The sequence below is a fragment of the Papaver somniferum genome, chromosome 9 (genome assembly GCF_003573695.1).
Source record: "Papaver somniferum cultivar HN1 chromosome 9, ASM357369v1, whole genome shotgun sequence".
Classification (NCBI taxonomy): Eukaryota; Viridiplantae; Streptophyta; class Magnoliopsida; order Ranunculales; family Papaveraceae; genus Papaver; species Papaver somniferum.
The window spans coordinates 64,756,016-64,828,104 of record NC_039366.1 but is presented as its reverse complement, the minus strand read 5'-3'; the positions used below and the strand labels follow the sequence as shown (position 1 = coordinate 64,828,104).

Here is a 72,089-nt window from a genome sequence, read left to right as displayed (position 1 = left end):
AATATCTTTCCTTAACTCTTTTTCTTCAAGTGGTAACAGTTTCTCCTTGTTCATGCTTTTAATTTTATCTTTAGAACATTGAGGACAATGTTAGATTTAAGTTTGGGGGTGGGGAAGAAACTTTTTGTTAGTTTTAAGTTGCAATAAATAAACTCCAGAGCCTAGAAATTTACGCCTATTAAGGATAGCACTAACCAATCTAAGTGGATGGAAACATTTTTGTTTTAGGAGTTGAGGAACCAATCTGACTAGATGGAAACATCTATAGAGTCTATTCATAAAAGCACAGAGCTCAGGTGTTAGAAATAACATGATAGTTTCGCCATATCTCGTCGAGTCCTTTTCACTTTCTATTTTTAGTTTTCTTTTATTTCAAGTGATTTGGTGGGGCACACGATTCAAGTTGTTACCTTTGCTAGGGTAAAATAGAGTGACTGAGTTATCAAAAAAAAAAAAAGAAGACCGGACCAGTTAGACCAATCGGAATAAGTATTAACACTTGGATAGAAATATGCGTGTGTTCTCCCTGTTTCCGTCGCCTAAGCAAGCGTGGAATGCAGGACCCGTGGGAACTATCGTGTAATCTGCTAACAAGAAGCATGCGCTTGGATCAAAAATATCTATTCATGCCGTTAAGTTATAAAAAAAATGGTTATGTGTAGTCAACTGCTGGTTCCCTTGTATTTTCCAGTTTATTGATCTAGATTTAAGTTATTGACCACTGGTTCCCTTGTATATGCCAGTGTGTTAATATTAGTCAGACCGATATCTCAGTCATTTAGGTTAGGTTCATCTTGGCAGAGGCCTTCAGACAGATATGGGAAACACCGTTCACTTTTCAACCATCTACATTTTTCTTTTTCCATCTTCTTAATCTTTTCATGTGATTAGTCTGACTCCGAGTATGATGTCCATTGTGAAACTATCTTAGTAGAGCTCTGTCACTTATATGAATTTTAGTATGCTTGAGTGCAAACTCGTGTACAGCAATTGGAATTTCGCACCAGGGTTCTTTCTCTTAGAGTCAATAATTGTATGCCAACCAAGGAGGTTCTTTAGTGCTTTCCAAGGTTCTGCGTAGATAGCTAGGGTCTGGAGTATTGGTTTTTGTGGGTACACCTCTGATAAACCCACCCGAGATTAACTCGGTCACTTTTCAAGAATAAATTTTGCTCGAGGACTAGCAAATAATAAGTTTGGGGGTATTTGATAGACACATTTTTGTGTCTAATTTGATATCAATACTATATATTGTTGGCACTCGATTTTGTACTAATTTTGTTATTTTATGTATTTGTAGGTATTTTTTTGGAAATAAATATTTTTGGAAAATTCGGCTCGAAAAGTTGATTTTGGCACCCGGAGGACAAGTGTTATTCGGACTCTCGCTTTTGGATAAGGGGTAACCTAATTACTAAGGGGCACCCCCAGGTCACCCCAGGCAGCTGCTATTCGCACCCCAGTTCAGGATAGGGGGACACCCTTTCTTCTTCGTTTGAAAACTGAAAATTGGCGGGAAACGAAGAACAGTTCTGCATGATGTTTGGTCGAGAAAATGAAGAAGTTGGAATGCGATTCAATCGCTGAAAATTGGCATAAAGATGTGATATGACATAGGGAAGACATTTTTGGCATCGAATTTGATCGACATTGGCTGGAAAGCTCGTTTTAATTCACGAGCTCAAAACAGAGCAACGTGAACTGAACACAAGCTCAATCGTGTTTCTGCTATGCATGGAGTGATGTGGAGGCGCGGGAAATCTTCCGAGGCGTGGAGAAGCTGATTAGGAGCGTACAGGGAGTGAGTTAACGTGTGGAGAATCTAAATTTGGTAATTATTCCTATTTCTGGGCAGCGAGCAATTAGAGGATTAATGGGAAATTATATGCATTGATGTTAGTATTTTTGGGCTCCAAAACACTATAAATACTAGCCTAATTCGTCGAAAAGAGGTTGGAAAGTCATTGGGAGAGAGTTAGAGCCGAGAGAATCAAAAGAAGAGGTCGACAGGCGAAGAAGTTTTGCTTCTGCTCAGCCAAGAACACGAAGAACATTGTACAGTCCAAGAGAGTCGTTGAAAAGTGTCGCTTAATTGCGAAAATTTCCAATTCCTTTCTCACGACTTAGGAATAGCGCCTACAACACTTCAGTTGTGCCGTTCTTACGTGACGCTTCCTGCGTGTCGCAACGGACGGTCTTAAATCGATTTTCCTATTATTTCATCATTTGTAATCAACTTTTGAGCATTAATAAAATCTTTTGAGATGTATTACACCATGATGAGCTAAACCCAATCCCAGGTGTGACGGAGGAAGCCATTCACACAATATTTATGTGGTAATTGTTATTTATTTAATTTTTGCAATATTTTTATATGATTAATTGCATTGAAAAAAAATGATTTAAATGGTTTTTATTAATCAATTGTATTTTCTCTTGATAATGCATGCTTAGTTTTATACTCTTGATGCATTATGCTTGCGACTAACATTTGATATTTTGGAAATCTGCTTTTGGCAATTATTAAGAATCAAATCAATTGTTTAATTTGCATAATTAAAAAATTAAATAACATTACATAAATATTGTTGAATGGTGGAATCTTCACCTCTATTTTTCTCCATAAAAATTCACATCACTTTGTTTAATTTTGTTACATTTCTAAGTTTAAAAAAAAAAATCTATCTTCACAAGTTCGAAAAGAACCCCCTTTTATCACTATCTACAACAACATTTGAGTTACACCATGACATTGAAGCCTTCATCAAGTCGTAGTTTTCTCATGCTCTCTAAAGCCGGTAATGTCTCAACTTACGACTAAGTTCAATTACTGGTATTATTATTTATGGCCGGAAAATCACCATTTAATGCTGACTGAGGAACACAACTTTCCTCAGTAAGCAGGGGACTTAATGTAGATGGTGGATTTTCGACAAAGGCTAAAATCATAAGCTCATAATTATACGAAGATCTGATTCAACAATCAGACGTGAGTATCGACACGGGTCTCTCATCGAATTCTCAATGCAGAGTACTTTCTCTCAGAGTACATTTAGATATGTAGTCTCACGACTGGACAATGGCATATCTCATGAATACTGAACACTTTCAGTGATTATTTCTATATAGTATCACGAGATGGACGGCTCCTATACAGCTTGCTCTGCTAGTATAGAGCGATAACGTCTTCAGGAACAAACAACGAGTTTACCCTGACTATATAAAGGATATGACTTACCGACAAGCTCATACCGAGATAATTAATTATCCTAGATAGCTTGCTTTGCTAGTATAGAGCCACAAAGTTAATTATTCCTAATTACAATTGCTCCTATTCCATGGTCGAATCCACGACTGGTCCCATGGAATGGCAATAAATAATTTTTTTGATTCTATGATCGAATACACAACTTGATCTCATAGAATAACAATAATTATATTATCTCATTACTCCGATTTCGTGATCGAATCCACAACTGGTCTCATAAATGGTAATAGATAAATCTTAATTAGTCTGATTCTATGGTCGAATCTACGATCCCGTGGAATGGTAATGCTCACTTTATTATTCTGAATTCGTAGTTGAATCCTCAGCTGATCCTATGAATTAATAATAAACATCTTATTGCTCAGTTTTGTGAATTATTCTCCACCGAATTCCACAATTAGTAATAAATAATCAACAACCGGGCGTCTGACCTACCTCTAAGTAAGCCCCGATTCAAATGGTGAAGGTGTATTCAACGACAATACACTAACAGTCACCACACGAACGAGTATTTCAAAAATACAACGAAACGATGAACCTATGCAAAATAGGGAAGAAAATAATAAATAATTAAAAATATTGACCAGGGTGCTGGGAGCTCGGACACACGACCGGCTGACCGTGTCCTGGTCAATCCCACACCAGTTTTATATTTTTAATGCATTTTATTATTTTCCATGATTTGATGAAAATTCTCTCATTTTATCAAATCTCCTTCGTCTCGAGGAAACTCCTCGGTTTCATGGTACTTCCATAAATCCATAAAAATAATATAAAATTAAGGAAAGGAGTGTGGGGCGTGACCATTGGCCAACCGTCCATGCCTTGGTCCCAACCGCCCCCACACCCCACGGTTCCTTATTATTTTATTATTTTTATTATTATTTCTCTAATTTCATGAAAAACTCCTTGATTTCATGGTATTTTGCACAAATCATCAAATAATAATAATAAAATAAAATAAATTATGAAAACTTGTGGGACCGGGCCTTGGCCGGCCGGCCATGCCCTAGCCGGTCCCGCATGCCCCTTTGTTTTATTATTTTATTATTAGTTTTCTTTGAATTCGTCAAATTCCTTGATTTCATGGTATTTCTCTCAAATTAGGAAAAATTCCCTCAAATCATCAAAAATACCTAAAAATATTAAAAAATTATGAAAACTCATGGGACCAGGTCCAAGCCGGCCGGCCATGCCTCTACGGTCCCACACGCCCTTGTTTTTATTATTTTAATATTTTTTGCTTCCCTGTACTCATGAAAACTCCTTCAATTCATGGAAACTCCCTAAATTTATCAAATTTCTCAAAATTCATGAATTTTTCATAAAATCATCAAAATATTATAAAATTAAGGAAAAAACACCACGGGACCGTGGTCACGACCGGCCGACCATGCCTTGACCACGGTGGTCCCAAACCTCCTCATTCCTTATTTTATAATTATTTTTCATCATCTCATGGTGTTTTCCTCAGTTACGTCGAAACCCTAATTTTGGCATGTTTTCTTGAATGGATGCTCAATTGCACGCCAGAAAATATCAAAATTCTCAGGACTGAGACGCGGACGCCTTGGGGACACGACCACGCTATCTTGACCGACCAATATTGGCTCTTTGGCTCACGGAAGCCGGTCCCATCAATTTTCACAGTTTTGACCTAATTTGCACAATTGCTCGTATTAGGTCCAAAACTCTTCCAAACACTTTGGATTTTGATGAAGTGATCGTCAGGTGGTCACGTGACAACCCAGGGCCGGTTTCATGACTCCATAGTCGGTCCCTCGCCTCGTCATAATTAATTAGGTTTTCTCACCTAAGGCTCAGACGAGCATTTTCGAATAAATGATCAAATCAGCATTTGATCATTCTTTCACCAAAAAATCGTCAACTCTTCATGAGTTCTTTGTATTTGCTCACATGAGCATATGGACACTACATGGTTGACCCACGGTCCATGTAGTCGCTCCTTCCTTCGTCCCATGGTTGAAATTCTGACGAACCATGAATTGATCATCAATTGATCAAATTAGGGTTTCTGAATCCAAGGATCATCATTTCAGATTCCAACCTTAATAATTTTACGACGGACTCATGGTCATTAATTCTATTAATTATGCTCGGTTCAACGACCAGTATTCGAATTAATATTTTGGGTACGCTGCCAATAATCCATCAGATGAGCAACACATACTCATACGATCAAATATTCAACAATTCATCACATGAGCAACACTTTCTCAGATGATAAATATTTGCTCAAACCAAGGAATATTGTTTCAACAGTCAATATTTAACGATCCATCGAATGAGCAATACTTGCTCACTTCATCGTAAGAACTATACCTCTGTCTCATGACATGTTCAATTCATGAGTTTCAGAACATCATGTTCAACTCAGCAACTACATGGACTCATCGTCCCATCAAACCACGAAGTCATCAATTGACTAACAAACCACGAGACGTCAATCGTGTCACTTGGGGGATATCACTTAGGGTTTTGGTCTGGCGGTCTACGACACGTGTGTTCAAACACACGATGGAATGTGAGCAAGTCGTGCAATCAGTTGAAGGAATTCACGAGGTAGTGGGTGGAAAATCGAAACGTTGAGCAACTGGTTTCAAACACGATCTCCACTTACCCACTCCTTGATTCCATCAACTGTCACACTTCATGGAATCATGGTGTCTAAAATTCCAACAATATAAATAAGTCTCCGAATCATGATTGAATCATCGGTATCTACAGTATCATCAATCTCACGTCAAACTGACAACACGAGATCATCAACTCATCAATTGAACAACTACTCTCAATTGAACAATTTCAATCATTCAGAGCTTATCGTATTCAAAATTTACACACCCACAATCTTTGATTACCATTGATTCCACACATTTCTCAGCTTTCCTCCTACAGATCAACCCATCCTCTCTTGTGACCGAATTTACTCTGGAACGGTCATTGTCTTGATTTAGGCCGGAGTACTACAGATTGATCTCTCGAATCTAAAGCACCCCTTTTGCAGTGGTGCATCTGTGTGAGGTTTAACATTTCGCTCGGTTCGAGGAGTCTCCTCCGTATGGTCGTCTCCTCAATTCCTTAAAAACCAGCAAATCGTTTTTCCCCATCTACACACCTATAAACACAAAAAACACCATAATAAGTACAAAATTTAAAATATAGAGAATTGAGACAAATCAGACACAAAAATTTGTCTATCAGTAGCGTATGAGTATCATAATGTTTCGTCCATTTTGATCCTCCTTTAAGTAAAGTTTTTTTTTTTATATCATGAGCTAGTTGGTGGATTTAGCATTCTTGTTTGGTACGTTGGATTGTATACTGATATATGGCATAAATATGATCACATTGCCACCACCAAGAAATCAGAGGAATCCTTCTTTCTGGAAAGACGTGTAAAAGCAGTGTTACGTGTTGTTGGAAAAATATGCACCGAGACTAGAGGCAACACTGAGTAATATTTCTTCCAAACAACACGTATCCATTTCATCTTCAGAGTGATGTGACCATAGGCATTTCCCGGTCTTCCTTTATGGTCTCTGACTAATACAAAGGTTTGAACAAGATCTTATCGAGTGATTCCCGTGGCTTCGAGTGTTTTGAAAGGGATGCTATTGATAGCAGTGCCAACATAAATTAATGTTATTCCAAATTCATTGCCTTTGAGACTAATTGTGGCGAGCATTCCACGGCCATACAACTCTTTATCTGTGATTGGTTTAGGAGGCACTTCTGGGAAATATATGCGTTTTCCTGACACCACGTGGTTGAGAGAAGTAAAGATATCTTTCCATTACGCCCTTGATAGGTAGAGCAGTTCACACAAATACTTCAATAGGGATTGAACTTCTTGGTTGACTGGTTCTTCAAAGACAGTGAATACCATGACTGAAAGAGGGTTTCCGTGCACTCCTTTAATTTCCAAGTGTAATTTTCCTGATTCGACTTTTTCATTTGAAAATACGCTTCATACTATTACACTCGCTTATGGGACAATCGATGAATCTGTGAAACAAACAATATTTTGGGTCTTCCATCTTATCTTAAGTTGGTGGTCGTCTGACATGAGGTAACTTGATGACACCATCTTATATCCATACTTCAAGCAGTTCAACCACTCTTTTCATGGGAAGAGGAAATCCTGGGATAGTTGGTGTCTCAGGTATTTGCTATCGTTGTTGGTGTTGAGATGGGTCTGGTGCCGCTTGGACTTGATTTTCTATTCCGGCATTCGTGCTTGTGGTGCAAGAGCTGGGATAGTTGGTGTCTTATGGTAGTTTTTTTGCTTTAGCTACATTCATAATTATTCTTGACGAACTTAGTCGGAAAAAATTTATTTGTTGGAAACTAAATAATAAGTCAAAAGATGATCATGTGGAAATTACCTTGAAACATCTTACATGATTTGTGTGAGACAGTCATTTGATGTCGACTTGGAAAGTTTCGTGTTGATCATTCAATCACTTGAAAATTGCTTATAAGCTTTGTGTGAGACAACCATTGTCGTCTTCTAAGAATGTTTCAATAATTGAAATGGGAGTTTACAACTAAAACCCATGTCTGAAAACCATCACAGTATGCGTACTTAGTGTAAAAACTATGTTGGTATGATTCAGGTCCGGAAAATAAGTTTGCATACAAGTATGCGAACGGTTTTAATTATTAAAGTCCGAGAACCAAGTTTGCATACCAGTATGCGAACGGTTCTACATGAGTTAGGTCCGGGACGACAGTTTGCGTACTCGTTAACGTTTGCGTACTCGTTAAAATCGGTTTAGTATGTTTACATACTCATGAACAAATACATTTATGAAATAAGGAATGCAATCTTTTCAAACTGTGGCTTAATGTTCATGAACTAATTCTTGCACTTTGTACATTATGAATCATTCCGATTTTGCTTCAATTGGATCATATGTACTTCTATGTGATTATCAATAATTGAACAACTTTATGAAACACAATTAGATTCATTTGATTGTCTTTCATGATTGATTTATCATCATAGTTAATCTAGATGTGTTAGATGAATGTGGTTAAGACAAAAGTGTTCATATGGCTAACTTTGGTTAGCTATTATTGAGCCAACTAAATATACACGTTTAGGCATGGTTACCCATATCTAAATGAAAGTATATTTCATTTGTGCGTGACAATCTAAGACCATCTAATATTGGAGAGATTCTGCTTTAGTTTCAAGCAAACTTAGCTTGTATCTTAAATCAGATTTTTATCTAACGGTGAATATGGAATGCTTTGTTTCTAAGCTAACTTAGCAGACCCTGATTTGAAAGGATATGTAAAGGAGAACTCTAGCAACTGGGGAATCTAATTACCACACCTCATGTATGATACTAGTTGCGACTAGAGTCGATTCTACTTTAACCTAGGTTTTTCCTAAAATCATTATAGGTTAACGACTTAAAGACTTCATTGGGATTCTGAAGCCAGATCTAACTATTTTCTCTGTAATTGCGTATTCTGATCTTAATTGTTTTATCGTGTTGAGTACTATCTTCTCTAAGACTTGCTCGATATTTATCTCCGATATGTATGATATAAAAAATAATCACAAATCTCTTCGTCTCATTCTTTGTGATTCCAAAATAACTTGTTCTACTACCATATAGTTAAGTTATTGTGAGGTGATTGATATTTCTAGGTTGTTCTTCGGGAATATAAAACCGGATTATCAATTATTTCCTGTGCACCTTGATTTATCATAAGACGGAACAAAACTTCATAGGTATTTGTGTGGGAGGAAGATTTATCTATCAGAATAGACATTTCTGTGGGAGACAAATTTGTTTATAAGTCTTCGACTTTGGGTCGTAGTAACTCTTAGTTGCGGGTGATATCATCTAAGGGAATCAAGTGCGTAGAGTCATGCTGGGACTCAGAGGCGTAAGGAACGCGACTATACCTTGATCAATGTGACATTGGTTAGGGATCAATTACATTCCAGTCCGAAGTTAATTTGTAGTAGGCTAGTTTCTGTAGCGGCTTAATACAGTATGGTGTTCAAAACTGGACTAGGTCCCAGGGTTTTCTGCATTTTGCGGTTTCCTCGTTAACAAAACTTCTGGTGTCTTTGTTATTTCTTTTCCACATTATATTTGTTTATATAATAGAAATATCTTAGGTTGTGCGTAGTTCAATCAATTGGTGAGTCCAACCTTTGGTTGTTGATAGAAATTGATTGACACTTGAACATTGTTTTTTGATACCATTTAAGTTATTTATCATATTAATCAGGCTCACAGATTTCTATCTGTTTGATTGAAGATTATATTTAGAAATAAAGATACAACTCTTGGATATATTTCCTTGATTGAGTCTGGCTGTCTAGTTGATTCTCACGGAATTATATTGGAGTTAGTCCATACATATTGCCGAACGAAATATTTGGTGTGATTGTTAGACCCCACTTTTTCAATTGGTATCAGAGCTGGAAAACACGCTAAGACCTCATAAATCTGTGTTTGTAGCAATCTGATTCTATGGAAAGTTCTATCTTTGTAAACGTACCGCCAATCTTCGATGACTCGAATTACTTATGGTGGAAAATTGCTATGCTTGCCTTTATCCAAGCACGTGATTTTCAATCATGAGTTCGTGTTGTAAATGAATATGATCCTCCGTCAGTTACTGTGGGCAACGTAATTCTACCAAATGATATTGGTGAGGATGATCCTTTCGAGATTCTCGCTGCAAAGCGAAATTCTGACGGACTGAATGCTATCATCCATGCCATTACCCCAGATATTCATCACCATGTGACTACGTGCACTAAGTCTAAGATGCGTGGGATATCTTAGAAACTGTATTTCAAGGGAATACCTCTGAAAAGGAAGCTAGGATTCAAAACCTAAATTCTGATTGGGAAAACCTTCGTATGGATGATAAAGAGTCATTTGATGAGTTGAATCAGAAAGTGTATGAAATTGTAAATGCATCTTTTGCAGGGTAAGACTATTTCTGAAATGAACATTGTGATGAAAATTCTCAGATCATTGCCATCCAAATACGATTCTAAGAAACATGCCATTGTTGGAGGAAATAACCTTGAAACACTTTCCAGGAATACTCTTGTTGGAAATTTAAAAATACTTGATCATGATCAGAACACATTCGGAACATCTGCGTTCAATGCTATGACCAACACAAGCGAATCTTCTAACTTGTATTAGGCTGTTGAGTGTTGTCCAAATCATGTGGATCTTGACAGGTCATTGATTACACAAAAGATCAAGGATATTGTGAAGAAAACCAAAAGACCTGAGAACATCTCTCTCTCTCTCTCTCTCTCTGATGCTTCTGATAATTCAATTCAAGAATTGAAATCAAATCAGGTTGTCAAGAATATGCATACTTATGAAGTCTGCACAGAAAATTCTGCTCCCTCAGCAGAAATCTCTATTAACTCAATTTCTAATTCAAAATACGAGTCTGACACTGAGATTTTGAAATTCTTGGATAAAAATAAAGAAATTCATCAGGAAAATCTTCAATTAAAAAGTTAATTAGAAAAACTTGAATCACCACTTCAGGTGAAAAATCTTGAGATTGATTGTCTTAAGATGGATTCACCAGAATCCTATCTCTAAAAGAGAAAGAGATTGATACTCTTAAGCGTGACCTACAAAGGTTGTCTGGAAGCTCTGGCAAGATCTCAACAATGTTATTTGGTCAGAAGTCTTTTGGTAACACAAATGGTTTAGGGTTCAAAACAAGACTGTGAGCACAAACAACTCCTTTATTCCGACCGGTTTTTCAATAATGGATGTTGAAAATTTTGATAGACATGAGCCAAATTTGCAAAACAAAAGTTCTTCTCTGAAGTGTTTGTTTTGTGGAAATGCGAATCACGTCCAAAGTAAGTGTTGGAAATTCAAGAGGAACAATAAAAGAATTGCAAAACTTCAGAATGACATGCAAAGGATGAACCTGGCTTTGGGTAATCAACAAGGTACTTCTGAAGACAAGAAGAAGTCTAAGCGAACCACGGTCAGACGAGGTAAGAAGTCTGTTTATACAATAAACCTTGATATGTCACCATGTCACACCAGATGTGCATTCTGCTCACTCCATCACTATCTAATTGTAGTGATGTTTGCATCCTATTTATTAACTTGAGAATATGAGGACTGCGTCAAGGTTGCTCAAGTCGTGCATAGTTGTTGATTTCTTATCTTTGATTTATATAAGGTTATGAAAGTTAAGTTTTGCAATTGAATATTTTCTTTTCAAAAATAAATAATGGATCGTGAACCGTGAAGACTTTTTCAAGTTTTTTTTTTGGTTTGGGTTATCGGTTGCTCTATCTATATTCATTTGTGATCAAAATGAGCTTCGCTCTTTTTCTTTGAAAGATACAGTTTTATGGCTCCTGTAACTAGAGGTACTACAAAGAGGGATGCAGTAGAAGCAATTAATGTGTCTCAAAGAATAAAAATGTGAGGTCTACAAATGACGAAAAAAGGTTCTTCCTCTAACTGTTTTTGTCTATTTGTCAGAATGATAATACCTTTAGAATTATGGTGAAGGATTTCATTAGCAAAACAAATGATTTAAAATCTCAAATCATTTTCTCCTTGGAAAAGATAGCCCAATATGAATAAATGTTATCTCTGACAAAGAACACCCTGTGTGAACTGAAAAGAGAACTTAGTGAGTTAACTGACATTTCTGAAGTTCTGGAGGAATTGAATGATCCCATTATCAATGGTTTTTTTCAATAATGAGAAGGAATTCTCGGTAGATGCTCTAAGAAAGCTCTACAATGACTAAGAAACTTCTTATGAGAAATTATTTTGTGTTTTAAGTAGGATAACTAGGGTTTGGAATAGCATATATTGTGATTACACATAGCTATTGCCAACGGATTTTCATCTTGCAATGTTTTTAGATTTACTTATTTAAATTCTAAGTTATTTGGGAGATGGTTTTGCAGTATTAATCTTTATTGGTTTTATATATTGCAAAAAATTATTACGGGATATGTGTGTTTACGTCCGGGAACTATGATTATCTCATATACGTCAAAAGTTAAGTCTATTGTGTTAGTATGCAAATATTGATGGGAAATAGAATGAAAGTGAAGTCTATTGTGTCATTATGCATATATTGATGGAATATAGAATGAACTTTTGAATATTCCGCAGTATTGATCTTTCCCTGATCCACTTTTATGTGAAAGTACTGTATGGCTCCATAAGTGTTCTTATGTTGAGCGTTTACGATTAGATTAATCAATAAGGTCTGTTGTAGATTAATTTATTCGAGTTTTCTGGATACAAATTCATGTTTTATGTAATTTGTTAATGTCCAAAGAAATCCTTCTTTTCTTGCAAAAGTAAGGTCGCTCTTGTTGTTCTTTCGGGAATGACATTTTATGGGTAAGAGTACTTAATTGAACTTGCGCTTAATTGCCAAATCTTTGTGGGGAGTGCGACTGTGGAATATTCTAGGAGTTATCTTGTATCTTTATTAACTCCTTGATGAATACACTAAGCTTCGACTACGTGAAATCATCGAAACAAAGTTGATATGTTCTTTTTAAGTCATGAAGTATCTCTATGAGAATTTCGTTATGATCCTGTTAATTTTTGTACCTTTGCCAATTTATATTGACAAAAAGGGGGAGAATTATTTTGTAGTTCACACTACATACATATGGTTTACGGATCATTATGTGAGGGGGAGTTGTTTTCATTGTAAGATGAAGTATTGACTAACGGGGAGTGATACATATCACCATAGTATTATTGTCAAAGTTGTGATACAACTGGACTATGATGTTGTGTAATAATACTATGACACTGTATAACAACATTTGAGAACAATTGTTTTCATATTGTTATAGCTATGGATCTTCAACAACATTGATGCTGAGTAGAACACAATAAGAATCACTGGAATACTTGGAGCGGCGAAGAATTCAAGGAATGTTAAAGAACCAAGTAAATCAAGCATGATGGGTGAGAATCTACAAAGTTTATTTATTTTGTAATCCATATGTATCGATAGTTTTGTCACTAAAATTGACAAAGGGGGAGATTGTTAGAGTACTTCTCGGCCGAACTCGCAAGCGTTGCTATCTCAAGCTTGTTTGTCAAGTTTAGTTGATCAAAACTATAATCTTGATTTCTAGTCTACTTATAGGAATTTTGGACTTGGATAAATTGTGTAGTTGAGCTTTAGATTTCACGGCGCTTACAACTGAAGACAAAGATCTACTGAAGAATTTGAAGGAACTTCATCAACAAAAGGTATGTGGAGGCTAAAACTTATGTATCACTCATAAGTCTATTCTATTCTATTCTATCTCCCATTGAGACAAAAGTCGCATAGCGATATAGACTTTCATATCATACACATTTGTTATTTCGAGCTGAGTATAACTCGCTTATATATTTTTCGAAATATGTGTTGGTAGTTTTTTGCTTTAGCTACATTCATCATTATTCTTGACGAACTTAGTTGGAAACAATTCATTTGTTGGAAACTAAATACTAAGTCAAAAGATGATGATGTGGAAATTTTCTTGAAACATCTTACATGATTTGTGTGAGACAATCATTTGATGTCGACTTGGAAAGTTTCGTATTGATCATTCGATCATTTGAAAATTTCTTATAAGCTAATGGTTTGTGTGAGACAGCCATTATCGTCTTCTAAGAATGTTTCAATGATTGAAATGGGAGTTTACAACTAAAACCCATGTTTGGAAAACATTACAGTATGCGTAATTAGTGTAAAAACTGTCTTGGTATGATTCAGGTACGGAAACTAAGTTTGCATACAAGTATGCGAACGGTTTTAACTATTAAAGTCCGAGAACCAAGTTTGCATACCAGTATGCGAACGTGTCTACCCGAGTTAGGTCCGGTACGACAGTTTGCGTACTCGTTAACGTTTGCAAACTATCGGACAAGGCCAAAGTTCAGAACTAAAGTTTGCGCAAACTTAGTGGTCAATGTTATAAAATCGGTTTAGTATGTTTACATACTCATGAACAAATACATTTATGAAATAAGGAATGCAATCTTTTCAAACGGTGGCTTAATGTTCATGAACTGATTCTTGTACTTTGTACATTATGAATCATTCTGATTTTGCTTCAATTGGATCATATATACTTCTATGTGATTATCAATAATTGAACAACTCTATGAAACACAATTAGATTCATTTGATTATCTTTCATGATTGATTGATCATCATAGTTGATCCAGATGTGTTAGATGAATGTGGTTAAGACAAAAATGTTCATATGGCTAACTTTGGTTAGTTATTATTGAGCCAACTCAATATACACGTTTAGGCATGGTTACCCATATCTAAATGAAAGTATATTTCATTTGTGTGTGACAATCTAAGACCATCTAATGTTGGAGAGATATTGCTTTGGTTTCAAGCAGACTTAGCTTGTATCTTAAATCAGATTTTCATCTAACAGTGAATATGAATGCTTTATTTCTAAGCTAAATTAGCAAACCCTTATTTTAAAGGCTATGTAAAGGAGAACTCTAGCAACTGGGAAACCTAATTCCCACACCTCATGTGTGATACTAGTTGCGACTAGAGTCGATTCTACTTTGACCTAGGTTTTTCCTAAAACCATTATGGGTTAACGACTTAAATACTTCATTAGGATTCTGAAGCCGTATTCAACTATTTTCTCTGTAATTGCGTATTCTGATCTTAATTGTTCTATCGTGTTGAGTACTATCTTCTCTAAGATTTGCTCGAGATTTATCTCTGATATGTATGATATAAAAATTAATCACAAATATCTTCGTCTCATTCTTTGTGATTCCACAATAACTTGTTCTACTACCATATAGTTAAGTTATTATGAGGTGATTGATATTTATAGGCTGTTCTTCGGGAATATAGTTAACTTGTTTTACTATCAATTGGTTCTTGTGCACCTTGATTTATCATAAGATGGAACAAAACTTCATAGGTATTTTTGTGAGAGACAGATTTATCTATCAGAATAGACATTTCTGTGGGAGACAGATTTGTTTATAAGTCTCTGACTTTGGGTTGTCGTAACTCTTAGTTGTGGGTGAGATCAGCTAAGGGAATCAAGTGCGTAGAGTCCTGCTGGGATTCAGAGGTGTAAGGAACGCGACTGTACCTTGATCAGTGTGAGATTGGTTAGGGCTCAACTACATTCCAGTCCGAAGTTAATTTGTAGCAGGCTATTGTTTGCAGCGGCTTAATAAAGTGTGGTGTTCAAAAGTAGACTAGGTCCCGGGGTTTTTCTGCATTTTCTTATAGAAATCATTAACCAATTGACACCAACTGGAAATACCACATGGTGAAATGTTAATGTACCATATATATGCCCTCCCTGTGAAGGATTTTGAAAATTTCTTGATGTATAACATATGATTGTATTCATGTTTTCCTAGTGATTCCAATAATCGTGGAATGTGTTCCCGTGTGTTGCATGTCCCATCATAAAGTGAAAACATCGGCGAGGTGTACCTTGGGAAGGGGAATCCTCTGTACGTCAAGATGATAGGGAGGATGGTGCTGGTGGACACATGATGATCCTTCTTTTCCACGACTTTCTAGGAAGCGCTCTAAATATTCACGGGTAATGAAGTTTAATTGTTGATCCTTCACGGGTGGGCAGTTTGAAACATCAACACATACTTTATCATCTCCTTGAGTGTGAGTTCTGAAGGTTCTAAGATCATTGATGGCCACGAAAGCATTCCTAGCCTGCTCTGTCTGGCGTTACTGGGGAAACAGTTTCTCTATAAGTTTTGAGATAAACAAATAGTTCCTGCTGCATTGCACCAATATGTTCTTGATTTCATGAATTTCTTGCGTCTGCATCGAATCAGCCATGGTGGGAATAACATGATCATTTCTGATTTCTTCAGAAGTCCTACCAGAGAAAGGATTATTAATAGTGCCGGTGTTGGCACCAATATTATACCAATTTTATTAGCAGGCGCAGTGCCAAGAGCATTTGGAATGAGAGTAGTGGTGCGACGAGCACCACCATTAGTGCTAGTGCTAGAGTTCGCATTAGGATTGGGATTAATAATTGAGCCTGACCTAAGATCAACCATTTTCGAAGAATTGAGTTGGCAACTGGGTAAAAGGTAAAATGGTGGAGTAGGAAGATAATAGTAAGAGAAAATCTTCTAAACCCTTAAACAAATGCGCTGCACGAGAGTGCTTTGTACGATCCTGGAATAAACCAAGAAATATTCGTTCCAGTACCGATTCGGTCGCAACAGAAGGAAAATAATATATTTTTAGGGAGGGAAGCTGAGAAGTTGTTTAATTGATGGAAATTGATTGCAATTATGTTGAATTGCTTTGAAAACGACTTCTCCGTGTTAGACTGAGAGAAAGCTTCTTTGTGGTTTTTCTAGGATATGGTTGTTATATCATGTTGACAGGTTGAAGAACCTGTTTATAACAGTAGTAGTTTGATATCATGTAAGTGGTGACAGTTGCAGAGGAGTGGAAGAGGATGGAAGTGGGAAATCATGGTGAAATGAGTTTCTCTTCGTTAATGAGACTTGATGGTTGTTATACAACTACTCTATTTACTTCTTCAACTTTCAGCACGACTTACTCACTTTCTCATTGTTAGGGCATTTCTGTATCCCACGTGCTCTAGGCTATCAGCTCCAAACCCTAGTGAATATCCCCTCATATGACATTATTGATATCCCGAGCATGGTTAAGTCTATCTCATAGACATGTATTTATTTAGCCAATTGTTGACCTAGATGTTATTCTTAGCATATTGATGAGCCTAGCATGATCCTCAATGATGAGTCTGGCATGCTTTGTAGAGACTCTTTATGTAGGTGAATGAAGCATAAAATGTTTGCTGAGACAACAATGACGCTTTGCATGCCATAGATATAGACATCCTTATTGGCATTGATGGTTGTGGCATATCACAATGTCAACTGAGGTAACAATTATACTTAGATGATTTGGATTGATAGGCACAGGTCTGATGAGATTGCTGGATCGAATATAAACCAATATAATGATATGTCAAGCATTTGATAGGGATTCATGTAATATATAAAAAAAACTAATATTAGCAATAATTGTAGAATATTTAATCTCGATCTACCATGTCAAAAATGGTTTGATCAACGTGATAGAGAAATTATAATATTAACGATGGTAGCTGGACCAATGAAATATTGCTAATCAGGGCGATTAAATATTGCTAGCAGAAGCAATTAGTTTATCGATAAAAAAATATTGGCAGCAAGACCAATGCAAAATAATAGATATGTAAACCTAATTGCATTACGCAGAAAAAACTAATATAATAGAAGGAGCAACCAAGGAGTGGTAGAAGGAGGACCAACAAATGGTGTGAAGAGGAACCGGTCATGGTGGAAGAGGACGGACCATAGTGGAAGGAGGACCGACCAAATGGTGGGAGGAGGACCAACCATTTGGAGGGTGATTGGGTCGGCCATGATGTCCGGGAGGTGCGCGGACCATCCCTAACTGTTTTATATTTTTTTTGGGGTCTTCTTAGCATATTTTGTTATATTAATTAAAGAAGAGCTTGATCTCGACCAAAACACCTAATTTTGATGGAAATATCAAGTAGGAATTTTTAGTGTAAATACTAAGATTTGTAAATGAAAACGTGGGGTACCAAAATACTCCACCAATTTTTTCATAGGCAACCTATATGGACTAAACTCGAATACAATTCCGAGAGTTCAACTTAATGAATCTCAATCAAGGAATAATATTCAGAGTTATATATCTCTCTCCCACAATCAGAAAGTTTACAGAGACTAGTCCGTGAACCTGATTTAGTGTGAGAGTACTTGGATGATCCAAAGATCAATATCCAAGAATCAACCTGTGATATTTCAATCAAGTCGTATCCAACAAACAAGGATGAATGTATCTACTTTGATTGATTTATGTACAACTTGTGTGAAAAAGTGGGGGTACAACAACCACACCCAATATTTCGCTTATCAATCTGTATGGACAAACTCCAATATACTTTCTAGAGAATCAACTAGACATTCAGACTCAATCTAGATAAAAAGTATATCAAAGAGTTTATATCTCTATCTCTCGATTTGATATATACTCAAGCAAATAGAAAACTGCGAGTCTTTATCAAATACTAGAGAGATAACTTGGATGGTACCAAAGACCAATATCCAAGTGTTAATCAATTTAAATTAACAACCAAAAATTCGGATATTCTAATTGATTGAACAACGCACAACCTGTGATATTTCAATTATATAACAAAATATAATGCGGAAAAGAAATAACACAGACACCAGAATTTTGTTAACGAGGAAACCGCAAATGTAGAAAAACCCCGGGACTTAGTCCAGATTGAACACACACTGTATTAAACCGCTACAGACACTAGCCTACACCAAATTAACTTCGGTATGGACTGTAGTTGAACCCCAACAATATCACACTGATCCAAGGTACAATTATGCTCCTACGTCTCTGATCCCAGCAAGATGCTACGTACTTGATTCCCTTAGCTGATCTCACCCACAACTAAGAGTTGTTACGACCCAAAGTCAAAGACTTTAATAAACAAATCTGTATCACACAGAAAAGTCAAAGGTAATAGATAAATCCGTCTCCCACAAATATATCTACAAGTTTTGTTCCGTCTTTTGATATATCAAGGTGAACAGGAACCAATTGATAAACCGAATTTATACTCCCGAAGAACAACCTAATATTATCAATCACCTCACAATAATATTAATCAATGCAGCGAAAAAAGATATTGCGGAATCACAAACGATGAGACGAAGTGTTTGTTATTTCTTTTATATCTTGCCTATCAGAGATATCAATCTCAAGCCAATTATTACAATTGTACTCGTACGATAGAAACAACAAGATCAGATCACACAACTACAAGAAAGTAATATCAGCCTGGCTTCACAATCCCAATGAAGTCTGTAAGTCGTTAACCTGGTTTAGAAGAAGAAACCAAAGGTTAAAGAGAATCGACTCTAGCTTAGCACAACTAGTATCGCACAGAAGGTGTGGGGATTAGGTTTCCCAGTTTCTAGAGTTCTCCCTTATATAGTCTTTCAAATCAGGATTTGCAATCAATGTTAGCTTGGTAACAAAGCATTCAATATTCACCGTTAGAGGAAAAACTGATTAAATTCAAGATAATATCTTTCAACCATAAGATCGAAAACTAGCTTGTCACACACAAATGAAATGCACGTTTCTAGGCTTGTATAACTGTACCCAAACTTGTACATTTGTTGGTTCAACAATAGTCAACCAAATGGTTAGCCATATGATCACTTTCATATCAACCATATTCTTCTTCACCATAACTAGTTCAAGTGACTCAAATGAACTAGTTAGAGAGTTGTTCAATTGCAAGGAATTCTTATGTAACTACGTAAGACACAATTGAAGCAAAAACGATTTGATTCACTCGAATCGGTTCATGAACCATATAGCCACGATTTGCAATTTTCATTCCTTTGTTTATATAAGAATAAGTTCACAAACATCGTTTTTAGATATAACATACTCAAGTTGCGGAATGGGTTCGCGGAAGGATTTCACAAACTCCAACATAATTTCTCGGGTCGAGAACTTCCTCCAGTTCGCGGACTGAATTTGCAGACTGAGTTCGCGGACTTGGCTCACGCCACCATACCGGTTCTCTTGATCAACAAAGTTCGCAAACTTCGGTTCAAGGAATAAGGACTTATACATATATGTGTTTCCACAACAATGCTTATATCTTCAAATGGTTATATTATCTAAACTCTAATTTCAATTATTTGAAACATTCTTAGAGGACGTTGATATTCTATAGGTGTTATTCACAAACTATTTTTCATCAAAGTAAGCAATTTTCAAAGTGATTGAAACTTGTCATGACTTTCGTCACTAGGTAAAGATGAACTTGGCTAAAGCGAAAGCTTACCAACACATATTTCGAGAAATAGATAGGCGAGATAAACTCGGCTCGAAATAGCAAATGTGTATAATCTAAGTCTATATACCAATATGACTTTTGTCTCAAGATAGGAGATAAATAGACCTTTGAGTGATAGATAAGTTCAAGTCTCACATACCTTTTAGTCGATGAATATCCACCGGTTCCTTGAGTAGTCCTTCGTCTTGTATGATGATTGTCATGGAGTTCTTGAGATCAACTACACTTTCTATCCTAGTCCGACACCTTAGGTATAGTAGACTAGAAATCAAGACTTATAGTTTTGATCACTAACATTGACAAGCATGCTGGAGATAGCAACGCATGGGAGTTCGACCGAGCAATGCTCTAAAAACTCCCCCTTTGTCAATTTTAGTGACAAAACTATCAATACATATGGAATACAAAAAATAAATAAATTACCTTTTGTAGATCCTATTCCACATGTCTAATCTTCAACATTATTCGAAATCTTCGTCACTTCCAAGTACTCTAATGATCCCAAAGGTTGTAAGTTCAACATCATCGTTGTTGAAAATCCGTAGCTATAACAACGAGAAAACAAGATTTCTCAATCATTGTTATACAGTGTCATAGTATCATTACACAACGTCAAAGTTCAATTGTATCACAACTTCAACAACAATACTATGGTGATATGTATCACTCCCCCTTAGTCATACTCCATCTCACATGGAAACCACTCCCCCTTACATAATGATCCGAAAACCATATGTATCTGTAGTGTGAATTACATATTAATTCTCTCCCTTTTGTCAATAAAATTGGCAAAGGTACAAGAACGGGATCCTAATGAAATTTCCGAAAGAGACATTTCATGACCAAAAGAAAAAAACACATATCAACTTATTTAGATGCAATCATAAAGACGAAGATAAATGCATTCATCAAGGAGTTTATAAAGATACAAGATAACCCCTAAAATATTCCACAACCGCACTCCCTACAAAGATTTGGCAATTAAGCACAAGTTCAATTAAGAACTCTCCCCCATAAAATGTCATTCCCGAAAGAACTACAAGAGCGACCTTAATTTTGAAAGAAAAGAAGGATTTCTTTGGACACAACAAATCACGTACAAGTATGAAATTGAAACCAAAAATCTCAATTAAATTAATCACAAGAGATTCATGATTATTTTAACCAGAAATGCTCAACATAAGTGAACTTATGGAGACTCAAAAAATATACAATTAGATTAATCACAAGAGGAACCATAATTAATCTAATTGAAATACACAACCAAACTAATCACAAAAGTAATCAATTTAATTGGTCATGTTCATCATAAGAAAATTCCGGAGCAACAACTAAATAACCAAACAAGATGATTAATTTAGTTGAATATGCTCGACATAAAGTATCTTGCGGAAAAACAACTAAGCTAATCATAAGAATAATCAACTTGGTAGTTTAGTGCTTAACATAAGACACTTTACGGAGCCTCACAGTAATACATAAAATATGGATCAGGGAAGATCAATATTGCGGAATACACAAGGATTCATTTTATTTTCCATCATTATTCGCATAACGACATTCAATAGACATAATACTTGCAAACAAAAGATTTTAACCTATCTTTCATCAATAATTGACATAATAGGCTTAACTTTTGTATTTGTCAAAAGTCTATTCATTCTTTTATCAATACATGCATATCGACATACGAAAGACTTTATGTTTGACAAGGTATGGGACAATCATAGTTCACGGACGCAAACACACATATCCCGTAACAATATTGCAATATATAAAACCATAAAGATTAATACTGCAAAAATCATCTTCTAAACAAATTTAGAATTTAAATCAATAAATCTGAAAACATGAAGATGGAAACGTTGGACATAGCTATGTATAATCACAATAATGGCTATTCCAAACTCTAGTTATTCTTCTAACAAAAACAAGAAAATAGAAGATAAACTAGGCAAACTAAATGAAAAATCAGAGTTCATTGAGAACCTCATATCTTTCAATGAATCCATCAAAGAAGGTGTCACTGATTTCCTTTACTCTATTAACCGTAGATACACCATGTTCGTGAGTTAGAATACCAACTTTACGATCAACAACCCTAGCAAGTTGTCTAGCTTTGACACAATCCATGATGGGCTTCTTTTGATTCCGTATCAGAATATTCTGATTAGCAAGGATTCTGGCCTGACCATCTAGGAGTTGGTTTATTTGAAATTGAAGATTAGCAAACTCGACCTTTGAATCGTTCTGAAAACGAGATAAATCCTTGACAGAATCATCAATCCAGGAGTTGTGATCCTTTCTTTCAAGCATCTTCTTTAGAACCAGCTCTTGAATTGTCTTACGTCCTTGAGCGTCTTCCTCCATATCAAGATGCACAATCTCTTGAGATGCAGAGTTCTCCATAATTTTTGTTAGGGATGGAGAGACACAATATAGAGAAATATATATGTATATGTAAACAGGAGAAGGAAACTCTTGTTTTTGGAAACCCTATGAACCCACAAGAAGACGCGAACGTTCGTGGACCGGTGGTGCAGAAACACAAAGAAAACAAATAGTGTAAAACATACTTACTTGAGCATTTCCCAACAATTATCCTTGCATCTCTCAATCTAGACACAAGTAAAAGGAGTACCTGAAATCAGGTGATAGAGTGAGAAATATTCCCACTATGATTATTGAGAAAGGAGTTGTACATATCATCTAAAAGCTTGATCTTTGTGTTCTTTGCGTTACTTCGGTTGACACTCATCCCAGAAGGGTAAGACACAGCTTGTTTAACATATCCTTCAGAAGGATTTCTCTGAGGACTAAATCTAGGACCTCTTGCAACTGGTTCAAGAGGATCAAGATAGAGAGGGATCCATTTTATAGATTTAGATTTACCAGAAACAGTCTTATAAACACAGTGAATGCTTTTATCAGCACCACAAGAATTTATACCACTAGAATGCATTTGAACCCTGTGATGATTTCTAGGAAAGAGATCATATTTATAAGGTTTCTGGTTTTATGTGGGCATGCGATTCACTGCAGTAGTCGATCGACTATTTGTTCCATTGACGGTGGAGAGAAGAAAATTATGAAGTTTAGAAATTTGTTTCCTTCTGGCAAAACAATGGATAGCATAGTGATTCTTTTTCCCACATAATGTACAGGTTCGTGGAGGAGAAGCAATAGACGTCACCTGTTTTAACTTCATAGCCATATGAGAAGATTGCAAGTTATGTAAACCTTTCTTGACACAACCTTCTTCTGGAAGATCCTTCATGTACTGCAATCCATGAGAATTAGTTTGTACAGAAGAATTTCTCCTTAAGACAGAGTTTTCCTTTTCCAAGGATCTGCACTGTTCATGGATTAGAGTAAGACATGCTTCTAGTTTCTCTTTTTCCACACGAAGCCTGTATAGCTCTGATGAATGCATCTCGATCAAAAGTTTCTCTCTGATTGAGTCTTCCTTAACTATATCCTCAAGAACACTAATCTTTTCACGCTGTAGAGTAGTTTCTTGGAGAATTTTTTCAATATTCTTAGAGAAGGACTCAATGATGCTATAGAGTTCATGTTCTCGATCAAGAGACTTTTCAAATTCATCAATAAGCTGATCATGATCCAGAAAGTCAACGATCTCAGTAGAATTTTTTGAAATTCTGGTGAGCTTCATTTCAGATTTTGCCATAGTGCCCAATGTCTCATCGGAGAGATAATTGTTGACACAAGATGGAACAATCTTCTTACCTCGGGATTCAGAAGAATCAGCTAAGTAGTAATCCTTTGTGGTATTCCCAAGACATTTGGCATATTTAAAAGCTTAGAAGACATCTTGGTATGCGTATATGTCAGAGATTCCGTCCTCAGACTCAGATTGCCACAAACACATACTTGTAAGGTCTTTCAAATGTGTTTGCCCGCTCTGATACCAATTGAAAAAGTGGGGGTACAACAACCACACACAATGTTTCGCTTAGAAATTTGTATGGACAAACTCCAATATACTTTCTAGAAAATCAACTAGACAATCAGACTCAATCTAGATAAAAAGTATATCAAAGAGTTTATATCTCTATCTTTCGATTTGATATATACTCAAGCAAATAGATATCTGTGAGCCTTTATCAAATACTAGAGAAATAACTTGGATGGTACCAAAGACCAATATTCAAGTGTTAATCAATTTAAATCAACAACAAAAGGGTCGGATATTCTAATTGATTGAACAACACACAACCTGTGATATTTCAATTATATAACAAAATATAATGCGGAAAAGAAATAACATAAACACCAGAATTTTGTTAACGAGGAAACCGCAAATGCAGTAAAACCCCGGGACCTAGTCCAGATTAAACACACACTGTATTAAGCCGCTACAGTCACTAGCCTACTCCAAATTAACTTCTGTACTGTAGTTGAACCCCAATCAATCTCACACTTATCCAAGGTACAATGATGCTCCTACGTCTCTGATCCTAGCAGGATGATACGTACTTGATTCCGTTAGCTGATCTCACCCACAACTAAGAGTTGCTACGACCCAAAGTCGAAGACTTTAATAAAAAAATCTGTATCACACAGAAAATTCTACGGTAATAAATAAATCCGTCTCCCACGAATATACCTACAAGTTTTTTTCCGTCTTTTGATAAATCAAGGTGAACATGAACCAATTAATAAACCGGATTTATATTCCCGAAGAACAGCCTAGTATTATCAATCAACTCACAATAATCTTAATCGACGCAGCGAAAAAAGATATTGCGGAATCACTAACGATGGGACGAAGTGTTTGTGATTTCTTTTATATCTTGCCTTTCAGAGATATCAATCTCAAGACAATTATTACAATTGTACTCGTACGATAGAAACAACACGATCAGATCACACAACTACAAGAAAGTAGTATCGGTCTGGCTTCACAATCTCAATGGAGTCTTTAAGTCGTTAACCTGGTTTAGAAGAAGAAACCAAAGGTTAAAGGAGAATCGACTCTATCTTAGCACAACTAGTATCACACAGAAGGTGTGGGGATTAGGTTTCCCAGTTGCTAGAGTTCTCCCTTATATAGTCTTTCAAATCAGGGTTTGCAATCAATGTTAGCTTGGTAACAAAGCATTCAATATTCACCGTTAGATGAAAACGTGATTAGAGTCAAGCTAATATCTTTCAACTGTTAGATCGAAAACTTGCTTGTCACACACAAATGAAATGCACGTTTCTAGGCTTGTATAACTGTACCCAAACTTGTACATTTGTTGGTTCAACAATAGTCAACCAAATGGTTAGCCATATGATCACTTTCATATCAACCATATTCTTCTTCACCATAACTAGTTCAAGTGACTCAAATGAACTAGTTAGAGAGTTGTTCAATTGCAAGGAAATCGTATGTAACTACACAAGACACAATTGAAGCAAAAACGATTTGATTCACTCGAATTGGTTCATGAACTATATAGCCACGGTTTGCAATTTGCATTCCTTAGTTTATATAATAATAAGTTCACAAACATCGTTTTTAGATATAACCTACTCAAGTTCGCGTTTTGGGTTCGCGGACTTAAGTTCCCGGACGGAGTTCACAAACACCTGCAGAATTTCTCGGGTCGAGAACTTCCGCCAATTTGCGGACTGAGTTCGCAGACTGAGTTCGCGGACTTGGCTCACGCCACCATACCAGTTCTCTTGATCAACAAAGTTCGCAAACTTCGGTTCAAGGAATAAAGACTTATACATGTATGTGTTTCCACAACAATGCTTATATCCTCCAATGGTTATATTATCTAAACTCCCATTTCAATCATTTGAAACATTCTTAGAGGACTTTTATATTCTATAATTGGTATTCACAAACTATTTTTCATCAAAGTAAGCAATTTTCAAAGTGATTGAAACTTGTCATGACTTCCGTCACTAGGTAAAGATGAACTTGGCTAAAGCGAAAGCTTACCAACACATATTTCGAGAAATAGATAGGCGAGATAAACTCGGCTCGAAATAGCAAATGTGTATAATCTAAGTCTATATAGCAAAACGACTTTTGTCTTAAGATATGAGATAAATATACTTTTGAGTGATAGATAAGTTCAAGTCTCCACATACCTTTTAGTCGATGAAGATCCACATGATCCTTGAGTATTCCTTCGTCTTGTATGATGATTTCCATGGACTTTTTGAGCTCAACTACACTTTCTATCCTAGTCCGAGACCTTAGCTATAGTAGACTATAAATCAAGACTTATAGTTTTGATCAGTAACATTAACAAACATGCTTGAGATAACAACGCATGCGAGTTTGACCGAGCAATGCTCTAACACTGTGATACTTCAATTATAAAGATAAACAATATAATGCGGAAAAGAAATAACACAAACACCAAAATTTTTGTTAACGAGGAAACCACAAATGCAAAAAAACCCTGGGACCTAGTCCAGACTTGAACACTAAACTGTATTAAACCGCTACAGACTCTAGCGTGTTAAAAATTACGCATTTCCTGCTGGGATTCAAGAGGCGTTAGGAGCGCGACTGTAACTGAGTTGATGTGAGGGTTTAATTCGGTCTCAACTAAATTCCAGTCTGAAGTTAATTGGTAGTAGGCTAGTGTCTTTAGCGGCTTATTACAGTTTGAAGTTCAATCTGGACTAGGTCCCGGGGTTTTTATGCATTTGCAGTTTCCTCGTTAACAAAATTTCAGGTGTCTGTGTTATTTATTTTTCCGCAATATATTGTTTATCTTTATAATTAAAATATCACAGGTTGTACGTTAATCAATCAAAGTAGATACATCCATCCTTGATTTTTGAATACGACTTGATTGATTCTTGGATACTTGATGTAATTTTTATAGTGGTAAATAAAAGATTCGATGCTCGAACTTGTAGATATTTGATTTTAGACTTAATAAAATAAAACATTAAAAATTGGAAAATATGTGCAAAATATGGTAACAAGATGAAGAGAGAAAGGGACTAGGGTTTAGGATTCCAGCAAATCAATTGTGTAAAACAATCATTATCTTTAAAAATATTCGTAATGTAACACAAGACAATATCGAACCCAATCTCATGTGTCGAAATATATAACGATTAAAAAAAATATTACAACTTTATGTTGTACCAAAACAGTATAACCTCCTTCGCTTGTAAAACATCAATAGCCGAAGGCTATTCAAGATGACTTAGGAACAAAGCTTAAAATGAGGAGAAATTATTAAAACAATTTAAACCTCAAAAGAATATTTATTTAAAGAGTACTAGAATTTCTTACGCAATAGATTTGGATTCATCTTCAACCCCAGGGGAGAGACTTAGCTATCCATTATTACAATGAGAAAAACCAAAAGAAAGGAAAAATAATTCTAAAAACTAGTGTTGCTCCGCACCGGCTACCGAGTCTCCCCTTTTCCTTGCATCCACAACATATTTATAACTTTCAAAGGAAACCACTTTCTTTTTCTATTTCCCACCACCATATCATCGCCCAATGAGAATGCACCACATGTCATGACAATGCAAAATCCTTCAATAAGAATGTGCCACGCGTCAAATAATATAAACCACATGCGATCAAAAGAAAAATTATTTGGAAAATATATTATTCTTTATTAATTCCAACCATAAATAATAATTTTTTTCATAATTTGTTTTTCTTCTTTATATTTTTTATTTTCTTCATTAAGACAAATATCTCCAAATATGTTCTAATTATTAATATCTTGCAAATGATCTCCATACTTCTACATACGCTGTGGCACACTTCTACACACTCCGTGGAAAGCTTAACACACTCCCATATCCAATTAATTATCCCAATATTCTTCATGTTTCCTTTTGGGCCTAGCCCATTAAATCTCTTCATTTACTTCTTTTTATGAGTGGAATTCCGCATTTTGGTCAATCGAGCTTTATTTCCCAAAAATACCTACAAATACACAAATACACAAAATAAGTACAAAATAGGTACTAACAATATATAGAATTGAGACAAATTAGGCACATATATTGATTTTTGAGATCGTCCAAGAACTCTCACACGTAAATCAAGTTCACGGATTTGGTTCTGTAAACTTTCTGATTCTGAGAGAAATAGATACGACTCTAAATATCATTCCTTGATTGAGATTCATTAATTTGAACTCTCGGAATTGTATTTAAGTTTGTCCATACATATTTCCTAAGAAAAAGTTGATGGTGTATTTTGGTACCCCAGTGTTTTAAATCAGTCTTATATCCGACCGGTAGTTCTTGAATGGTCGTCTAACAGAAGGGACATACCTTAGAATACACAATAACTATGGTGATCAAAATAAAATTCCGGATATCAAGAACTATCAGGTAAAAGATACTCTGTACGGGCTTCACGAATCCCTTAATTAAGACTTTAAAAGTCGTAACCTATTATAGTCTCTCTAAGAAACCTAGGTTTTTTATATGATGACTCAAACGCAAATAGGGCATATCATGTCAGGATTGAGATTCTAGTCTGCGTTGAGTCCTCTATTTAAAATGACGAATAAGGCTAGGTAGCTTACAGTCAAAGCTAAAATCGTGAACTGACTTTTATATTTTATAATTACTGTGATACCAATTAAACTAAAAATCTCAGTACATATAGATTAATTCATGAAAGCATGCTAGAAGTTTTCCTTGAGTTACAAATAAGAGTGTGCATCTACATATCTGCCGATATAATCCCCGTGTAAAAAAAGTTAGTTGAAGAACAACGGTTAAGTTTCCCGCGAATGAAAAAATATTGGAGTTCGATTATTCTCAAAATCAAAATCAGCTCGGTGAACTGGAAAATAGTTTGTGAACAAATTTTTCATCTCGGATTTCATGAACTTCTTAGAACTACACAACTCGCAAATTGGAAATCTCAATTCGTGTACTGAGTTAGAAAAAGTTCGAGGAACATCTCAAAATCACACAGTTCGCGTAATGATCAAATCAGTTCGTGTACATGGAAAAATAAGAGACTTAATCATCCTGTATATTCACACAGTTCGCACAAAAAAAGTTTGTGAGCGTGAGTCTAATTTGTGTCTCCTAAGAACTTCTTACGCAATTATGGTTTATTAAACAATAAGTTTTCCTCAACATATTATGCGATAACTCCTATAGAACATCCGTTGCTTGAGTTTAAATTTCGATATTTGTCATGTACTAGGCTTAAACAATCGAAATTTCTTATTTACGATTTCATCATAGAACTAAAGTCATTCGATATTGTTTCAGTAAGTAGAATGGCAGAAATAATGAGTAAATAAGATAGTGAGTCTTCATGTACCTTTGTTGATGAAATCCTCGTAGATGTCTTCATTTTTCTTCAGTCTTCAACCTTCAAGGGTGAATTGGTGAATTCTGATACTCAACTACCTCTAATCCTAGTCCGAGACTGACTTTAATTAATATACTATAAATCAAGATATAGTTTTGTTCATCTTTGACGACAAGATTAACATACAAAAACTTGTGACCGACTGATGCTCTAACAGATTGCATAGTTGGACCATACTGAGATATACATACAAATCTTTATTTCATTACAACAAATATTTCATTTTCGTTTCAAATTTTATCATATTTCTTCTTGATAAATCTATTCCAAAAATAACTTTACAATCGAAGCCCTTCTTTTTCTCCTTAACCTTTTTTGTTGTTACCACGGTCTAACTTCGATAAATGAATGCTCGATAATTTAATAACCTCGTCTAATTAATAATTTTCTCTGGTCCCGACTTGGGAAAAGAGGCTAAATAAATGACATTGCTAAATGCACTAATGAATAAATTTTTTCGAGTCCTTAAAAGCTCTTTGAAAATATAAATAAATAGTTACTAAGTTTTGTGCAAAAAATATATATACATAAAGCGAAATACTTCTACCAATCAAAAGTTTTCATATAAAAAGTCATTTCTTTTCAAAAAAAAAAAATGCATTTCAAGTTGATTTTATCCTTCCGCCTAAACAAAAATGCATCACGTCCTTATTTTTTTTTTTGTAATGTATGCACAAACTATGAAATATTTTGCTCGTGTTGTAACAAGAAATTTTTCATGGTGATTACTGCTTGAAATACCTCTTTTTACAACATATTTAGTATGACGCTATTATCATCCAGTGCATGATGATTCTCATCATTTATTACTGACTCGATAATTTCTTTGTAAGCGATTCCTTAATTGTGTTATTCTTGTTAGTATAGCTCAAAAGATATTCGCCATCCTCCATTAAGTTTGTTTTTATATATTTTGTTTCCGTCGACGCTTCTATGAGAGAGAAATCTATATATAAAAAAAGGAATTTGCTCCATTTATAGCCACGTGTAATTTTATTTCTTTTTCAGAGTGTGGATTCAAAACAAAAAGGACCTGGGGCTGGGGATCCACCGCCCAATACTTTATGAGGTTAGCTGATGGCTTGGTTGCTGGTAGGTAAATACGAATAACTTTCAGTATATTTTTCTCTATAACTGAACTTTTTACTACCTGATAATTAACTGGTCGTAGGTGTAGTCGATTTTCATACTGTGATTTTGTTGCATTAAATTTTTTACTGCGCTATTACTTTATTTTGTAGGTTGGGTGTGGATAAATTTCATTTTGATATGGGCCTGGGACCGTACACATAATATCCTTGCAATGAGTGCCAGTTGCGTCTCATTGGTCGAGATTTATCATTTGATAATAACAAAGGTGAATGACGAAGCTTATAAAAGTTTTCTTTTCTTAGGTGTGGTCGGTATATGGTATATTCTATGTGTTGCTTTCTTTATGGATAACTAATTGATTATATTTGGTAAGTATACATTATGTTCTAGCTAATATTAGTTATCATACTAGTAAAATTTCTCATATGTGAGTCAGAAGTATGTTCTAAGAATTTATGACAACATTGTATTCTTATAATATCCAAAAAAATATAAGTCGGACATTGTCCTTTTCAATTCTCTTAAGAAAAATGTTACACTAGCTAGCCTTAGTTTATATTTGAATTTTATGGCATGAATTTGATTTTTTTCTAGTTATGTATTCAAAATATTTTTTTTAATATATGTTATCTTTTATAATATGAGGATTACATTTATACTATCTTATTATAAATCTCATATGTTAAACATACAACTAATCTATTAAGATCAAAATAAAAAGAAACATTTGAAATAGAAAAAGTGGTTAAACATTCTTGGACCAAAGAGCTATAAGTGACATTTTTACCACGAGTTTTTATCGAACCTTCATGCATAATTTTTTAGAATCTTGCTAGTAACAGACTTTATATTTATTATTTTCTTCTTCTTCTTCTTCTTTGTTAGTGTGTTTTTCTTCTTCGTTGTCAGTGTGTTTCTCTTCCTATTGATCCTTGTCGGTGTTTTTTTTTCTTCCCTTATCAATGTTTTTTCCTTCCTTTTTTCTTGTTCCCCTTCTTTCTTATCTTCTTCACTGCAATTTTTTTTCTCCCCCTCTTGGTACTTCTCGATGCTTTTATTTTTTTCCTTATCAATGTTTGTGTCTTCCTATTTTTCATGTTCCTCTTATTTCTTATCAGTTCTACTCAGTCTACTATCTGAAGCCACGTTTAACTTATTTTAATGAGGATGCAATATTCTTCAAACCAGTCCCCCCCCAGTACTACCACAAGTAACCATATCATCTTGTTCACGGTTTAAAAAATATCCAAACTTGTCCATATCGTAAGGAAAATGCACTGAATTCAGACTACCAGGGTATTCTTTCCAAAGAAAAGGATTTTCTTCTCTGTCTAAAGTCCTTTCTTTCCATTTCTACCACAACCATAATTTTTTACTATATCTATTTATACTTGAATCCCGTTCCCTAGACATCAAGGGATCATAACTCACAAATTACGTAACTTGTTCAGAACTTTACAAGCTTTCGACAGAAAATAGAGAACTTTACTACATTCATAATCGAGTAGTTTATCCTTTTTACAAAAAGTAAAATGCACCCCTTAAGCAAAGATATGATTATAGGTCTGTCTGCCTAGAGTGGATTATAACTAAGATATCTAGAGCCAGTCAAAAGCACATAGATGGCAAGATTTCATTCTTGGTTCTTTTTTTTGGAAAAGATAAAAATTCATTCAACTATAGGAATGCTGAGATAGCACTAAAGATACAACAAACATCCGCCTAAAACAAGGAGAGAGAGAGAAAACATGCAAAAGATAGCATAGACACATTATATTAGTTTTGTCATTTATTCTTAATGAATATTCTGACAATATTCTTATTCTCAAACAAAGTGCAAACAAACAAATAATAATCACTATGTTGCAAGTACGTAGTCTTTGTCCATACCCTTCCTACCATCAACCAAATGTTAACCACAGTCTCAAAGATAATATCTGTTATGAAAGGCGATCATCAACCCAACTCGTGTCTTTTGCTTGTATATTGATCTTGTTAGAGCATTGCTCGGTCGAACTCGCATGCGCTAATATCTCAAGCATGTTTGTCAATGTTAGTGATCAAAACTATATATCTTGATTTCTAGTTTACTTATGACTAAGTCTCGGTCTAGGATAGTTAGGAATAGTTGAGCTCCAGACTCTATGGCGATTATCTTACGAAGACGAAGAACTACTCAAGGAACTAGTGGAACTTCATCCGACCAAAAGGTATGTGGAGACTTGAACTCATCTTTCACTCAAAATTTTATCTACTCTATCTCCTACTCTTGAGACAAAAGTCGTATAAGTATGATAGTTTTCATACATACACATTTGCTATTTCGAGCCGAGTTTACTCGCCTATATTTTTCTCGAAATATGTGTTGGTAAGCTTTTGATTTAACCATTTTCATCTTTACCCGTGAAAAAAGTCATGATGACGTTTCAATCTTGAAAATATCTTTGATGACGATAGTCGATTCTTTATGTCTAACGACTATTATAACATTATAGAAGAATGTTTCAATGATTGAAATGTAGAGTTGAGATTACATAACCAACTATGGATATAAGCATATATAGTGTGTTCGCACATTATTGTATAAATCCATGTGCCGGAAACCAAGTGCGTGCATATGTGTGCATGCGGTATTGGTGAAGGAGACAGGTTGGGTACGCGTACTGGCGGAACTTTTCTTCCCGGAAAATTCTGCTGAGTTTGGAGTTTACGAACTCATAAACCAGTCACCTTAGGTACGCGTACCCATACCCGTATGCGTACCCAAGCTGGTTATATTTCTCAAATCGGTAGTTTCATGAACTTAAACAATAAATCAATAAGGAGTGCAATCTTTGCAAACCGTGGCTATATTGTTCATGAATTGATTCAAGTGAATCAAACCGATTTTGTTTCAATTGTGTCTATGTATAAAGATATAAGCAATTGAACAACTCTTGAACTAGTTCTTATGAGTCATTTGAACTAGTTATGAGAAAGATGAATACGGTTAATATGAAAGTGCTCATATGGCTAACCATTGGTTAAATATTTGTGAACCAACTAAGTGTACACGTTTAAGTACGGTTACTCAAACCTAAATGAATACATTTCATTTGTGTGTGTGACAATATAAGTTTCGATCTAACAGTTGAAAGATATTAGCTTGGATAAATCAAGTTTTTCATCTAACGGTGAATGTTGAATGCTTTGTTACCAAGGTAACTTGGATTGCAAACTCTGATTTGAAAGCTATATAAGGGAGAAGTCTAGCAACTGGAAAAACTAATCCCCACACCTCCTGTGTGATACTAGTTGGTGTTAGAGCATAGCTCGGTCAACCTCGCAAGCGTTTCTATATCAAGCATGTTTGTCAATGTTAGTGATCAAAACTATGAGTCTTGATTTCTAGTCTATTATAGCTAAGTCTCGGACTAGGATAGAAAAGTGTAGTTGAGATCAAGGACTTCATGGAGATTCATCATACAACGACGAAGATCTACTCAAGGAACCGTGGAACTTCATCAACAAAAAGGTATGTGGAGACTTGAACTTATCTATCACTCAAAAGTCTATCTATTCTATATCCTACTTCTTATGAGAAAAAAAGTCGTATGCTATATAGACTGGATCATACACATTTGACATTTCGAGCTGAGTATTCACTACTTATATTTTTCTCGAAATCGTGTGTTGGTAAAGCGTTTCGCTTTGATCAAGTTTATCTTCACCTAGTGACGAATGTCATGAAATGTTTCAATTACTTTGAGAATTGCTCTGATGTGAAACGGTCTGTGAATAACGGCTATATAACGTCCTCTGAGAATGTCTCAATAATTGGAATGAGAGTTTAGATTACATAACCATGTCTTCCTTAATCCGAAGTTTTCGAACTTTGTTGATTGAGAGAAACCGGAGGAATTGGCTCTGCCAAGTCCGCGAACTCAGTCCGCGAACTGACAGAAGTTCTCTTGCCGAGAATTTCTGCTGGGATTTTCCAAAATCTCGTTTGCGTGTTTAGTCCGCGAACCTAGTCCGCGAACTGGCGGAAGTCTCTTTGCCGAGATTTTCTGCTGAGTTTGGAAAACTCTGTCGGTTGCCTTAAGTCCATGAACTTGTTTGTGAGCTTAAGTGGTTATGATCTAAATATGTGCCCTGAACATGAAACTTAAATTACTAAGGAATGCTTTATGCAAACCGTGGCTATAAAGTTCATGACCTGATTCATCGAATCGAATCATATTTGTTTCAATTGTGTCTTGTGTAGTTACATAAAATCTCATAGCAATTGAACAACTCTCTAACTAGTTCATTTGAGTCAATTGAACTAGTTATGGTGAAGAAGAACTAGGTTAATATGAATTGCTCATATGGTTAACCTTTTGGGTTACTATATTGAACCAACATACACGTACACGTTTGGGCATGGTTTTCACAAACCCAGTAAACGTCTACCCAAGTGTATGTGAAAAGCTAATTTTTTGATCTAACGGTTGAGAAATATTAGCTTGAATCTAAATCAGGTTTTCATCTAACGGTGAATATGGATTGCTTTGTAACTAAGGCAAAAACCCTGATTTGAAGGCTATATAAAGGAGACATCTAGCATTGTGTAAAACTAATCCCCACACGTCTGTGTGATACTAGTGCGATCGTTAGAGTCGATTCTCCTTTAACCTTTGGTTTTCTTCTCTAAAACCAGGTTAACGACTTAAAGACTTTATTGGGATTCTGAAGCCAGACCGATACTACTTTTATTGTAGTTGTGTGATATGATCTCGCATCTTCTATCGTACGAGTACAATCTTTGATTGGCTTGAGATTGTGAGAGTTCTCCGATAGGCAAGATAAAGAAGTCACAAACATCTTCGTCTCACTGTTTGTGATTCCTCGATAAACCGCTTGTGTAGTCAAGAAGGATTGTTGAGAGGTGATTGATTAATCTAGGCTGTTCTTCGGGATATAAGACCGGATTATCAATTGGTTCCTGTTCACCTTGATTTTATATCTTAAGACGGAACAAAACCTAGGGTTTTTCTGTGGGAGACAGATTTATCCTTTGATAGACTTTTCTGTGTGAGACAGATTTGTTTATTATCAAGTCTGCGATTTTGGGTTGCGGCAACTCTTAGTTGTGGGTGAGATCAGCTAAGGGAATCAAGTACGTAATATCCTGCTGGGATCAGAGGCGTAGGAGTACAATTGTACCTTGAATCGGTGGGAGACTGATTGGGGTTCAACTACAGTCCAGTCCGAAGTTAGCTTGGAGTAGGCTAGTGTCTGTAGCGGCTTAATACAGTGTGTATTCAATATGGACTAGGTCCCGGGGTTTTTCTGCATTTGCGGTTTCCTCGTTAACAAAAATTCTGGTGTCTGTGTTATTTCTTTTCCGCATTATATTTTATATAATTGAAATAATACAAGTTGTGCGTTAAGATCATCAATTGGAAATCCAACCTTTGGTTGTTGATTGATATTAATTGATCCTTGGACATTGGTCTTTGGTACTGTCCAAGTTATCTCTCTTTGATAAAGACTCGCAGATTTCCGTTTGCTTGAGTAAAGATCAAATCAAGAGATTGAGATATAAACTCTTTGATACATATTTTTTTGATTGAGTCTAACTGTCTAGTTGATTCTCATAAAAAGTATATTGGAGTTTGTCCATACAGATTGCTAAGCGAAATATTGGGTGGTGTTGTTAGACCCCCGCTTTTTCAGTTGGTTTCTGTAGAGTCGATTCTCCTTTAACCGTAGGTTTCTTATCGAGACCCTGTCGGTTAACGACTTAAAGACTTCATTGAGATTGTGAAGCCAGACGAAACTACTTCTCTTGTAGTTGAGCAATCTGATCTTGCCATTTTCTATCGTACGAGTTCAATTGTAAGATTGGCTTGAGATTATATCTCCCATATGGAAAGATAAAAAGAAATCACAAACATATTCGTCTCATCGTTTGTGATTCCACAATATCTAGTTTCGCTACCATACGATTTAGATTATTGTGAGGTGATTGATAATACTAGGATGCTCTTCGGGAATATAAGTCCGGTTTATCAATTGGTTCCTGTTCACCTTAATTTTCTCAAAAGACGGAACAAAACTTGTAGGTTTATCTGTGGGAGACAGATTTATCTATTATCATAGACTTTTCTGTGTGATACAGATTTGTTTATTAAAGTCTTCGACTTTGGGTCATAGCAACTCTTGGTTGTAGATGAGATCAACTAAGGGAATCAAGTGCGTAGTATCCTGCTGGGATCAGAGACGTAAGGAGCGAAACTGTACCTTGAATCAGTGTGATATTGATTAGGGTTCAGCTACAGTCCAGACCGAAGTTAGTTTGTAGTAGGCTAGTGTATGTAGTGGCTTAATATAGTGTGGTATTCAATCGGGACTAGGTCCCGAGGTTTTTCTGCATTTGCGGCTTCCTCGTTAACAGAATTTCTTGTGTCTGTGTTATTTCTATTCCGCATTATATTTTGTTATATAATTGAAATAATACAGGTTGTGCGTTGAATCGATCAATAGTGAAATCCAACCTTTGTTTGTTGATTGGATATTGATTGATCCTTGGATATTGGTCTTTGGTACCATCCAAGTTTATTTATTGTATTTGATAAAGACTCGTATATTTCTATTTGCTTGAGTAAAGATCAAATCAAGAGAAGAGATATTAACTCCTCGATATACTTTTACCTAGATTGAGTCTGACTGTCTAGTTGATTCTCTAGAAAGTATATTGGAGTTAGTCCATACAGATTGCTAATCGAAATATTGGGTGTGGTTGTTAGACCCCCGCTTTTTCAATTGGTATCAGAGCAGGCAAACACGTTTAAAGACCTTATCAGTCTGTATTTGTAGCGATCTGACTCTATGGACAGTAGTGATATCTCTGTCTTCGCAAAAACAGATCAGGATCCTCTTGATGACGACAAGAGTTCTGAGACTTCCAAGAAATCTATCATATCTTCTCCTCTGTCAGAAACCGATGTCAACTGGGAGAATCGCCTAGATGAACAATTGGATGAACTTTCAGATGAAAGTGACTCAGACGAGGGACCAAGTATTGATGAAGAAGTCTCACAGTATATTATACTCTTTGACGATATCATAGAAAAAAAAGATCAACTACCTACCTGGCAAAATATCTGTTTCCTCTCTATCGTGAAAATAGGAAACTAAAAAAACTCTTTAAAGGATATGAAAGTGGTTATAAACTTCTACAATCCATCCTTAAAGATCGTGATGAAGAAGTCCATTCAAAGATTACTGAATGTGAAAACCTTCAGAAGAATTTGTGTGTGTTGAAAGAAAGACTTGTTGAATCTGATGCAAAGTATGACTCTCAACAGAAATACTATAACGACAGAGTGCCTTTTTCTTTCCAAAGAAAAACAACTGAAGGATGATCTCTCTACAGCTGTTAACAAGGCAAAATCGCTAGAAGAGAATCTGAGAAGATTCAACACTATCTCTACAAAATTATCTTCCATGTTAGGAGCATGTAAAGAGCATCGTGATACACGTGGTCTGGGCTATAAAGGAATAGACGCTCCTAACACTGGGAAGATCAATTTTGTTTGTGCCAATAACAACGTGTCATGTGAAAAATCACCTATTACAGCTGATGTTCCGGTAAACAAAGATTATCATTCTTCAAAGACAAGGCATATGAGAGCTGTTAAAAACATTTCTTTCAACTGTTACTATTGTGGAAACAAGGGTCACATTGAACGGAAATGTCGTTTTCGGATAAGGAATGAAAAACTTCATAACATTCTTATATGGATGTCAAAGGAAGTAATCAAGCCGATCTCTCTCCGTGCTGAAAACAACATAGTCTCGAATCCAGAAGAGTACTATGATAATTCCTCTCTTAGTTATATGTATGACACTGACTCTTTCGACATACGTAGAGGAAATAATGTCATATGGAAAGCTAAGAAGTTTGATGTCCCATTAAATTGAAAAAGACGTCAAAGGAAGAAAGGAATGTCATCTGGTGGCAATGATCACACTGAGTCAAAAATATCGGGTTTCGATCACATTCACGTCAACAATGATGCTTCCGATTTAAGAACCAGTATAAATAATCTCAAGCGGAAAATCAAAAAATTAAGGAAAAAAGCATCTTCAGGTGTGTCTTATTCTCCTTGTAATAATTCTCCTGAAATTAATCCTCTTGTTGACTTAGAGAAGGAAAACGAGGATGAGCTACGTGCTCTTTCTACAACTTAACCAGTCTGTCTGTGCATCCTCGTTTCGTCCTCATAAGGATGCACATAAAGTTTAATATGCAACTCGTCTTGAAAAAAATGGTTGTTGTATTATTCGTCTGGTTCTTCAAATTAATGTCTTCTAAGTAGAATCATACTCTAGCTTTCCTTTCATATTGAAGCATAGCTGATCCATAAAATCTCTTGAGAAAATCATGCTTTGTTGAAACACTGAACTTTTCAGTGCTCTCTCTCTTGTTGCACCTTGACAAAGCCTCATATAAGGCTCCCCTACTGTGACGGTTTAGAACTTAGTTCATAGCCGTGAGCGTTTGCGTACCTGGCTCATTACCGACTTTTAAGAGGGTAACCTTAGGGTTTTCCCATATGTATTTCGTACGTATTCATTTGAACATATTGATAAATAAATAACGAACGCGCGATTGGGGGATATCAAAACTAATTGGAGGATATGAATTACTTCCCCCAACCAAAGGTGACTACTAAGGGTTGTTTTTTGGGGCGAAAATACTAAAACACCCTTCCCTCAAAATAAAAAATAAAAAACTTAAAATAAAAAAACAAAAACATATCCCCATTTCCATCTTCATCTCTTATTAATCCCTTTTAAGGTTAGGGATTTGAAACCTAAATATTCCCCACTCCCTTTCAAATTCTAGATTTTCCCCACTCCCTTTCAAATTCTCTTCTCCTTCTCTGCCGGCTCCTCACTTTGAAAACGATTTTCTTTAACATTCGGGAATGATGAAGACCATGCCGGAAATGATGAAGACCATGCCGGAAGTGATGAATACCATGTCGGAAATGATGAAGACTATGCCGTAAGTGACGAAGACAATGCCGGAAGTGATGAATACCATGTCGGAAGTGATGAAGACCATGCCGATATAGATGAAGATCATGCCAGAAGTGATGAAGACCATGCCAGTGGTGATGAATACCATGCCGGAAATAATTTTTTTTACATCGCTGGAAGTGATGAAGACCATGCCGGAATTGATGAAGACCATGCCGGAAAATGGTGTCGGCATGCTTGGTAACTAACATTCAACGCCGTAACTTGATGCCGGCATGCTCGATAGAAATCTATCAATGCCGGTATTCAAGTGAAAAAAAAACAAGTTTCTGGATACTTTACATCATGTGCCGGTATAGAAATTTAAGCATCATACCATGCCGGTAGCAGTACCGACATGCTCGAAAATCAACTTACTGTGCCGGCAGTGGACTGATTAAAAGCAAAAAAAAATAGGTTTTGAAGATCAAAACCAGAAAATTTTGTGGCTACGCCCCCCCCCCCCCCCCCGGATAGTGGCAAACATTTATGAAAATTTCCAACAAATGACGGCATGGTTTTTTCGGTTGAATATAATGCCGGCACCGAGCTATTTCAGCTGCAACAATGGCGGATTCAAAGAAAAAAAAAATCAAATTTTCAACCTCTCAGCAACAATTCTCTCTTCACAATCATCCTCCATTTTCACCAAAAAAAATTCTCTCTCAAATATTTTTACCCACCTTCTACTCTCACCTCACTCACCCAAATTCAAATAACAATACACACTAATCATTTAACAAAAAATCTTTAGATTTTACTAATTCTAATTAACCATTAAACCTAATTAATGAGGGGTAGATTAGGAATTAAAAAAATAACTAAATAAGGGATGATCCTGATTTGATATTTGGATCCAGTTTTTGTCTTTTTACTCTATTCCCGATTAGTTTTGATATTCCCAATTGCGCGTTCTAAATAACCATGTGGAATGAATATTTTTTCCCGGTAAAAACGGTATTCATTTTTCGGTTAGACTTTCTTTTTCTTTTTAAAGCATACTATGCTTAGCATACGAACACCAAATTATAATTTCGCAATTAGTTTTGAGACATTAGAAATGCTAGAGCTAAAATTAGTCAAAGAAACCGAAATGAGACATCGCTGATTTGCTATACCCATACTAGATGTAGATTACGGTTAAACTAATGAGCACTCTGTGGCACAACTGGAGACAGTGGGGAGATTATAAAATGATGATGAAGGTCTAGGTGCATAATGGACACATGGCTCCTATGCACATAGTGGACAACACGTTTGGACGACTAACTAATAAGTCCATTTTAAGCACGTTGTGCAAATAATACAGCCACAATTTATAGGGTGCCAAACTGCCAATAGGGTGCCTAAAATGGCTGTTGGAAGTTAGATAAAGCCATAAAGGCATTTGATATATTAGCAAATGCATGCACCAGCTTATGCTTCTACTTCAGAGTTCAGATTCAATTCAAACAGTTCATAAACTGAAAGCCGTTTGAGATCTATGTAAAACCAAATTTGTATAGTGCCATAGATTTTTCTCTTTTGATTACGAGTACGAGAGACTGAGCCAAAGCTACCGACATCACTGGATAGAAGAGATTCTACCTAGCAACTTATTTTGAAAGATGTTGCTAAATATGTCATGTCGATTTTAGCCTCTTTAGGAGATCACTGCAAAACGGAAATGAAGTAGCAGGGGAGACGAAGAAGACAGAAAGAAGGGCGATTACGGTCAACATAACTCGACCACAGTCAATTAAAATTGAGTCGGTCAAAGACAGGACGGCGGATAAAGGTCCGAAATAGGGCGACGTGCAAGCTATGTGTTTAGACGATTACGGGTTATTGCATCAACAAAACCACCAAAGGTCCAATAGGACAGTTGTCCCTGTTAGGTGTTCGATATAAAACTTAACGGAAAATAGGTTATTTGTCCACATATTTTTAAATCACGGTTCAAATGGACGAGGAAATAATAATTTGGGTGAAATGGCCAAAAAAAATAATAGCAAGGATGAAACTGGATACATCCTGTGTAAATTAAAAATAAGAAAAAATATTTGAAAATGGGCACGATGAAACTGGTTACATCCTGCCTATTTTTATATTTTTTTCCGTTTAAACAGTATCAAAATTTAATTGTCCATTTCACCCAAAAATTGTTGATTTTGGTCTTTTTAACCAATTTTGTGTTAAAACTACCTATAGATGTAAACATAAGTGCATCCGTGCAAAAATAATATAATCAACGATTCTAGTTTGATTTTCTAGACTCATTGCAGAAATTTCCCAAGATGTCTCCCAAGAATCCAGCGGAAACTTACCGGCCCTTTTAGTATTGGGATAGGTACTCAACATTTTTGTTGGGAAAAATCTCGACAGATCTTTCGGTGGGTAATTTACTCATATATTTTTGTTGGTATACATGGCTTTCCAACTAATAAATGAATTTTTTATCTTAATTTACGTTACAAACATTCTTGTTTATTTCAAGTTGTTTTAAATTGTTTTTTTTTATAGATAAGAAAAGAAATTACTTACAGATAGTAGTCAGTTCAGTTGCCTCCCATATTTGAGGACTTTGTTGTCTACCCCCAACCTTTGCTAAATGGTGGAGGTCTAAATATTCACCGGAATTTATGTCCTTACAAGTTACTTTTTCAAAAGAGTTTAAGTAGAAAATAAGCTGATCAACTTTTGAGTTGATCTTCCAACTGGTTATTCTGAATCCACCTTGTATTGTTTTGTTTGACAATTTGTTTGTTCCTAGTAGTTGAAGACTCTGCAGTTCAGTTGAGAAGCCCACTCTAAAACATCTTGAGCAGCTATGCAATCTCCTTCTTCTGTGCTATGGGATTTGACTCCCCTAGTTCTTCTTCCGATTGTTTCTCCTGTGGTACCTGTTATAAAAACACCCACCAATGTTAGTCCTATGCAATTATCAAAGTAGGACATGTAAGCAGAGGTTACATTCAAACCAGAGTTATGTTCATTCTCAATCACACTGTTTATAATTGGTCGGTTTGTTCGGCCTTTCGGAAGTCAGTAACCTGGTAGTGGTGATGTGAGTTAAAACTTGGTTTCCAGTATATCTAGGGCAATGATTGCTGTTTTGGAAAACAACATCACATATGGCTTTCCATAGGAACCAACATATGGTGGCACACAAAATTTTCCAAAGACCAAAAGGGGTTATCGGGTTATTGTTATTGAACCAGCTAGAACACCATGTTTCTAAAAAGTGAAATCCAGAAGTTATGTTCTTGAAATTTTGGGAATGAGACCATACAACTCTAGCAAAGATGCAATGCATTAGTGCATGTTCTCCAGTTTCTATGTGGTTCTTTCACATTACACAAATAAGATCAATATGGTTTAAGTTCATACAGATGACACCACTATATGGTAACAAATTATTTTTCATTCTTCATGTGAAATATTGGATTCTAGGTATCACATCTAGACCCCAAATCTTCACTTCCTGAGTAACAGTTTCTTGTTCTTTCTTGTTATCTAGTAAATCATATAGAGATTTACTAGAGAAGATACCTTGGCTGTTATCAATCCATCTTAGACAACCTCCTTGGATCTGTCCCGAGTAATGGTGAGAATATCTTCAATGGTGCTACAATCAAACATAATCCGAAGAATGTTCAGATTCCATCCATTTTCAGTTATTAGTTCCTCAACCAGTTGGTAATTGTTCAGTTGGTCAGTATCTAAAACGTTTACTTTGAACCCCTCGGATATTGGGATCCAATTGTCTTTCAAAATATGAATACTTTTGTCATTTCCTATCTCCCATATACTATTCCTTTGTAAATACCTTTCCAAGCCCACGAAAAAATCTCATTGCAGGTGGCATGAAAAGGGTTTGTATTTAGATAATACTTGTCTTTCATGGTTATTGCCAAGATGGGGTCTGGTTGGTGGGAAAGCCTCTAACCATTTTTTGGCAATAAGAGACAAATTCATTGTATTCAGGACCTTCAGACCATTTCCACCTTTTTTGTTTCTTTTACACATTCGATTGGAGCCTCTCATATAGACACCTTTATTATTTGCCGTTTCCCCCCATCAAAAATCTCTTAGTAGACCAGACGCCCTTTTGGTGATCTCTTTCGGATTAATAAACGTAGTCATACTATAGACTGGAAGAGTTTCAAGAACTTCCTTTTCCATGATACCCTTCCAGGGGGGAAGAGATTTACCACTCCATCCCTCCAGTCTCCCACCCATTTTCTCAAGTAAGTTATCAAAGCAAGAGATTTTAGATCTATTAGTAAACAAAGGACCACCTAAATACTTGTCATCTAGTCTATTAGATATATCTCTCCTCAAGTTATTTAGGATATGAGGAGTAAAAAAGATGCCGGATTTGATTTTTTGTTTTCATTCGACCAGAAGTTTTTTCATAATCTTCCAGAACTTTCAGAAGATTAGTGCTTTGTTGGACAGTAGCCTTGGTAAAGATCGGGCAGTCATCTGCCAAAAGAAGATGACTGATAGGAGGGCATCTCTTGTTTATTTTGAACCCGGAAATAAGACCCTTACTTTCCACATTGGATATGGTTCTTGAGAAAGATTCCATACAAATGATGAAGAGGTAAGGGGACAAAAAGTCCCCTGCCTAAGACCTCTAGTAGGCTTAAAAGGTTTGCTAGGAACCCCATTAATAAGAATAGTAGATGAGGTAGTACTAATACATATGTGAATTAAGTTACACCTATAATCACAGAAGCCCATTTTTCTAAGGATAACTATAAGAAAATCCATCTCACTCTGTCGAAAGCCTTCGACATATCAATTTTTCAGACCTAAAGAGTGAACCTTACTTTTAGAATTTTTCCTCATTGCATGAATTATCTCATGAGCAACAAGGATGTTGTCTGAGATAAATTCTTTTCTTAACAAAAGCGGACTGATAAGGAGATATCAAATTTAATTAGGTTTTCCCAATGTCAAATTTAATAACATATTTTTGTATCAATTACCAAATATGACAAGACGAGGTTTCTTCACCTAACTCAGTTTCTCAAACTTTCCTGAATTCTTTTTTAGATTCCCACCAAGCTATCGGAGTAACTGGACTCACTTCAAAACTATTGCTAATAACAAATATTTGGATCCACTTGTAGTCAAGATTAACAATCCATATTGCCTATATCATTCTCTGTTTTTCCATATCTTTGATGATAGTTAAGTTTTAATGAAATTACCCTTTCGTGAAAAAAAATCATTCTTTAATATATGATTTTAGATAAAATGCTAAATCTTGACGAACTCGAACTCAGGTTATCAATATCATCACCTAATAACTTTATCGGTCTACTACATTGACATCCACGGTGTACCCTTAAACTTTTCTTTTGACAATCCGCCAAATTTGTAGGACAGAAACACATACACATTCTATTTTTATTTTTATTTTTTTATTGAAAAAAGAGCAAGAAAGCTCAACAGAGCTAGCTACTCAGGTTAACAGCAGTGGAATCACCTGAGCTAAGTCTAGCATCAGGGGGATCCTTCAAAATATGAGTATCATTATTACAGTTATCCTGAATAATATGGTTTGCAGGATATTGCAAGACAATCCAAAGAGACTGGAGATTAGGGCCTTTCCGGTCAAAGTTTTGAAATAAGAGAGAGTGACTAGAAACCTTAGCTAAGTTGGTTGCAGTAGTGTTTTGCTGTGGTGCTAGCTTGATTAGTCTGCCTAAAACAAAATCAATTGGTTCCATACTTCTGTCAGTGTTTTGTGTGTGATTTCCCTGGAATCTTTCCTGAACTTGTAGTTGATAAAGTGACCGGATGATCTGTAGAATTTCTTCTTCCTCTATGAATCACATCATTATTATTACCCCGTATTATTACCTGGAATCTTTCCTAATACACGTTCTATGATCATTATTATTACCCCAAATGGGTTCTTTTAAAACTACAAGAGGGGATTAGTTAGCGTAATAAAACCAACTACCACTTTATAAGTTACATTTCGTTACAAGTCCCCAATCTTTATGTACCCCTGACGCGGCAGAGCGAGGCCACAAAAGTCCACTCCTTCCCCCCAACCATCCCCACCACTCCTCCTCTCAAACCAACACAAACAAGAAGTGTTCAGAGACTTTATCTTCTTCTCTACTCCTCTTCTCCTTCCTTTACACAGAAGAAGAAGAAGAAGAAGAAGACAATATCAACAAACGAACCCTGATTTCACAACAATGCAATTCTGATTTCTCCATCTACTTCTTCTGCTACAGTTTCTCTGTGTTTTTCTGTCTAGTTATTCAATCTCCTCTCTCTGTTGAATCGACAGAGATAATGGAATCTCCAGAGTCATCTTATGTTTCATCACCAGAAGCTCCAAGGAGATCTGGAACAACAGGAACTAACAATAAGTACCCTGTTTCAGGTAATACATTCTTCAATCTTATTAAGAGATCTAATGAAACTTTTGTTATGGGTTTTGACTTTTGTTCCATCATCATAAAAAACTATGTCAATGAGGGATGTTGATTGAGCCTCTTTGAATTTGCTACTGATTAATGTGGGATTGGTTTGTTATTTTGGGTTTATAGAATGAATTGTTTTTGAAGAGGGTTGAATTGAAACTTGGAATAATTTGTTATTAGGATAATGTGTCTATGTTTCGGTTTTAGGGTTCTGAGTTTTAGATTCCAAGTAATTGATATATTGGGCTTTGCCTTATCCAAATTTCAATGTGACTTGCTGAATTGTAAGACCAGACGAATTTTAGATCTGCATTAATGGTTGACAGATGACTTGTTGTCTTTGTTTCGTCTAGGAAAACTAGAAAATTGCTATGTGGAGACGTTAATGCCAATCTCTATGAAGTGATAAATGTCAATAATAATAATAATTTGGTTTGAGACTACTTTATGACAATGCCTTAAATCTTGTTTTCTTGAGAATTCAGCATGCTACTCGAGTATGGTATTGAGCTAGCATAGAGTAAACCACATAGCTTAACAAAAGTATTTGCATATTTGCTAGTCAGAAGATATCTTTGTCTTTTCCGTACTTTTGTGCTGAACGCTTGCTTTTTGTTCAGATTAGATGAACTGATTTTTCTAGGACATACTTGTTTTTTCAGATGACAAGGAGAAGCCTTTCTACATTAGATTCCTAGTATCCAATTCAGCAGCTGGTTCAGTTATCGGAAAGGGAGGCTCAACGATTACTGAATTCCAATCAGAATCTGGAGCAAGGATTCAACTTTCACGCACTCAGGAATTCTTTCCTGGAACATCTGATAGAATTATCATGGTGTCTGGAGGATTTGATGAGATAATGAAGGCAATGGAACTTATTCTTGCCAAATTACTCAGTGAGGTAACTGTTGCATTCGTTATTATTTTCTACTCATGCCAAAAAATTAATTCTCTTTTGTCCTTCTGTTTTGTAATGTTTAAACTGTATTGTATTATTTCCAGGCTCATCATGCTGAAGAGGATGAAGATGTCGACACTAGATCTAAAGTGAGGATCATTGTTCCAAACAGCTCCTGTGGTGGCATAATTGGAAAAGGAGGAGCTACAATCAAGTAATTGTTTTTTTACCATATTTGTTTGTTAGTGGAGCATGCACAGTTTTTTCCTGATTTGTCTTCTATTTACCTGCGGTGTCCGATGAAAGTAAAGAAGCATCATGGATTTATTTTAATTTTTCATTCTCGCCTGCCTGATTCACTTCCTGTACCTTTTAAAGAAAACCCCGTCAAATCTCTTTCTTGGATCACATTGTAATTGCCCTGTGGTGTTAAATAGAATTTTGTAACTTTCTTTTATGTAAAAATGTATGCTAGTAATTTGCATCTCGTACTAACCCTGTGGGTTTCAGTTATAATTTTTTAACTTTCTTTATAGTAGAAATATATGCTACTTTCTGGCACCTACTGATACTTAGCTATGCCTTTCAACAGGTCTTTTATTGAAGATTCCCAAGCTGGGATTAAGATATCCCCTCAGGATCATAACTTTATGGGGTTGAATGATAGGCTAGTGACATTGACTGGCTCTCTTGAGGAACAAATGAGAGCAATTTTCCTGATCTTGTCAAAGCTAGCAGAAGATACTCATTACCCACAGCAATCTGTAAATGCTCCATTTTCATACGCAGGTGCGGGTTTTAATCAGTTTCTATAACGATATTTGTCCCTCAAGTAGCTTTCTAGGCATTGCATTGTCTACTTGAACAATTATGTGCTTAGCCTTATGTGTTAATTTCTAATGGTTGATGGTATGCTCGTGTGGGTTATTATTGTTTTTTTTTACTGTTGTGGTGCGATCGGATTGTTCGGTATCGGTTGTTTTTTCTTTTCTTGATATCTCACCATTGACAGTTGCTGCAAAATGAGATGCGGCCACATTTAATCTGTTCTCAATGTTATGAGAGTAGTGAACCAGTGATGATTGTCTGTGTTGGAAGGTTTAGGTGACAAGTGACACAAATTAATATCCAAATAAAGGCCTTTTTAGGGTGTTGAGTAGTATGCATTGGTGAAGTAAGCACTCCCCATCTTGAAGAGAGTGTTGAGTGTAAGTTATCTTATTGATGCCGTTGTTATTGACCAAGATAGTAGGATCTGTCTTAGAACTGAGGATATCCATCTTGAAGCAGTTACACGGGCAATTATATCCAATGATTGAGTGCTGAACTGATCCTACTCAATTCTGAGAAAGACACATTTCTCTTTCAGTTCTTGTGGTCAAGTTCATCTGGTGTTATATATCTGTTCTACATCTCCATTGTGCCAACACGAAACGAATAGTTTGAGAATGTAACTTATTGGTGAAGCTTTAGCGCTTCAGCAATATCATGGAGAAATAATGCTCATAGATTGCATTACGTATGACCATATAGTTCCTACTGAGAGCATTGTGAACCAGGAATTAAAAATGGACGGTTTATAATCTATCATACTCTGCGAACTTTCAGGTGTCAATCTCTCTGGTTCTCCCTATGGATATTTTGCTCCTCCTGGTCGAGGAGGCCCATACAACTCACAAAATTATGGACCAAATGGCGCTGGAGGAAAGTTTCAGAATAATAAGGTTCAGATCTTGAAATTTCTTGTGTTCTATTCTTTGCATAGATTGCAGTGTTTGAAATTTCATTGAACTGTCCTGCACAAAAGTCAACATCTTTTATTTTCATAATCTTGTACAAATTGATGTGTTTAGGATCACATGAAACTGTGCTGCACACTTTTCATTATATTTTATGAAGCTCAAATACCTCTCCTGCTCTTATTAGATGTTTTCATAGACCTGCCTTAGCCATTATAACATCTTTTTGCCTCTCCTTAAGTGTGTGGTATTTAAAAATGTTTTGTTTGTGTCATAAATGGTTAACTTGCAGCATTCTGGTGAATCACAGGAAGATCGAAGCAACTCGGTGACAATTGGTGTTTCAGATGACCATATTGGTTTAGTTGTTGGCCGTGGTGGAAGGAATCTACAGGAAATCACTCAGGTAAAGATTTTACATAAGTGTTTCTCTGTCTCTCCCTCTCCCACTCCCTCTGTCTCCAGTTATGGATGATAAGAAATTTATGATCTTCAGGTTAGTGGGGCAAGGATAAAGATTTCGGACAGAGGTGATTTCATGGCTGGTACAACAGAGAGGTACTAATAAAAAGCTCCTTTGTCTCGTTACCTGCATGCTCACTTTTTAGGTGTAGAAAACTGATTCTTGTTTACCTGGTACCGTTGCTATTTTGCAGAAAGGTGACAATCACAGGGTCACGTGCGGCAACACATTCAGCCGAGAATATGATCAGGCAAAAGGTTGCATCTGCTACAGAGAGTTAAGCAATTGGTTCCCTAATTCACGACTTCTTGTAATTTTCCCCGTTTTTGGTTTTGTTTGTTGTTTGAGAATGTTTATTTGTAAACTGAGCCTAGTTTTGCGATTTAAATTATATTTGGTTGAATTTGGAGATGGTACAATATTGTCTCCTTTTACCTCGTGTAATTTTCTTTTTTGATCGATAAGAGAAAATACATAATTAAAAGAAGTAAAGGGCAAACAGTTGGCTGAATATTGACCTGTAAAGTCTAATGTTATTGGTAAAAAAGTTGCAGCAGATCCAGATGCTGCTGAATCTGAAAGCTGAAACAACAATATTTTACATTTGGGTACTTATCAGTTTTTAGAATTCTAAACTGGTTAGTTTATGTTCTTGAATCTAAAATTTTGTTTAGCATCTTAAAAAAGACTAATATAAGTAGAATAGAAAGGCAGTGGATACACTACTTATTTATGATATGATGCAATGATAATGTTTAAAGAACTAATCCAAATACCTACAATTACCGATCTTTTCATTCAACATCGGAGTTGCAAAAAAACTGCACCCTAGTTTCCTATCATAACGTTAAGAGGTAGCAGTCTCATATCTCAATAGAGTTTGGACTCAACGGACAGAAGGTAATATTATAAGTAGCAGCATTGCACTTGTGAGATTTTGCATCACCAGGGAAAAGACTAGCAAGAGGGCAAGTGGTTTTAAACATATCTGAGTGTTGGTTAGACTTGCAAGCGTCAGCATCTTTCAGGACATCACAGGGACCATGACACGCAATCGCTGTTCCATTCGAGCCTGCAAAAATCAGTTGGGCAGGACAAACATTCATCACGTCATTTGGACAACCAGTAGTCACGCAATCACCTGATCCACCATCGGGTACAATTTTTACAGGTACGTTGTAACCATGAACTAGGCTAACATCATATGTTGCTTCTGATTGTTGGATTGCGAAGTTGATTAACGTAACAGGATACTTTGCCGTTAAATTGAAACAGTATATATCATTTGTTTTACAGTCACCGGTTGCACAAGAAAAGTTTTCATGATCATCCCTGACGCAGCCAGTTCGTGCCCAAATGGTTCCAGTCCATTCGTCTGGTGTGTCGAATATACTGAGAGTATCTTCACCCAACTCCCACATTGTTTCTCCTAGGGAGGGTTGCATACCCAACCATACAGTGTATTGACATTGGTTCAAGTAGTTGAATGTCACTGCTGCATATCCACCTTCATTCTCAAACATAGAAACACAAGTTATTTCTAATTCATTCGCGTTCTAAGAAAATAAATTAATAAAGACAAAATAGATAATCAAATGGCCGGATTTAAGTGATTATTCGTACTACTGTTTACTGGTCATGTAGATCAAACTCAAAGATGATAAAAATTACTTGTGAAAACAGTGGCAAGAAGAAGAACAACAACAACTTTTATGACTCGGATTCGCATGGTTGGTTTTTCTTACTAATCAGCAATTTTGCTGAGCCTAAAGATACTGGTAGTAGCTAGACAATGAAAATGAGAATACAAATGGAATTGCAAGTTGAACACTCTCAAAAAGATTTTGAGTATAAAATTATGGTCACACAACTTAATTTCAAAATATATTTTGCAATTTTAAAAGATTTCAATTGATGTAGTTACAGGTAAACCACTCTCAAAAAGATTTTGGGTATAAAGTTATCCTGGCTAAATTGGGGTCTATGCCACTTAATTTGGGCCTATGGATGTTTTCATCCAAACCATAAAGAATGATAAGGGTTATCCTGGCTAAATTGGGGTCTATGCCACTTAACTTAGGGGTGTCTAAGTTTGATGAAACTACCATTTTACCCTCTATCAAATATCAATACTACTAATTTGTCCTCGTCAAATCCTAATCATAAAATTAAAAACTAAAATCAAAATCATAAAACTAAAATCATAAAATTTAAAAACTAAAATCAAAATCAAAATCATAAAATTAAAAACTAAAATCAAAATCAAATTCATTTCTATCTCCACTTCAACTGATTCTTCTTCTTTTCTTCTCAACCCAATCCTATAAACTAGGTTTTAGTAACATAAAATTGCTCAAAAATTGAAAATTTTGAAATCAAATTTTTCCTGGTTTATCAGAATCGGTTAACGTTAATGTATATGTGATCCGATTGCAAATAGAAACGGTTTATGTTCATGCCCACAAAGACCGATTGTCCTTGATATGTTTTCTGGTTCGAGAAATTTGAACCAGAATCGAATTACATTAGCACTTATAAAAACCGATTGTTGATATATAATGTTAGAATCAGATTTTATATGTGTGTCGAGTAAACCGATTGTTGTTCTCAATTTTTCTGTATCTTTTTTTTGTTAGAATCGGATTACATGAGCATTCTTATAAACCGATTCCTATTGTGCAATGTCAGGAATCGGTTTTTACATATGTATCGTGTAAACCTACTGTGGTTAACCCATTTTTTCCAATTAATACTCGATCATAAAATGAGTATGAAATCATACTCGATTTCATTTCATTAACTCGGGTGTAGAATACATTTTAATTTTATTTGATCTTTAACAACACATAATTCACAGATAAAAAAGAGAAAATTTACCCATAATCGGTTTACGTTCATGCCAATATAAACCGATTATGGATAATCGGTTGATTTTCATGTCCATATAAGCCGATTCTGGGTAGAAGCTAGTTTCAAAAAATCTCTGTATGTTTTTGAGGTTACAATCGCTATATGTTTTTGATAACATATACCGATTCTGAGTTGGTGTTCTTCAAAAAATTTCAAAATTTCAAATTTTTTCATGTTCAGATGATTAATTAGCACAAGTTAATTTCACATCTAACACTATATTTTACCACTAATCACCCGAATTAACACTAATTAATCAGGGATAAATTAGCCATTAAGAAAATAGTTGGTTAAGGGGTTTCTATGAAGGAAAATTTCTTGTTTGCTCCTAGGCCCATATAGTTATTTATAGTAGGGTCCAAACGGATTTTTTTTTATCCGGAGGTCCAAAATTAATTAAAACATGGAAATGTCCATAATGCCCATTACTACCAAACGTGTGTGTCTACACTGCTTACAAATTTGAGTACATATCTGGTACACTGCTTAAAAATCCGAGTACATATTTGCTACACTTCTTACAAATTTGAGTACATATCTGTCTGAGTACATATCTGTCGTACTGCTTACAAATCCGATTATATATCTGAATGCTTACAAATTCGAGTACATATTTGCTGCATTGCTTCCAGGTAGAGTACAAATCTGTAAGAATCAATGATAACTAAATTAGAAAACGTATTACATCACATACATTGTAGGATCATACAATGTAGCAACCCAACCTTCTATGTTCCTCCAAATCCATTTGCAGCACACCTTCTTTCAAACACATGTCACAACCAATTTGTAACTTCATCAAGACCACCACCGATTTCACAAGCTTGCAAATCTGAACCAACAATAACTCATGTTCCTATCATTCAAAATCTGTCATTTCTTGCAATAAGTTCTGAACTGCAGCTCCAGATCATCTTCATATCCAATTCCAGTACTGAATCAAACGTGACAAAGAGCATCTATTTCAGTATTCCATATACGTACTGAATCAAACATAACAAGGAGCACTTCCTATGAGTATGCGATATATGTACTAAAGATTCATGAACTACAAATCAACAGTATGACAACAACAGTATGACAACAACAGGTGACCGATCTATGAAAAATAAGAGAATCGAAAGACATATTACAGTATTTCACATAAGTACTGAAGGGTAAGACTAAAAAAGGAGCAAAAACACAGCAAATAGCACTTCCTATCAGTATACATACATACATACTCATGGATCGAACCAAAAAAATTGGAAAAACTTCAAATAAAACAAAATTAGAAGAGTTTTGTATCAGTATGCCATATATGTACTGTCAATTCATACACGAAAAACAACTGTAACAAACCTAAAAAATGTTATAATGTTGAACCAATGATAAATCACAAATAACCGCTACAGTTTTAGTTACCTGTAACCCTGGGAAAACATCATTGTTAATCGCAGATTCCATATCAACCCAAAGAACAGGATCTTTCTTGAAGAAAATCATGCCACCTCTGGGACCTCGTAACGACTGCAAATTGAAACAGAAGACTTAGTAAACAACATGACCCTTGAGCCTAAACCAATAAAAACAAATGCTGCTTGTGTTGGTGTCAGTAGTTGCAGTCTTGCAGACTTCATGAATGAGACTAGGTGTACCTTGTGAGTGGTGGTTGTTACAACATCACAGTATTCAAATGGGTCGGCAAGTACAGATGCACCAACGAGACCACTTATGTGAGCCATATCCATCATGAGAAAAGCCCCTACAGAATCTGCAATCTTCAAGAAACATAGTAGGAAAGGGAATTAGGTGTGCGTAATGGGTTAACTAGTCTGATTCTCTGATCACTAAGAATCACAACTGTTGACAATCAACTAGCTCAGTTTCCTATCAGTATTATACATACATACTCATGGATCGAACCAAAAAAATTGGAAAAACTTCAAATAAAACAAAATTAGAAGAGTTTTGTATCAGTACGCCATATATGTACTGTCAATTCATACACGAAAAACAACTGTAACAAACCTAAAAAATGTTATAATGTTGAACCAATGATAAATCACAAATAACCGCTACAGTTTTAGTTACCTGTAACCCTGGGAAAACAGTATTGTTAATCGCAGATTCCATATCAACCCAAAGAACAAGATCTTTCTTGAAGAAAATCATGCCACCTCTGGGACCTCGTAATGACTGCAAATTGAAACAGAAGACATAGTAAACAACATGACCCTTGAACCTAAACCAATAAAAACAAATGCTGCTTGTGTTGGTGTCAGTAGTTGCAGTCTTGAAGAATTCATGAATGAGACTAGGTGTACCTTGTGAGTGGTGGTTGTTACAACATCACAGTATTCAAATGGGTCGGAAAGTACAGATGCAGCAACGAGACCACTTATGTGAGCCATATCCATCATGAGAAAATCCCCAACAGAATCTGCAATCTTCAAGAAACATAGCAGGAAAGGGAATTAGGTGTGCGTAATGGGTTAACTAGTCTGATTCTCTGATCACTAAGAATCACAACTGTTGACAATCAACTAGCTCAGTTTCCTATCAGTATTATACATACATACTCATGGATCGAACCAAAAAAATTGGAAAAACTTCAAATAAAACAAAATTAGAAGAGTTTTGTATCAGTACGCCATATATGTACTGTCAATTCATACACGAAAAACAACTGTAAAAAACCTAAAAAATGTTATAATGTTGAACCAATGATAAATCACAAATAACCGCTACAGTTTTAGTTACCTGTAACCCTGGGAAAACAACATTGTTAATCGCAGATTCCATATCAACCCAAAGAACAAGATCTTTCTTGAAGAAAATCATGCCACCTCTGGGACCTCGTAATGACTGCAAATTGAAACAGAAGACATAGTAAACAACATGACCCTTGAACCTAAACCAATAAAAACAAATGCTGCTTGTGTTGGTGTCAGTAGTTGCAGTCTTGCAGACTTCATGAATGGGACTAGGTGTACCTTGTGAGTGGTGGTTGTTACAACATCACAGTATTCAAATGGGTCGGCAAGTACAGATGCAGCAACCAGACCACTTATGTGAGCCATATCCATCATGAGAAAAGCCCCAACAGAATCTGCAATCTTCAAGAAACATAGCAGGAAAGGGAATTAGGTGTACGTAATGGGTTAACTAGTCTTATTCTCTGATCACTAAGAATCACAACTGTTGACAATCAACTAGCTCAGTTTCCTATCAGTATTATACATACATACTCATGGATCGAACCAAAAAGATTGGAAAAACCTCAAATAAAACAAAATTAGAAGAGTTTTGTATCAGTACGCCATATATGTACTGTCAATTCATACACGAAAAACAACTGTAACAAACCTAAAAAATGTTATAATGTTGAACCAATGATAAATCACAAATAACCGCTAAAGTTTTAGTTACCTGTAACCCTGGGAAAACAACATTGTTAATCGCAGATTCCATATCAACCCAAAGAACATGATCTTTCTTGAAGAAAACCATGCCACCTCTGGGACCTCGTAATGACTGCAAATTCAAACAGAAGACATAGTAAATAACATGACCCTTGAACCTAAACCAATAAAAACAAATGCTGCTTGTGTTGGTGTCAGTAGTTGCAGTCTTGCAGACTTCATGAATGGGACTAGGTGTACCTTGTGAGTGGTGGTTGTTACAACATCACAGTATTCAAATGGGTCGACAAGTACAGATGCAGCAACTAGACCACTTATGTGAGCCATATCCATCATGAGAAAAGCCCCAACATAATCTGCAATCTTCAAGAAACATAGCAGGAAAGGGAATTAGGTGTGCGTAATGGGTTAACTAGTCTGATTCTCTGATCACTAAGAATCACAACTGTTGACAATCAACTAGCTCAGTTTCCTATCAGTATTATACATACATACTCATGGATCGAACCAAAAAAATTGGAAAAACTTCAAATAAAACAAAATTAGAAGAGTTTTGTATCAGTACGCCATATATGTACTGTCAATTCATACACGAAAAACAACTGTAAAAAACCTAAAAAATGTTATAATGTTGAACCAATGATAAATCACAAATAATCGCTACAGTTTTAGTTACCTGTAACCCTGGGAAAACAACATTGTTAATCGCAGATTCCATATCAACCCAAAGAACAGGATCTTTCTTGAAGAAAATCATGCCACCTCTGGGACCTCGTAATAACTGCAAATTGAAACAGAAGACATAGTAAACAACATGACCCTTGAACCTAAACCAATAAAAACAAATGCTGCTTGTGTTGGTGTCAGTAGTTGCAGTCTTGCAGACTTCATGAATGGGACTAGGTGTACCTTGTGAGTGGTGGTTGTTACAACATCACAGTATTCAAATGGTTCGGAAAGTACAGATGCAGCAACGAGACCACTTATGTGAGCCATATCCATCATGAGAAAATCCCCAACAGAATCTGCAATCTTCAAGAAACATAGCAGGAAAGGGAATTAGGTGTGCGTAATGGGTTAACTAGTCTTATTCTCTGATCACTAAGAATCACAACTGTTGACAATCAACTAGCTCAGTTTCCTATCAGTATTATACATGCATACTCATGGATCGAACCAAAAAAATTGGAAAAACCTCAAATAAAACAAAATTAGAAGAGTTTTGTATCAGTACGCCATATATGTACTGTCAATTCATACACGAAAAATAACTGTAACAAACCCAAAAAATGTTATAATGTTGAACCAATGATAAATCACAAATAACCGCTACAGTTTTAGTTACCATTAACCCTGGGAAAACAACATTGTTAATCGCAGATTCCATATCAACCCAAAGAACAAGATCTTTCTTGAAGAAAATCATGCCACCTCTGGGACCTCGTAATGACTGCAAATTGAAACAGAAGACATAGTAAACAACATGACCCTTGAACCTAAACCAATAAAAACAAATGCTGCTTGTGTTGGTGTCAGTAGTTGCAGTCTTGCAGACTTCATGAATGGGACTAGGTGTACCTTGTGAGTGGTGGTTGTTACAACATCACAATATTCAAATGGGTCGGCAAGTACAGATGCAGCAACGAGACCACTTATGTGAGCCATATCCATCATGAGAAAATCCCCAACAGAATCTGCAATCTTCAAGAAACATAGCAGGAAAGGGAATTAGGTGTGCGTAATGGGTTAACTAGTCTTATTCTCTGATCACTAAGAATCACAACTGTTGACAATCAACTAGCTCAGTTTCCTATCAGTATTATACATACATACTCATGGATCGAACCAAGAAAATTGGAAAAACTTCAAATAAAACAAAATTAGAAGAGTTTTGTATCAGTACGCCATATATGTACTGTCAATTCATACACGAAAAACAACCGTAGAAAACCTAAAAAATGTTATAATGTTGAACCAATGATAAATCACAAATAACTGCTACAGTTTTAGTTACCTGTAACCCTGGGAAAACAACATTGTTAATCGCAGATTCCATATCAACCCAAAGAACAGGATCTTTCTTGAAGAAAATCATGCCACCTCTGGGACCTCGTAATGACTGCAAATTGAAACAGAAGACATAGTAAACAACATGACCCTTGAACCTAAACCAATAAAAACAAATGCTGCTTGTGTTGGTGTCAGTAGTTGCAGTCTTGCAGACTTCATGAATGGGACTAGGTGTACCTTGTGAGTGGTGGTTGTTACAACATAACAATATTCAAATGGTTCGGAAAGTACAGATGCAGCAACGAGACCACTTATGTGAGCCATATCCATCATGAGAAAATCCCCAACAGAATCTGCAATCTTCAAGAAACATAGCAGGAAAGGGAATTAGGTGTGCGTAATGGGTTAACTAGTCTTATTCTCTGATCACTAAGAATCACAACTGTTGACAATCAACTAGCTCAGTTTCCTATCAGTATTATACATGCATACTCATGGATCGAACCAAAAAAATTGGAAAAACCTCAAATAAAACAAAATTAGAAGAGTTTTGTATCAGTACGCCATATATGTACTGTCAATTCATACACGAAAAACAACTGTAACAAACCCAAAAAATGTTATAATGTTGAACCAATGATAAATCACAAATAACCGCTACAGTTTTAGTTACCATTAACCCTGGGAAAACAACATTGTTAATCGCAGATTCCATATCAACCCAAAGAACAAGATCTTTCTTGAAGAAAATCATGCCACCTCTGGGACCTCGTAATGACTGCAAATTGAAACAGAAGACATAGTAAACAACATGACCCTTGAACCTAAACCAATAAAAACAAATGCTGCTTGTGTTGGTGTCAGTAGTTGCAGTCTTGCAGACTTCATGAATGGGACTAGGTGTACCTTGTGAGTGGTGGTTGTTACAACATCACAATATTCAAATGGGTCGGCAAGTACAGATGCAGCAACGAGACCACTTATGTGAGCCATATCCATCATGAGAAAATCCCCAACAGAATTTGCAATCTTCAAGAAACATAGCAGGAAAGGGAATTAGGTGTGCGTAATGGGTTAACTAGTCTTATTCTCTGATCACTAAGAATCACAACTGTTGACAATCTACTAGCTCAGTTTCCTATCAGTATTATACATACATACTCATGGATCGAACCAAGAAAATTGGAAAAACTTCAAATAAAACAAAATTAGAAGAGTTTTGTATCAGTACGCCATATATGTACTGTCAATTCATACACGAAAAACAACTGTAGAAAACCTAAAAAATGTTATAATGTTGAACCAATGATAAATCACAAATAACTGCTACAGTTTTAGTTACCTGTAACCCTGGGAAAACAACATTGTTAATCGCAGATTCCATATCAACCCAAAGAACAGGATCTTTCTTGAAGAAAATCATGCCACCTCTGGGACCTCGTAATGACTGCAAATTGAAACAGAAGACATAGTAAACAACATGACCCTTGAACCTAAACCAATAAAAACAAATGCTGCTTGTGTTGGTGTCAGTAGTTGCAGTCTTGCAGACTTCATGAATGGGACTAGGTATACCTTGTGAATGGTGGTTGTTACAACATCACAGTATTCAAATGGGTCGGCAAGTACAGATGCAGCAACGAGACCACTTATGTGAGCCATATCCATCATGAGAAAATCCCCAACAGAATCTGCAATCTTCAAGAAACATAGCAGGAAAGGGAATTAGGTGTGCGTAATGGGTTAACTAGTCTGATTCTCTGATCACTAAGAATCACAACTGTTGACAATCAACTAGCTCAGTTTCCTATCAGTATTATACATACATACTCATGGATCGAACCAAAAAAATTGGAAAAACTTCAAATAAAACAAAATTAGAAGAGTTTTGTATCAGTACGCCATATATGTACTGTCAATTCATACACGAAAAACAACTGTAACAAACCTAAAAAATGTTATAATGTTGAACCAATGATAAATCACAAATAACTGCTACAGTTTTAGTTACCTGTAACCCTGGGAAAACAGCATTGTTAATCGCAGATTCCATATCAACCCAAAGAACATGATCTTTCTTGAAGAAAATCATGCCACCTCTGGGACCTCGTAATGACTGCAAATTGAAACAGAAGACATAGTAAACAACATGACCCTTGAACCTAAACCAATAAAAACAAATGCTGCTTGTGTTGGTGTCAGTAGTTGCAGTCTTGCAGACTTCATGAATGGACTAGGTGTACCTTGTGAGTGGTGGTTGTTACAACATCACAATATTCAAATGGGTCGGCAAGTACAGATGCAGCAACTAGACCACTTATGTGAGCCATATCCATCATGAGAAAAGCCCCAACAGAATCTGCAATCTTCAAGAAACATAGCAGGAAAGGGAATTAGTGTGCGTAATGGGTTAACTAGTCTGATTCTCTGATCACTAAGAATCACAACTGTTGACAATCTACTAGCTCAGTTTCCTATCAGTATTATACATACATACTCATGGATCGAACCAAAAAATTGGAAAAACTTCAAATAAAACAAAATTAGAAGAGTTTTGTATCAGTACGCCATATGTACTGTCAATTCATACACGAAAAACAACTGTAAAAACCTAAAAAATGTTATAATGTTGAACCAATGATAAATCAAAATAACCGCTACAGTTTTAGTTACCTGTAACCCTGGGAAAACAACATTGTTAATCGCAGATTCCATATCAACCCAAAGAACAGGATCTTTCTTGAAGAAAATCATGCCACCTCTGGGACCTCGTAATGACTGCAAATTGAAACAGAAGACATAGTAAACAACATGACCCTTGAACCTAAACCAATAAAAACAAATGCTGCTTGTGTTGGTGTCAGTAGTTGCAGTCTTGCAGACTTCATGAATGGGACTAGGTGTACCTTGTGAGTGGTGGTTGTTACAACATCACAATATTCAAATGGTTCGGCAAGTACAGATGCAGCAACGAGACCACTTATGTGAGCCATATCCATCATGAGAAAAGCCCCAACAGAATCTGCAATCTTCAAGAAACATAACAGGAAAGGGAATTAGGTGTGCGTAATGGGTTAACTAGTCTGATTCTCTGATCACTAAGAATCACAACTGTTGACAATCAACTAGTTCAGTTTCCTATCAGTATTATACATACATACTCATGGATCGAACCAAGAAAATTGGAAAAACTTCAAATAAAACAAAATTAGAAGAGTTTTGTATCAGTACGCCATATATGTACTGTCAATTCATACACGAAAAACAACTGTAGAAAACCTAAAAAATGTTATAATGTTGAACCAATGATAAATCACAAATAACTGCTACAGTTTTAGTTACCTGTAACCCTGGGAAAACAACATTGTTAATCGCAGATTCCATATCAACCCAAAGAACATGATCTTTCTTGAAGAAAATCATGCCACCTCTGGGACCTCGTAATGACTGCAAATTGAAACAGAAGACATAGTAAACAACATGACCCTTGAACCTAAACCAATAAAAACAAATGCTGCTTGTGTTGGTGTCAGTAGTTGCAGTCTTGCAGACTTCATGAATGGGACTAGGTGTACCTTGTGAATGGTGGTTGTTACAACATCACAGTATTCAAATGGGTCGGCAAGTACAGATGCAGCAAAGAGACCACTTATGTGAGCCATATCCATCATGAGAAAATCCCCAACAGAATCTGCAATCTTCAAGAAACATAGCAGGAAAGGGAATTAGGTGTGCGTAATGAGTTAACTAGTCTGATTCTCGGATCACTAAGAATGAAAACTGTTGACAATCAACTATCTCAGTTTCCTATCAGTATTATACATACATACTCATGGATCGAACCAAAAAAATTGGAAAAACTTCAAATAAAACAAAATTAGAAGAGTTTTGTATCAGTACGCCATATATGTACTGTCAATTCATACACGAAAAACAACTGTAACAAACCTAAAAAATGTTATAATGTTGAACCAATGATAAATCACAAATAACTGCTACAGTTTTAGTTACCTGTAACCCTGGGAAAACAGCATTGTTAATCGCAGATTCCATATCAACCCAAAGAACATGATCTTTCTTGAAGAAAATCATGCCACCTCTGGGACCTCGTAATGACTGCAAATTGAAACAGAAGACATAGTAAACAACATGACCCTTGAACCTAAACCAATAAAAACAAATGCTGCTTGTGTTGGTGTCAGTAGTTGCAGTCTTGCAGACTTCATGAATGGGACTAGGTATACCTTGTGAATGGTGGTTGTTACAACATCACAGTATTCAAATGGGTCGGCAAGTACAGATGCAGCAAAGAGACCACTTATGTGAGCCATATCCATCATGAGAAAATCCCCAACAGAATCTGCAATCTTCAAGAAACATAGCAGGAAAGGGAATTAGGTGTGCGTAATGGGTTAACTAGTCTGATTCTCTGATCACTAAGAATGAAAACTGTTGACAATCAACTATCTCAGTTTCCTATCAGTATTATACATACATACTCATGGATCGAACCAAAAAAATTGGAAAAACTTCAAATAAAACAAAATTAGAAGAGTTTTGTATCAGTACGCCATATATGTACTGTCAATTCATACACGAAAAACAACTGTAACAAACCTAAAAAATGTTATAATGTTGAACCAATGATAAATCACAAATAACTGCTACAGTTTTAGTTACCTGTAACCCTGGGAAAACAGCATTGTTAATCGCAGATTCCATATCAACCCAAAGAACATGATCTTTCTTGAAGAAAATCATGCCACCTCTGGGACCTCGTAATGACTGCAAATTGAAACAGAAGACATAGTAAACAACATGACCCTTGAACCTAAACCAATAAAAACAAATGCTGCTTGTGTTGGTGTCAGTAGTTGCAGTCTTGCAGACTTCATGAATGAGACTAGGTGTACCTTGTGAGTGGTGGTTGTTACAACATCACAATATTCAAATGGGTCGGCAAGTACAGATGTAGCAACTAGACCACTTATGTGAGCCATATCCATCATGAGAAAAGCCCCAACAGAATCTGCAATCTTCAAGAAACATAGCAGGAAAGGGAATTAGGTGTGCGTAATGGGTTAACTAGTCTGATTCTCTGATCACTAAGAATCACAACTGTTGACAATCTACTAGCTAAGTTTCCTATCAGTATTATACATACATACTCATGGATCGAACCAAAAAAATTGGAAAAACTTCAAATAAAACAAAATTAGAAGAGTTTTGTATCAGTACGCCATATATGTACTGTCAATTCATACACGAAAAACAACTGTAAAAAACCTAAAAAATGTTATAATGTTGAACCAATGATAAATCACAAATAACCGCTACAGTTTTAGTTACCTGTAACCCTGGGAAAACAACATTGTTAATCGCAGATTCCATATCAACCCAAAGAACAAGATCTTTCTTGAAGAAAATCATGCCACCTCTGGGACCTCGTAATGACTGCAAATTGAAACAGAATACATAGTAAACAACATGACCCTTGAACCTAAACCAATAAAAACAAATGCTGCTTGTGTTGGTGTCAGTAGTTGCAGTCTTGCAGACTTCATGAATGGGACTAGGTGTACCTTGTGAGTGGTGGTTGTTACAACATCACAGTATTCAAATGGGTCGGCAAGTACAGATGCAGCAACGAGACCACTTATGTGAGCCATATCCATCATGAGAAAAGCCCCAACAGAATCTGCAATCTTCAAGAAACATAGCAGGAAAGGGAATTAGGTGTGCGTAATGGGTTAACTAGTCTGATTCTCTGATCACTAAGAATCACAACTATTGACAATCAACTAGTTCAGTTTCCTATCAGTATTATACATACATACTCATGGATCGAACCAAGAAAATTGGAAAAACTTCAAATAAAACAAAATTAGAAGAGTTTTGTATCAGTACGCCATATATGTACTGTCAATTCATACACGAAAAAAAACTGTAGAAAACCTAAAAAATGTTATAATGTTGAACCAATGATAAATCACAAATAACTGCTACAGTTTTAGTTACCTGTAACCCTGGGAAAACAACATTGTTTATCGCAGATTCCATATCAACCCAAAGAACAAGATCTTTCTTGAAGAAAATCATGCCACCTCTGGGACCTCGTAATGACTGCAAATTGAAACCGAAGACATAGTAAACAACATGACCCTTGAACCTAAACCAATAAAAACAAATGCTGCTTGTGTTGGTGTCAGTAGTTGCAGTCTTGCAGACTTCATGAATGGGACTAGGTATACCTTGTGAATGGTGGTTGTTACAACATCACAGTATTCAAATGGGTCGGCAAGTACAGATGCAGCAACGAGACCACTTATGTGAGCCATATCCATCATGAGAAAATCCCCAACAGAATCTGCAATCTTCAAGAAACATAGCAGGAAAGGGAATTAGGTGTGCGTAATGGGTTAACTAGTCTGATTCTCTGATCACTAAGAATCACAACTGTTGACAATCAACTAGCTCAGTTTCCTATCAGTATTATACATACATACTCATGGATCGAACCAAAAAAATTGGAAAAACTTCAAATAAAACAAAATTAGAAGAGTTTTGTATCAGTACGCCATATATGTACTGTCAATTCATACACGAAAAACAACTGTAAAAAACCTAAAAAATGTTATAATGTTGAACCAATGATAAATCACAAATAACTGCTAAAGTTTTAGTTACCTGTAACCCTGGGAAAACAGCATTGTTAATCGCAGATTCCATATCAACCCAAAGAACATGATCTTTCTTGAAGAAAATCATGCCACCACTGGGACCTCGTAATGACTGCAAATTGAAACATAAGACATAGTAAACAACATGACCCTTGAACCTAAACCAATAAAAACAAATGCTGCTTGTGTTGGTGTCAGTAGTTGCAGTCTTGCAGACTTCATGAATGGGACTAGATGTACCTTGTGAGTGGTGGTTGTTACAACATCACAATATTCAAATGGGTCGGCAAGTACAGATGCAGCAACTAGACCACTTATGTGAGCCATATCCATCATGAGAAAAGCCCCAACAGAATCTGCAATCTTCAAGAAACATAGCAGGAAAGGGAATTAGGTGTGCGTAATGGGTTAACTAGTCTGATTCTCTGATCACTAAGAATCACAACTGTTGACAATCAACTAACTCAGTTTCCTATCAGTATTATACATACATACTCATGGATCGAACCAAAAAAATTGGAAAAACTTCAAATAAAACAAAATTAGAAGAGTTTTGTATCAGTACGCCATATATGTATTGTCAATTCATACACGAAAAACAACTGTAACAAACCCAAAAAATGTTATAATGTTGAACCAATGATAAATCACAAATAACCGCTACAGTTTTAGTTACCTATAACCCTGGGAAAACAACATTGTTAATCGCAGATTCCATATCAACCCAAAGAACAGGATCTTTCTTGAAGAAAATCATGCCACCTCTGGGACCTCATAATGACTGCAAATTGAAACAGAAGACATAGTAAACAACATGACCCTTGAACCTAAACCAATAAAAACAAATGCTGCTTGTGTTGGTGTCAGTAGTTGCAGTCTTGCAGACTTCATGAATGGGACTAGGTGTACCTTGTGAGTGGTGGTTGTTACAACATCACAGTATTCAAATGGGTCGGCAAGTACAGATGCAGCAACGAGACCACTTATGTGAGCCATATCCATCATGAGAAAAGCCCCAACAGAATCTGCAATCTTCAAGAAACATAGCAGGAAAGGGAATTAGGTGTGCGTAATGGGTTAACTAGTCTTATTCTCTGATCACTAAGAATCACAACTGTTGACAATCAACTAGCTCAGTTTCCTATCAGTATTATACATGCATACTCATGGATCGAACAAAAAAAATTGGAAAAACCTCAAATAAAACAAAATTAGAAGAGTTTTGTATCAGTACGCCATATATGTATTGTCAATTCATACACGAAAAACAACTGTAACAAACCCAAAAAATGTTATAATGTTGAACCAATGATAAATCACAAATAACCGCTACAGTTTTAGTTACCATTAACCCTGGGAAAACAACATTGTTAATCGCAGATTCCATATCAACCCAAAGAACAAGATCTTTCTTGAAGAAAATCATGCCACCTTTGGGACCTCGTAATGACTGCAAATTGAACAGAAGACATAGTAAACAACATGAACCTTGAACCTAAACCAATAAAAACAAATGCTGCTTGTGTTGGTGTCAGTAGTTGCAGTCTTGCAGACTTCATGAATGGGACTAGGTGTACCTTGTGAGTGGTGGTTGTTACAACATCACAATATTCAAATGGTTCGGCAAGTACAGATGCAGCAACGAGACCACTTATGTGAGCCATATCCATCATGAGAAAAGCCCCAACAGAATCTGCAATCTTCAAGAAACATAGCAGGAAAGGGAATTAGGTGTGCGTAATGGGTTAACTAGTCTGATTCTCTGATCACTAAGAATCACAACTGTTGACAATCAACTAGTTCAGTTTCCTATCAGTATTATACATACATACTCATGGATCGAACCAAGAAAATTGGAAAAATTTCAAATAAAACAAAATTAGAAGAGTTTTGTATCAGCACGCCATATATGTACTGTCAATTCATACACGAAAAACAACTGTAACAAACCTAAAAAATGTTATAATGTTGAACCAATGATAAATCACAAATAACTGCTACAGTTTTAGTTACCTGTAACCCTGGGAAAACAGCATTGTTAATCGCAGATTCCATATCAACCCAAAGAACAAGATCTTTCTTGAAGAAAATCATGGCACCTCTGGGACCTCGTAATGACTGCAAATTGAAACAGAAGACATAGTAAACAACATGACCCTTGAACCTAAACCAATAAAAACAAATGCTGCTTGTGTTGGTGTCAGTAGTTGCAGTCTTGCAGACTTCATGAATGGGACTAGGTATACCTTGTGAATGGTGGTTGTTACAACATCACAGTATTCAAATGGGTCGGCAAGTACAGATGCAGCAACGAGACCACTTATGTGAGCCATATCCATCATGAGAAAATCCCCAACAGAATCTGCAATCTTCAAGAAACATAGCAGGAAAGGGAATTAGGTGTGCGTAATGGGTTTACTAGTCTGATTCTCTGATCACTAAGAATCACAACTGTTGACAATCAACTAGCTCAGTTTCCTATCAGTATTATACATACATACTCATGGATCGAAAAAAAAATTGGAAAAACTTCAAATAAAACAAAATTAGAAGAGTTTTGTATCAGTACGCCATATATGTACTGTCAATTCATACACGAAAAACAACTGTAACAAACCTAAAAAATGTTATAATGTTGAACCAATGATAAATCACAAATAACTGCTACAGTTTTAGTTACCTGTAACCCTGGGAAAACAGCATTGTTAATCGCAGATTCCATATCAACCCAAAGAACATGATCTTTCTTGAAGAAAATCATGCCACCTCTGGGACCTCGTAATGACTGCAAATTGAAACAGAAGACATAGTAAACAACATGACCCTTGAACCTAAACCAATAAAAATAAATGCTGCTTGTGTTGGTGTCAGTAGTTGCAGTCTTGCAGACTTCATGAATGGGACTAGGTGTACCTTGTGAGTGGTGGTTGTTACAACATCACAGTATTCAAATGGGTCGGCAAGTACAGATGCAGCAACGAGACCACTTATGTGAGCCATATCCATCATGAGAAAATCCCCAACAGAATCTGCAATCTTCAAGAAACATAGCAGGAAAGGGAATTAGGTGTGCGTAATGGGTTAAATAGTCTGATTCTCTGATCACTAAGAATCACAACTGTTGACAATCAACTAGATCAGTTTCCTATCAGTATGATACATACATACTCATGGATCGATCGAACCAAAAAAATTGGAAAAAACTTCAAATAAAAACAAAATTAGAAGAGTTTTGTATCAGTACGCCATATGTACTGTCAATCATACACGAAAAACAACTGTAAAAAAAAAAACCAAAAAGCGTCAATCAAATCGATTGATTATCATAAACAAAAAAACAAATCAAAAAGAAGAAAACCGAACAAAAAATCAAACAAGATGATTAGAAAGCATACCTGGAAACAGAAAACAAATATTCTCCTCGTAAATCATAATGACGCACCATCTTTTTCTTCTCTTCTTAAAGTAGAATAGGTTTCTGTCAGTACGGGATATACGTACTGCTGGTTCATACACAACAACAAACTGAAATAAATCTAAACCAAGAAAAATGGAATTGGTATAATCAGATCTAATAACGAAATGAACAAACAATCTGATTATTCATCTAGATCTAGTAAAATAATCAACAAATTAGACACGGAGATAAAGACGAAATCAAATACAACCACGATTAGATCGTGAAAACCCTAATATAAACATTGCAACAAAGAAATTTTCATCTGATTTTGTAGAAGCGAGAGATATTGAAGAAGACCATAAATCGAGAGAGTCTTATTTCAGTATCGAAGATATGTACTTATGAATCAAACAACAACAAGTGATAAAACTAAGAACAAAACAGAATCAAAAGCAATTTGTATAAGTATTCAACATATGTACTGTTGGATAATACCCCTGAAACAACAAACAAGCACGATTTTGATAAAATCAAGAAGCGAAAACAACAAGATTATCAAATCGAAATTTCAAATATGTTAAAAAACATAATCTAGCCAAACAATTAAATAATTACGATCAAGATTCATAAAAAACAAACCAAAACAAAAATAAATGCAAAAAACAAACAAAAACCGAAAGAAGAAGGTGAAAACGTAATCAAAACGATCTGATCTTCACAGATTCAGTTGAAAAAAAACAGCAACAGCAGAAAGAGATATTACATAACATACCTGTAAATCTTCAAAAAGATCTTCATAAAAACTCTAGCTCGTAATCCAAAAGCAGGAGCAAAATTTTAGAAGATGAAGAAAGAGAGGAGGAGAGCGGAAAAAAATTTGCCTCTGCAACAAGATGAAAAAAATGGTGATTTTTTTTAAGAAACATATATGTATTATCAGGGAATGGGTAGTTTGGGTATTTTTAAAAGTGGATTATGACATCCCGCACGTGTACCGGATCAGGGGATAAAAATTTTGGTCCAATTTCCTCTTTTTCTTTTTATTATGGACTTCTGGTTACTGGGCTTTAGTGGGTGGACCTGCTACTAACTAAGACTACCATAATAGTACCTATTGGTAATTCCTACTTCTATGAATTACTTCTTAATGATCCTATTTTGTCATGTAGCTATAGGCCCCAATGGTCATACAATTTAATTCACGAAATAAAATTCGCAATTGTAAAAGATTTCAATTGATGTAATTACAGGTAAAAACAGTCTGAAAAAGATTTTACGTTCTGGTCACACAACTTAACTTTCAAAATATATTTTGCAAGGTTTTACCTATTTCCAATCCCCACTTTTCCTAAAGTGAAAAATACTAGAACCACCCTACTATATGGGTTCAATATTTAGAAGCCCCACAAAATGGATCCTCCACTATCAACTCCATACTTTAGGAAAATGATATTGCTAGGCCCGAAATATCAAATTCTCTTCAGATCTGGCCCATAATTTTATTTAATGTATTTTTTTATTGACAAAACTACCCTTTGCAATAAATACAAGAGGAATGTCGGTAGATATTTTCATTTTCCAAATTTCTTTCTCTCTCATTTTATCTCTCTCGTTTGCAGAGAAAAAAATATTCTAGGGTTCTTATGAGATTCATTTTCATCTTCTTCTTTTAGATCTTCTACTGCAACAAAGATGAAGTAGTTTTAGGTTTTTTCACCGTTTTTTCATCTTCTCCATCGATTCCTCTGTAGTCTCAGTTGTTACGAAGGTCAACCACATCTGATATAGAGAGATCATATGGAAGATGAAGAAGATCAACTGCACCTGAAGATTCATCTACAGAATCAAATCGACATGCAGATAAGTTTATTTGTTGTTACGAATTTTATACTTCGATTTTCGAAGCGATTCAAGCAAATATCTACCTGTATATGTTCTTGAAAGTTTGATTTCCAGAGTAATCCTGTTATAATCTCACCTTAATCATACTTTTGAGAGAAAATCACTAACAAATTTCAAGAAAAATTATAAGAATTTTTTTAGGGTTCTTGAAAAAAGTTCGATCTATATCTTAATCTCTTATCTCGATCGAAATTTGGTTTTCAGATTCAAAATCAGTGAATTATTATCTCTGTTACCCATCTATTTGATACGAATTTTATTTACTTTGATTTTCAAACTGAGCTCATGCCTAGCGTTAACTGTTATTGATTGATTGTTTTAAGTTCGATCCAGATTTGTTTTATATGATATCTCTAAGTTGAATATTATATAATGCTATCTCACAATCTCGCAGATATTATATGTTATCTCTAAGTTGAAACTGATACATAATGCTCATTTCAAAATGAAACTTATCAAGTCTTTGATTAATAGGGTGAAGGAGGAGCAGATGTTGCTGAAGCTAGGTTTTGTAGTTGCAAGTGAAAACAACTCTGATTTGGAGAAACAATTAAAATTCAATGATTTTAACTCTATTGCGGAGATAAATGTATGTGTACAACTTCCTAAATTCCTTTGTGTTATGTCAATTGGATAATATTATAATTATCATCTTTGTGTTTAGGCTAGTTCAAGTGCCTAATGTTGTTATTATGTGATACAGTGAACTTTTCTTCTTGGAGCTGTAGCAAAATCAGGAGCTTATGTGGTGACTTACCCTCTTCTAGGCTTTGATGGTAATTATTCATACTAACATGTGAACACATTGTGTGGAATGATAAATTCTTGTCTCCGTGGAAAAACATGGCAGTTTTTAGTTTGACTTAGTAGTAAATACCCATTGTCTAATGTACATCATTGATTAATGAGTTACCCGTCGTGTTGGTTAAAGTCTTGTTTCACCTAATAAATTAAGTTGCGCAGAATTTAAAAGAAGTTGCACTAGCATCTGCTAGTTATATACGTTATAGTATGCCGCATTTCAGTTGATCAAGTGCTATTTGATCTTATTTATTGAGTAGTCTTCACTGTTTAAGAATCGCAAGTAGCTCTATTTGATCCCTATTTCTAACGCTGATGAAGATAACATATATGCTCTGAGTACACAAGGCATATACAAGTGTAACTGCTGATTACACAAGCCATATGGATGTGTAACTGCAGGTTACACAAGCCATATAGATGTGTAACTGCAGGTTACACAATCCATATGCATGTGTAACTGCTGTTTACACAAGCTATATAAGTCAGGCTTCTGCTCTTTGCTCTGCGTATATAGTGTCTGAAGCTCGGTAATAACAAGTAAATTTGTTCAGTACCATGGTTGTTCTTGAAACACAAGTGGTATTCTAGTTGGTGTGTTTTCATAGTGTTGTAATAGATGTAGTAGCATAAAATTTCATGTTTGAGCTTATGTTGGTTGGATAAGTAGTAGCTTTTAGAGTCTCTAGATTACATGGGTTATTTTCATAGTGTTGTAATGCTTAGTTTTTTTTCTTCTTTGTCACTGGTCTTGCTGAGCTTGTATTTCAGTAGTTATATGGATGTGTAACTAATAGTTACACAAGCTATATGGATGTGTAACTGCTAGTTACATATGCTGTAAAACCACATATATTACTCAAGAAAACTTGCAAGATGGAGTTTATGATTCTTCCACTTGCTAGATGGTTTTATCCTTTGTTCAGTCCCATAGCTTCGTGCAAGTAAATTCTTTTGGAAGTTTGTTATGTCGTATTCTGCGAAACTTGTATGACATGAAATGAGAAAATATAACTATTACATATTATGCATTAGACGAGCAAAAATGATATCATGTGGTTGCATAGGATATTTCAGTTTAATGATTTTATTATGTTTAATGTTTCAGCAGTTTCTAATGCAGAAAAGCGACTCTGAAGCATAGTCAAGTCCAGATCATTAGACTCCAATGCTTAATGAGAAGGAGAAAGCTAAAGCTGAGATACATCATATGTTGTAAGTGTCATTTATCTTATTTATTGAGCAACTCTATGTGATATCCTTGTTTCTAGCGCTGATGAAGATAATTTATATGCTCTGAGTACACAAGCATATGGATGTGTAACTGGAGATTACACAAGCCATATGCAAGTGTAACTGCCGTTTTGCATAAGCCATTACATGTGTACCTGATAAGCACCATGAAACCCAACTGTTTCAGTTAGCGTGTTCATCTTGAGTAACATTATTGTGTTAGTGAAATTCTTTGTATGAAGGATCTCCTCTGGCTAATAAGTGGCGGTGGTGGTATATGTGCAGGTTTTGGAGCCGGTGGTGGTGGTGGTGTTGGAGTTGGAGCTAAGGTGAGGATATGCCTTTTTTATATACTTTTTGCTGTTAAATTTTGATGGATAATATGCCGCCAAGAGTTTCTGATGCGCATTATATGTTGCATACATGTTTTGATTTCCATTTGCGAGC

General features: G+C 35.8%; 2 protein-coding genes and 1 long non-coding RNA gene across 4 annotated transcripts; 1 reads left to right on the top strand and 2 right to left on the bottom strand.

Annotated features, from left to right (window-relative positions):
• The first annotated feature begins 45,788 nt into the window (after positions 1–45,788).
• On the top strand, positions 45,789–49,879 carry LOC113310908 (protein BTR1-like). 2 transcript variants are annotated; one of them, XM_026559728.1, is made up of 8 exons: positions 45,789–46,162; positions 46,865–47,103; positions 47,205–47,314; positions 47,693–47,889; positions 48,709–48,824; positions 49,150–49,245; positions 49,336–49,397; positions 49,496–49,879. In XM_026559728.1, exons 1-8 carry the CDS (start codon positions 46,072–46,074, stop codon positions 49,581–49,583), a joined length of 999 nt encoding a protein of 332 aa, XP_026415513.1. In that variant the 5' UTR covers positions 45,789–46,071; the 3' UTR covers positions 49,584–49,879. The 2 variants fall into 2 exon arrangements, with proteins under 2 accessions (XP_026415513.1, XP_026415512.1); XM_026559727.1 differs by having other exon boundaries at positions 49,132–49,245.
• A 286-nt stretch (positions 49,880–50,165) lies between these two features.
• On the bottom strand, positions 50,166–50,723 carry LOC113312042 (glucan endo-1,3-beta-glucosidase-like). Its single transcript, XM_026560814.1, has one exon. It carries the CDS (start codon positions 50,721–50,723, stop codon positions 50,166–50,168), a length of 558 nt encoding a protein of 185 aa, XP_026416599.1.
• Positions 50,724–63,703: 12,980 nt separating this feature from the next.
• Positions 63,704–67,758, bottom strand: LOC113309678. The gene is made up of 3 exons (XR_003340705.1): positions 67,702–67,758; positions 65,884–66,006; positions 63,704–63,749 (listed from the first exon to the last, which is right to left on the bottom strand). It is a non-coding gene; the product is annotated as an uncharacterized LOC113309678 (long non-coding RNA).
• Between the last annotated feature and the right edge of the window lie 4,331 nt (positions 67,759–72,089).

Excerpts from the sequence above, each read along its gene's own strand:
- LOC113310908 (XM_026559727.1), top strand. The coding sequence starts at position 46,072 with ATGGAATCTCCAGAGTCATCTTATGTTTCATCACCAGAAGCTCCAAGG. Across the intron at positions 47,104-47,204 it reads TTGCCAAATTACTCAGTGAG|GCTCATCATGCTGAAGAGGA; the intron begins GTAACTGTTGCA and ends TATTATTTCCAG. Across the intron at positions 47,890-48,708 it reads TGCTCCATTTTCATACGCAG|GTGTCAATCTCTCTGGTTCT; the intron begins GTGCGGGTTTTA and ends GCGAACTTTCAG.
- LOC113312042 (XM_026560814.1), bottom strand. The coding sequence starts at position 50,723 with ATGTGGGAGTTGGGTGAAGATACTCTCAGTATATTCGACACACCAGAC.